Raw genomic sequence first — 72,089 nt, 5'->3', positions numbered from 1 at the left:
GTGTCCTCATTGATACATTAACCACATGCTTCAAATCAGAGGGACAGTGAGATAAGAAAATCATGCCTCCTGATCTCAAAATAGACTCAAGACACTTAAGAAAACAGCAGTGACTCTTTTATGAATTCCTGCTTGGTGTCTGTTTACTTTTCTCCTTCGAGGAGAGTCCTCTCATTGATATGCTACTGTCTTGGATAGAATATTTGGAAATTCCTGAATCTTGTACTTGAAGATACTTTGACTTTTTTGATGGCAAATCCTTTATTAGGCCTGTGGTCCTCAGGCCTAATAAACTAAAAGCTGGTCCTGAGATCAGAGCCAGCTGTCAAAGGGAGGGTCCCTGCTCCACCACACAGGACAATAGCAGTTATTTTTGCTGAATCTCACATCGACAATCTTTAAAGTCTATTAAGGGAGGTCCAAGGTTCTTTGCCAACTCAGTCAGCATCACCAGGGCTGAGTATACCTTGGTTTTCTCAACTCTAAGTGTCCTTACTCTCAGAGCAGAGGACATAATACAAGATTTCTTTCCAACTTCTTAGAACACAGTCATAGCAAAATAATGTCCACATTCAATTGCAGTTGGTTTGGTCAAGTAGTGTAGACAAATAGGGAAAAGAGAACAAGTCAGATCTTGAAGTCTGGTGAATCTTAGGCAGCTATCTTCCTTCTATGATGTCTATAGCCAAAGCTCTCAAATCAACCCTCCAATGCCAGCTTTAGTAGTTCCACCCTGTTTTTTATACAAATAATCTCTTACTTCCCCCTCCCTTCCCTTTATCATGAAGTTTATGGAGCAAAGACCATAGGCTGATGATGTATTATGAGGTTGAACACATTGATCACCAGTTTTAAGGTCTATGGGCTTTGCCCACATGGTTCCAAAAGTCGACATTCATTGCAGAGCATTCTAGCCTATCACAGAGGAATTCCACATTCACTCTATTGATTTACTCAGGATCCTTCAGTTCAAGGGGCAAACTCTACTCTTTCTTTGCTCGTAGTTCTTTTACATTATTGTAAGAAAACACAAGGATGCATGCAGACTGATTTTTTTTTTAATTAATTTTTTATTGGAGTATAGTTGCTTCAGGGACTTTCCTGGTGGCTCAGATAGTAAAGCGTCTGTCTACGATGAGGGAGACCCGGGTTTGATCCCTGGGTCGGGAAGATCCCCTGGAGAAGGAAATAGCAATCCACTCCAGTAGTATTGCCTGGAAAATCCCATGGACAGAGGAGCTTGGTAGGCTACAGTGCATGGGGTTGCAAAGAGTCAGACATGACTGAACGACTCCACTTTCATGGTTGCTTCACAATACTGTTAGTTTCTACTGTACAACCAGATGAGTCACCCATACATATACATATATCCTCTCCCTTTTGGACTTCTTCCATTCCGGTCACCCCAGCTCATTAAGTAGAATTCCCTGTGCTATCTAGTACGTTCTCATTAGTTAACTATTTTATCTCAGTATGAATGGTGTATATGTGTCAGTCCCAATCTCCCAATTCCTTCCACCCCCCTTTCCTCCTTGGTATCCATGTATTTGTTCACTACATGTCTTTATTTCTGTTTTGCAAATAAGATGACCTATACCATTTCATACTGTTTGATTCTATGTATATTAAATTCTAGAATCAGCAAAATGAATCTATAATAGAGATCAGATCCATGGACACCTAAGGCAGGGTCGGGGATGACTGACTGCAGCAGGGCACAAGGATACTTCTGAGGTTGTTGAAAATATTCTATATCTTGACAGGTATGTACATTTGTTGAAGATCATCAAGCTGTCCAATTAAATAACATGCTTTTTTGTATATACTATCTCAATAAATTTGATTTTTAATTCCTTTTCACTGCCTTTGAAAATTTTCATAAGTATCATATCATTCCTGAAACTTGGCTTTCAAAAAGGCCACACTTTAAATTTAATCCTCTTCCATCTTTTGTGCATGTCCTGAATTAAACTCAGATTTTTATAGAGAATTTACTAGGCTGCCTAACTTTGTCTCTTTAGATAACTCTCCCTTTTCTTCCTATCCAAGATAATCCATGTTTGCAAGATTTAGAATTGGATGTTAAAGTACTTCTCCAAAACATTTGTCATCTTCCTTTTGGGGGTCTCTATCCAGGAAGTCCTACTATTTATCAAAAAAACTTTAGATCTGCCTTACCAAAGTCTAGAGTATGTATCTGACCACATCCAACTCTCCCTGACTATCATGAACTCTAGATAATTTGGTCATTCTCTTCCCATGAATTCATATCACTTCCACTTCTCTGCCCAGTTCCTTCTTGTGGCAAGCATTTGGTACTTACTTCCTCTACATTCTGAGAAAACTCCCACTTGAAAACACTTGGTGGCCCCTGGATCATGGCATTCTTAGATAAAAAGGACCTTACAGATCAGTAATGACCCGTTCATGTGTTATATAAGACATCCAAGCTTTTAAGGACTGATGTGTTTGCCCAAGTCAGGCAGTTAATAAAACTGCATTGAAATAACATCTCTCTCATCTCCTGTACTGTTGGGCAGGATGTTGATTTCATGAAAGCAACCAGCTGCTGGATGGATGGGGGCTGAATTTAGCCTGTGTTCTGCTTCCTTTGCCAAGGGGAGTCCTGCTTAGGGCCATAACCCTGCGTAGAAGAAAGGACCTCTCTCTAATTTTCATAAAAGTACCATTTGGCTAATAGTAGCTCTGATCTATGGAGAAGGCAATGGCACCCCACTCCAGTACTCTTGCCTGGAAAATCCCATGGACAGAGGAGCCTGGTGGACTGCAGTCCATGGGGTCGCTAAAAGTCGGACACGACTGAGCGACTTCACTCTCACTTCTCACTTTCATGCATTGGAGAAGGAAATGGCAACCCACTCCAGTGTTCTTGCCTGGAGAATCCCAGGGATGGGGGAGCCTGGTGGGCTGCCATCTATGGGGTCGCACAGAGTCGGACACGACTGAAGTGACTTCACAGCAGCAGCTCTGATCTATGACTACATTTTCTTCCAAATTATTTCAAATATAAACTTTTATTAGAAAAATTTTTTATTAGGAAGAGATTTTTATTTTGAAAGAATTAGTACCCTGTACCTTTCATGTTCCTAACAATTCTTACTGCATCATTTTCAAAAGCTATTGTGTGAATTCTTAAGGAATCCAGGACATTCCCAGATTGGATGTCTTTCACTTCAACTCCTTGAGAAACAGGGGCCCAGCTGCAGACCCAGCCCGGAATCTCAGGGCCCAAGACAGCTGGAAACGAGAAGGACTGGCCCAGGGCTACAGCATGGGAGCCAAGGAAGACTTAAGTCCCTCACCACATAAGGCAGCTTTCAGTTTCACACAAAGGGCCTAGTCCAAGGAGACCAGAACTTGATCCTAAGGGAGAGGTCTTGAGTAGAAGACAGGCAGAACAGACAAAGCAGTTCGGAAGCAGAGCCTGGAAAAGCTCCCTGAGACCATGAAATGTATCCTTGGGTAAGGTGCCTCCTCATGCCTTGGATGAGTCAGCAATAGTACGGAAGACCTAATAGACTAGTAAGGTCAATGCAAAAATGCCGCTGGAGGCCAGGAGGATTCAGTGTGAGCAGATGCCGATGTCCTGGGCTAAGTAGGACAAGACCCTGCATCCAGAGCCCAGGAAGGGCCCACTGGGCCAGACAGGAGCCCGCTGTAGGCCTGCCACCACTCCACTCGATGCTATGGGGATGCATACACCTTCCTTCTCCCAGCCGCCGTTTTGGCTAGGGGAAGAGGGAGACAGGAGCATGATTGAAAACCTGAGCTCTCACCCAAAAGAGGTTGGATGAACACAAAGTTGCCTCTGGTTACCTTTAAATGGAGAGCTGACGTTTGGGGATCTACCCTCATTCCATCACACCAACTCTCAGAACGAGAGAGAATAGTTATAGAAAAGAAGAATGCTGCATTTTTCTGACCCTTGAGTGCAGTTTACCCCAATACACTGGACCTTCTGATTCTAGAGGACATGCTGTGCACAATATCCAGGGATCACAGGGTCAAATTATAAGTTGTCAGTGTGAGTCTGTAGATGCTCGTGAGGTTGTTTTTTGTGCGTAAAAAAATTTCAGAGGTTACATTTTTTTTTTTAATATGAGCGATCTATGGTGATCTTTATTTATTTATTGCCATGCCACATGTGGGATCTTAGTTCCCTGACCAGGGATCGAACCAGTGCCCCTTGCATTAGAAGCTCAGAGTCTTAACCACTGAACTGCCAGGGAAATCCCTACACCTGTTTATAAAATTAATAGTTAATTTACTAAAGTTGAGTCTAAGAACTTAGTTTGCCTTAGGATTTTAAGTTCAACTGAAAATTTGTATTTTTATTTTATAAATATAGCAAATTTTAAAAGCCACTATGAAAGGCCTTAATTGTTATTTGATATCATTTCTAAATGGTATTTAATAAACTCCCTAAAATCTTTTGAAGTACCCTTATAAGTTTAATATGTTATTATCTTCAAAAATATATAATTATTTGATTAATCTCAAAATTTTCCTGGGAATTTACATCATGCATACAAATATGATAAACAACTTATAAACATGGTGATTTTTAATTTCTTAAGAGATCTACTAAGAACTTGACTTTAAATTGTGTCAAATCAATTATGCTCCCTTTGACATTTTAAAATAGAATCACAAGACTATTCTCTTATTTCAACAGGACAAATTCTCTTAAACTTTATTGGTACTTAGAACACTAAGTATGTGTAGGTTCTACATTAACACAGAAATATTAATACCATAGGTGTTATCCTCTTAAACATTTCTATTTTAAAATCTAAATCTTCCCAGGGTTGAAAGATGATGGGTACTGTATTTGTTGGCTCAGGCTGCCATAACATAACACCACAGACTGGGGGGCCTAGACAGCAAAATTCATTTTCTCATAGTTCTGGAGGCTAGAAGTCCAAGATCAAGGTGTCTGCAGATGCAGTGTCTTCTGAGGCCTCGCTCCTAGGCTTGCAGAGGGCCACCATCTCTCTGTGTCTTGAGGTGCTCTGTCCGCTGTAAGCGTGCATCCCTGAGGTTTCTTGTTTGTCCAGATTTCCTAAGGACAGTCATGGGGGACTTCCCTGGTGATCCATTGGTTAAGACTTCACCTTCCAATGCAGGGGGTGCTTGTTCAATTCCTGGTCGGGGGACTAAGATCCCACATGCCTTAGGGCCAAAAAATCAAAACATAAAACAGAAGCAATATTGTAACAAATTCAATGAAGACTTTAAAAATGATACACACCCCAAAAAAAAAAAAAAAAACACCGATCATGTCAGAGTCCATCCTTATATTCTCATTTCAACTTAAATGCATGCTAAGTCGCTTTAGTTGTGTCCAACTTTCAGATGTTCTAGCTGGATTTAGAAAAGGCAGAAGAATCAAAGATCAAATTCAACATCCATTGGATCATAGAAAAAGCAAGAAAATTCCAGAAAAACATCTACTTCTGCTTCACTGATTACGCTAAAGCCTTTGACTGTGTGTGTGGATCAGAACAAACTGTGGGAAATTCTTCAAGAGCTGGGAATACCAGACCACATTACCTGCCTCCTGAGATATCTGTATGCAGGTCAAGAAGGAACAGTTAGAACTGGACATGGAACAACAGACTGGTTCCAAGTTGAGAAAGAAGTGTGTCAAGGCTGTATATTGTCCCCCTGCTTATTTAACTTATATGAAGATTACATCATGTGAAATGCCAGACTGGATGAAGCATGAGCTGGAATCAAGATTGCCAGGAGAAATATCAATAACCTCAGATATGCAGATGACACCACCCTTATGGCAGAAAGTTGAAGGGGAACTAAAGAGCTTCTTGATGAAAGTGAAAGAGGAGAGTGAAAAAGTTGGCTTAAAACTCAACATTCAAAAAACAAAGATCGTGGCATCTGGTCCCATCACTTCATGGAAAATAGATGGAGAAGCAATGGAAACAGTGACAGACTTCCTTTTCTTGGGCTCCAAAATTACTGCAGATGGTGACTGTAGACATGAAATTAAAAGACGCTTAGTCCTTGGCAATGGCACCCCACTCCAGTACTCTTGCCTGGAAAATCCCATGGATGGAGGAGCCTGGTAGGCTGCAGTCCATGGGGTCGATAAGAGTCAGACACGACTGAGCGACTTCACTTTCACTTTTCACTTTCATGCATTGGAGAAGGAAATGGCAACCCACTCCAGTATTCTTGCCTGGAGAATCCCAGGGACGGGGGAGCCTATTGGGCTGCCGTCTATGGGGTCGCACAGAGTTGGACACAACTGAAGCGACTTAGCAGCAGCAGCAACTCCTTGGGAGAAAAGCTATGACCAACCTAGACAGCATATTAAAAAGCAGAGACATTACTTTGCTAACAAAGGTCTGTCTAGTCAAAGCTATGGTTTTTCCAGTAGTCGTGTATGGATGTGAGAGTTGGACTGTGAAGAAAGCTGAGCGCCGAAGAATGGATGCTTTTGAACTGTGGTGTTGGAAAAGACTCTTGAGAGTCCCTTGGACTGCAAGGAGATCAAACCAATCAATCCTAAAGGAAATCAATCCTAAATATTCATTGTAAGGACTGATGCTGAAGCTAAAACTCCAATACTTTGACCACCTGATGTGAAGAATCGACTCACTGGAAAAGACCCTGATGCTGGGAAAGATTGAAGGCAGGAGGAGAAAGGGACAAGAAGATGAGAGTTGGATGGCATCACCGACTCAATGAACATGAGTTTGAGCAAGCTCTGGGAGTTGGTGATGTACAGGGAAGCCTGGCGTGCTGCAGTCCATGGGGTCACAAAGAGTCAGATATGACTGAGCAATTGAACTAAACTGACTGATTCGAGCTAAGAAACCACACCCTTCACACTGATGTGTCTTAAAATATACAATTTAACTTTAATTTGCTTAAATTTTTCTTTATTTGTTGCTATTCATTCAGTGGCTCAGTCTTGTCTGACTCTTTGGGACCCCATGAACTGTAGCAAGCCAGGTTCCCCTGTCCTTCACTGTCTCCTGGAGTTTGCCCAAACTCATGTCCATTGAGTCAGAGATGCTGTCTAACCATCTCATCCTCTGCCAACCCCTTCTCCTTTTGCCTTCAATCTTTCCCAGCATCAGGGTCTTTTCCAATGAGTCGGTTCTTCACATCAGGTGGCCCAAGTATTGGAGCTTCAGCTTCAACATCAGTCTTTCCAATGAACATTCAGCATTGGTTTCCTTTAGGATTGACTGGTTTGATTTTCTTGCTGTCCAAGGGATTCTCAAGAGTCTTCTCCAGCAACACAATTTGGAAGTATCAGCTCTTCAGTGCTCAGCCTTCAAGATGGTCCAATTCTCACATCCGTACATGACTACTGGAAAAACTATATGTATTTATTTATTTTTGTTGGTCCTGGGTCTTCGTTACTGTGCGTGGGTTTCCTCCAGTTGCAGCGAGTGGGTGCTACTCCTTGCTGCGGTGCCAAGGACTTCTCATTGCAATGCTTTCTCTTGTTACTGAGCACAGACTCTAGGCATACAGCTTCAGTAGCTGTGGCACATGGGCTCAGCAGTTGCAGCACGCAGCCTCTAGAGCGCAGACTCCGTAGCTGTGGCGCGTGTGAGCTTAGTTGCTCTCCAGCATGTGGCATGTTCCCAGACTGGGGACCAAACCCGTGTCTTCTGCATTGGCAGGAAGATTCTTATCCACTGCACCACCAGGGATGTCCAATTTGCTTAAATTCTAAACATACTTTCTCATTACTGAGTACCACACATGTCCCCCAAATTTAACATGTTGATGTGTTATTTATTGCTCATAACCCACAACTAGTGATTGAAAATAATAGACATTTATTATTTCAGAGTGTCTGTGGTCAGGAGTTCTGGGTTGGTTCAGCCAGGAGGTTCTGGGTTTGTCAGCCTGGGCTTCAGTACTGTCGAGGCTGGATGGGGAAGGATCTGCTTCAGAGCTCTCACGTGGCTGTGGGCAGGCCTTAGGTCCTTGCCACATGGGCCTCTTCACAGAGTCACCACAGAACAGGGCAGCTGGCTCCCTGCAGTGTAAGTCAGCCAAGAGGAAGGGAGAGGAAGCCCCCCAAAAGCCACAGTCTTTTTACAATGTAATCTCAGAAATGACATCCCATAATTTCTGCCATATTCTATTCACTAGAAGTAAGTCACTCAGTTCAGATCAGTTCAGTCGCTCAGTAGTGTCCGACTCTTTTCGACCCCATGAATCGCAGCACGCCAGACCTCCCTGTCCATCACCAACTCCCGGAGTTTACCCAAACTCACGTCCATCAAGTCAGTGATGCCATCCAGCCATCTCATCCTCTGTCGTCCCCCTCTCCTCCTGCCCCCAATCCCTCCCAGCATCAGGGTCTTTTCCAATGAGTCAACTCTTCGCATGAGGTGGCCAAAGTATTGGCGTTTCAGCCTCAGCATCAGTCCTTACAATGAACACCCAGGACTGGTGTCCTTTAGGATAGACAGGTTGGATCTCCTTGCAGTCCAATGGACTCTCAAGAGTCTTCTCCAACACCACAGTTCAAAAGCATCAATTCTTTAGCACTCAGCTTTCTTCACAGTCCAACTCTCACATCCATACATGACAACCAGAAAAACCATAGCCTTGACTAGACGAACCTTGGTTGGCAAAGTAATGTCTCTGCTTTTGAATATGCTATCTAGGTTGGTCATAACTTTCCTTCCAAGGAGTAAGTGTCTTTTAATTTCATGGCTGCAATCACATCTGCAGTGATTTTGGAGCCCCAAAAAATAAAGTCTGACACTGTTTCCACTGTTTCCACATCTATTTCCCATGAAGTGATGGGACCAGATGCCATGATCTTAATTTTCTGAATGTTGAACTTTAAGCCAACTTTTTCACTCTCCTCTTTCACTTTCATCAAGAGGCTTTTTAGTTCCTCTTCACTTTCTGCCATAAGGGTGTCACTAGGTCCACCCTAAACGTAAGGGGAGGGGACATGAAATACCAAGGGCAGGATCATTGAGGATTGCCCTAACGGCTACCTACCATAATTGATAACTATGAAAGTGAAAGTGTGAGTTGCTCAGTCGTGTCCAACTCTTGATGACTCTGTGGACTGTAGCCCACCAGGCACCTCTGTCCATGGAATTGTCTAGGCAAGAATATTGGAGTGGGTTGCCATTTTCTTCTCCAGGGGATCTTCCCGACCCAGGGATCAAACCCTGGGTCTCCTGCACTGCAGGTAGATTCTTTACCATTTGAGCCCACAGGGAAGCCCTTGAACCTACCATAATTGATAACTATATTTCAACACAATTGCTTTTCTTTGTAATTCAGTGTGTTTTATTTTTGGCATTAAAATCATTACTCTAAGAAAGGGTCCAAAGCCTTCTCCAGCTGTATGTAACATGTATATAGGCTAAGAGATCCTACTCTAATGCCAGACAGATCAGAGTTCAATCCCTGCCTCACCTACCAGCCAGGCAGACCTTCAGCAATTATTTCCCCTTGCAAGCATTGGTTGATTTAACAGTAAGATAAAGATAATAATAGTGTAGGCTTCTCAGGTGGTGGTAGTGGTAAAGAATCTTCCCACCAACACAGGAGATGTAAGAGATGTAGGTTCAATTCCTGGGTTGGGAAAATCCCTTGGAGGAGGGCATGGCAACCCACTCCAGTATTTTTGCCTGAAGAATCCCATGGACAGAGGAGTCTGGTGGGGTACCACCCATAGGGTCATAAAGAGTTGGACGTGACTGAAGTGACTTAGCACACACACAATAATAGTATGTATCACAGACATGTTGTAGGGATTAAATGAGATCCTGCATATAAAACATTAACATTCTGCTTGGGCATATTCAGTTCAGTTTAGTTCAGTCGCTCAGTCATGTCTGGCTCTTTGCAACCCCATGAACCACAGCATGCCAGGCCTCCCTGTCCATCACCAGCTCCTGGAGTCCACCCAAACTCATGTCCATTGAATTAGTGATGCCATCCAACCATCTCATCCTCTGTCATCCCCTTCTCCTCCTGCCTTCAATCTTTCCCAGCATCAGGGTCTTTTCAAATGAGTCAGTTCTTTGCCATCAGGTGGCCAAAGTATTGGAGTTTCAGCTTCAATATCAGTCCTTCCAATGAACACCCAGGACTGATCTCGTTTCGAATGGACTAATTGGATCTCCTTGTAGTCCAAGGGACTGTCAAGAGTCTTCTCCAATATATTAAGATCCAATAAATGATAGCTATTATCAGTATAGAAAACAATGTGTCTAAATCTCACACATATGCATAGTCTTCTATTTCACATAATTACAAAGCCCCAGGTCATGTTTATTAATGATTGTGATCCACTCTTTCCCCCTGTTATATTCTTTAAATATCTTAAGAAACATATGTGATGAAGACCAATGTCTGTACCTGCTCCGGCACCAAGAAAGCCATGTATTAATAAAATGAAGTATTATTACAGCCAGAAGTGTGAATACAAATGACATCAGTGTAAGAACCAAATGCTGGGCCTAACTCTTCCATTGGGTGAGGATGTATAACTCAGAAGCTTCTTGCTGAAAGAATCTCAAGCCTGACAATTTGCATTTTCAATCAGTAGAACTCCTGCTATGCAGGACATGGGTAAATAGTGGGAGGAGAATTGAGGGAAGATCAGTCTTTCCAACCCACTCCAGTATCCTTGCCTGGAGAATCCCATGGACAGAAGAGCTTGGCGGGCTATGGTCCATAGGGTCTCAAAGAGTCGGACACAACCGATACAACTCAGCACCCACGATTTTGCCAACTAGCTGTTCCTCCCTGCCGTCGCAGTTCAGAGAAGAAGAGGCCAGGAAGGGATTGCAGCTACACTGTTATCATGTCATCTGTTTGTAAAAGTCTTTTAACAGAAGATATTGGAAACCCAAGAGAAAGTCAGGAATGGTTCTCCGTGTGTTCACTCTTGGGAGTCTGAAAATCAGGAAGGTGAGTTTTGAAAGAAGCAGTCCCTGTGCTCTTGCAAGTTCCAACCTAGAGAACCTGGTCTAGAAATTGCTGGACTGCACTAAAGGAGTCTCTGTTCCACCTGGTGTTCTCACCTGGGGTGGCCCTGATTCACCAGCATTCACTCTGATCAAGAAGTGGTGTGAGTCACCACGGAGAAGAAAGCACATTTAGATGTTAAGTTTCAATTTCCCAGAAACCAAGAAGGCAAACTGAAAATACTTTGTTCCTCTCTTCTCACCAGCCTTCCCCTGCAAGCTTGCTCTCATTTCCTGGGTACAGTTTTTTCAAAACCATGAGAGAATTGGATTTGAAGTACCTTGATTAGTACTGGAATTAATATTAAACCATTTAGGCAAAGGGTACATGGGATCTCTCTGTATTATTTCCTACAACTGATGTGAATCAACAGTTATCTCAAAATAAAAAGTGTGATTTAAAAAACCAAGCTTCTCAGAATGTACTGTGACAGGAAGAAAGAACAATCTCCACTCCTCAAAAAAAAAAAAAGAAAGAAAGAAAGAAAGAAAACCATTCTGAAAAATCACCTTTCTGTTATTTTGTTAGATGATCTTCCTCAGTCAAGCTACACATAGATGCCATTCTGTGCCGGGTGGAAACCTGTGCAACAGAAAATGACATCTGGACTTCCCTGGAGTCCAGTGGTTAAGACACCATGCTTCCAGTGCAAGGAGTGTGGGTTCAGTCCCTGGTAGGGGAACTTAGATCTTGTATGCCGTGTGGCTAGACCCCCCCCCAAAAAAAAGAAGGTGACACCTGCACCTCTCTTCTCCTTCCCACTTACCAAACCGACAAGTTCCTTATCGACAACTGTGTGGACTATCTCTGGTGGTATAAACAAGAGCTGCTAAGAGTATTTGCCCCAGAGAGGAGGACAGGGGAGGGGCCCAGGAGAAAAAGGAAGATAAGCCTATCAAGAGAGATCCTTTTAAACTTTTGAATTTTATTTCATGTGTACATAACTACTCCAAAGATGATCCCCCAATCTCACACAGCCTCCGAAGGTCCTGCACAAACATGACCAGCTCTGTGAGCCTCTCCCGTCCTACTGGTTTGAACTCAGCAGCCCCTTCTCTGTGTTTCATAGCTCTCCAGTTGGCTGTTGGCTGAAAGACCTGAGAACTTTTAAAACAAGTGCCCATGTTCGGGCCACTCCCCAGACCAACTGAATGAGAACCCCGGTGGAGGGAAAGTCAGTAGGGATGTTTAAAAAAAAATTCCCCAGGAAATAGCGATGCAGATGTAGAGAATGGATACGTGATGCAGTGTGGGAAGGGGAGTGTGGGACGAACTGAGAGAGTACCATGTGTAAAACAGCTAGCTAGTGGGCACCGGGCGTATAGCACATGGAGCTCAGCTTGCTGCTCTCTGATGACTTGGAGGGGTGGGATAGGGAAGTGGGGGGTGGTGGTGGGAGGGAGGCTCAAGAAGGAGGGGACATGTGCATACATATAGCTGATTCACTTTGTTGTTCAGCAGGAACTAAAGCAACATCGTAAAGCAATTATACGCCAATAAAAAAATAATAAAAAGAAAAACATGTAAAAAAAACTTCCCGGGTGATGGTAATGCCTAGGATTAAGAACTTCTGCTCTGGAGCTTTATGGAGCCAAGACGCAAACACTCGCCCTAAAAGTAAACAGTGAATTAATGGTTACAAAAATGAAAAACACTCACACACCTTGTATTTCATTTCTGTCTCCAGAGCAACTCCGTGAGCTGAGCATCGTTGCCCTACTGCTCAGAAGAGGATGGGAAGAGTCACAGTGCTGCAAGTTACCAAGGGTCTCTATTTCTTTGTACTTCCCTGAGTCTGAAACTGGATTTCATATTCTACACCCAAACCCTAGCACAGCACCTCACACACTGGTGGTAGTCAACCAGTTTCTCAGCAAAGGGAAAAGGAACAGTCCAGCAGCAGGAAGCGTCTCAGCCATGCAGGGCTCCACCGGCAGCTCACCTGAGAGGCTTCCCAGAACAGGAATAAGTGTTGATTTTCCTGTACCTCAGCTGTCTGTGTGTGTCTGTGCCAAGTTGCTTCAGTCGTGCCGACTCTATAAGACCTCATGGACTGCAGCCCTCCAGGCTCCTCTGCCTAAAGGAGTCTCCAGGCAAGAATACAGGAGTGGGTTGCCATGTCCTCCTCCAGGGGATCTTCCTGCAGTGGCAAGCGGGTTCTTTACCGCTAGCGCCACCTGGGAAGCCCAGCAGCTTGTTACTGCTGCTGCTGCTGCTAAGTCACTTCAGTCGTGCCCACCAGGCTCCCCCGTCCCTGGGATTCTCCAGGCAAGAACAGTGGAGTGGGTTGCCATTTCCTTCTCCAATGCAGGAAAGTGAAAAGTGAAAGTGAAGTTGCTCAGTCATGTCCGACTCTTAGCGACCCCATGGACTGCAGCCTACCAGGCTCCTCTGTCCATGGGATTTTCCAGGCAAGAGTACTGGAGTGGGGTGCCATGCTTGTTAACACGTGTCAGATCACCACAGTTGCATGTTCAAAATGTGTATTCCTGGGCCCTGGATTTACTGAACCAGGATGTCTCAGGATGACATTTAGGGATATCTAATTTTTCAAATACATATTTCTGTGTGTGTGCATTGGTTAAATACACATAACACTCATCACTGTGACCGTTCTTAAGTGCACGGCTCAGTGGCGTTAAGTATATCCACAATGATGTGTAGCCATCCTCGCCATCCATCTCTCAGGACTGTCCATCTTCCTAAACGGAAATTCTGTACCCATTAAACAATCATTTCCCAAGCCCCTGGCAACCTCCATTCCACTTTCTGTCTCTGTGGGTTTGACCACATTAGACACCTCATCGACTCAATGGACATGAGTTTGACCAAACTCTGGGAGATAGCGAAGGACAGGGAAGCGTGGCGTGTGCAGTCCATGGGGTCACAAAGAGTCAAACATGACTTAGCGACTGAACAACAACAAAAAGTAGAATGACACAGGATTTGCCTTTTTGTGGCTGGTCTATTTCACTTAGGATAATATCTTTAAGGTTCATCCACATTGTATCATATGACAGAACTTACTTTTTAAAAGGCTGAGTAATATTTCGTTTTACATATATGACATATTTTCTTTATGCCTTCACCCCTCAGAGGACATTGGGACTGCTTCTCCTTTTTCTTCTTGGCTATTGTAAATACTCCACAATGAACATGGATGTGTAAATATCTCTTTGAGTTCCCATTTTCAGTTTTGTTGATATATATACACAGAAGTAGAATTGCTGAGTTACATAGTAATTCTATTTTTAGGTTTTTGAGGAACTTCCCTACTGGTTTCTATAGTGGCTGGACCATTTTAGATTCCCATCAATAATATGCAAGGATCCAATCTCTCTACATCCTGCCAGCACTTGTTATTTCCTTTCTTTTTTTTTTTTTCTTTTGGTAGTGGCCATCCTAATAGATGTGAGGTGATATCTCATCGTGGTTTATATTTGCATTTCCATGATGGTTAGTAATCTTGAGTATCTTTTCATACACTTGTTGGCTGTCTGTGCATCTTCTTTGGAGAAATGTTTGTTCAAGTCCTTTGCCCATTTTTGAATTGGGTTTGGGGGGGTTGTTGTTGTTGTTGAGTTCTTAATATTCTAAATATTAACCCCTTATCAGATATATGATTTGCAAATATTTTCTCCCAACCTTGTATGTTGCTTTTTTACTCTGCTGAACAGAACTGAACAGACATTTTAACACTTGATGTATTTGCATTTCGGAGAAGGCAATGGCACCCCACTCCAGTACTCCTGCCTGGAGAATCCCATGGATGGAGGAGCCTGGTAGGCTGCAGTCCATGGGGTCGATGAGGGTCGGATACGACTGAGCAACTTCACTTTCACTTTTCACTTTCATGCATTGGAGAAGGAAATGGCAACCCACTCCAGTGTTCTTGCCTGGAGAATCCCAGGGACAGGGGAGCCTGGTGGGCTGCCGTCTATGGGGTCACACAGAGTTGGACACGACTGAAGCGACTTAGCAGCAGCAGTATTTGCATTTGTCTATTTTCACTTTTGTTGTCTGTGCTTTTGGCATCATACTGGGAAATCATTCTGAAATACAATATCATAATGTATGACAGGTTTTCTTCTAGGATATTTATAGCTTTAAGTCTTATATCTAGGTCTTTAATGCATTTTGAGTTACTTTTTGTATATAGCATAATGTCAGGGTCCAATTTCATTTTTGTGCCTGTGGATATCCAGTTTTCTCAGCATCATTTACTGAAGAGACTCTCCTTTTCCCATTGTGGTTTTGAAGATATTTTGACCATATATTATATATGATGGTTTATTTCTGGGCTGTCTGTTCTATTCCACTGGTCTGTGTGTCTATTTTTATGCCAGTACTATATGATTTTGTTTAATATATCTTTGTAATATATTTTGAAATCAGAAATTATAAGGCCCACAGCTTTATTTTTCTTTCTCAAGAAGGTTTTGAATACAAGGTGCTTTGAGATTCTATATGAATTTTAGGACGGACTTTTCTATTTCTACCATTGGGATTTTGATGAGGATTTCATTAAATCTGTGGATTGATTTGGACAGTGTTCAGTTTTAACAATGTTAAGTCTTCCAATCTAAGAACATGGGATATCTTTTTATTTACTTATGTATTTTTAAGTTTGTTTCACAGCATTTTGTAATTTACAGTGCATGTCTTTTGACTCCTTCAGTTCAGCTCAGTTCAATCACTCAATCCTGTCTGACTCTTTATGAACCCATGGGCTATACCACGCCAGGCTTCCCTGTCCTTCACCAGCTCCCGGAGCTTGCTCAAACTCATGTCCATCGAGTTGGTGATGCCATCCAACCATCTCATGCTCTGTCATCCCCGGCTCCTCCTGCCTTCAATCTTGCCCAGCATCAGGGTCTTTTCCAATGAGTCAGTTCTTTATATCAGGTGGCCAAAGCTTCAGCTTCAGCTTCAGCATCAGTCCTTCAAATGAATATTCAGGACTGATTTCCTTTAGGATGGACTGGTTGGATCTCCTTGCAGTCTGGGGGACTCTCAAGAGTCTTCTCCAACACCACAGTTCAAAGGCATCATTTCTTTAGAGCTCAGCTTTCTTTATGTTCCAGCTCTCACTGCCATACATGACTACTGGAAAAACCATAGCTTTGACTAGATGGACTTCTGTTGGCAAAGTAATGTCTCTGCTTTTGAGTATGCTGTCTAGGTTTGTCACAGCTTTTCTTCCAAGGAGCAAGCGTATTTTAATTTCATGTCTGCAGTCACCATCAGCAGTGATTTTGGAGCCTTAGTTAAATTTTGACTCCTTAGTTAAATTTATTTCCAAGTAATTTAATATTATTGATGCTATTAGTATTTAAGTGGAATTCCTTTTTAAATTTCATTTTCAGATTGTTCATTGTTGGTGTATAGAAATGCAACTGATATTTGTGCGTTAACTTTGTACCCCACAATTCTGTTGGTTTTTTTATTGGAATATAGTTGCTCTACAATGTTGTATTAGTTTGCAGTGCACAGTGAAGTGATTCACTTCACAGTCACAGTGAAGTGAATATATGTATACATATATCCCCTCCCTGGTGGAGTCTTTAGCGTTTTCTACATATAAGATAATGTCAGTGAATAGAAGTATTTTATTTCTTCCTTTCCAATTCGAATGCCTTTTATTTCTCTATCTTGCTTAATTGTCTGGCTAAGACATCCAGTATTATTTTAAATAGAAATGGTTAGAATGGGGATGTTTGCCTTGTTTCTGATTTTAGAGGGAAGGCTTTCAGTTTTTCACCATTGGGGTGTGATATTAGCTATGGACTTTTCACATATAGCCTTTATTATGTTCAGGTAATTTCCTTCTAAGGCTGATTTGTTAAGTTCATGAAAAGGTATTGCTACTGCTGCTGCTGCTGCTAAGTCACCTCAGTCGTGTTCAATTCTGTGCAACCCCATAGATGGCAGCTCCCCAGGCTCCCCTGTCTCTGGGATTCTCCAGGCAAGAGTACCAGAGCCGCCATTTCCTTCTCCAATGCAGGAAAGTGAAAAGGGGAAGTGAAGTCGCTCAGTTGTGTCCGACTCTTCGCGACCCCATGGACTGTAGCCTATCAGGCTCCTCCGTCCATGGGATTCTCCTGGCAAGAATACTGGAGTGGGTTGCCATTTCCTTCTCCCGAAAAGGTATTGGATTTCGTCAAGTACTTTTCCTGCATCAGTTGAGGTAATCTTCTGAGTTTTTCCTTCATTCTGTTAATATAATGTATTGGATTGACTGATTTTTGTATGTTTAACTATCCTTGCATTCCAGAGATAAATCTCACTTAGACATGGTGTATAATCCTTTCAATGTGTTATTTAATTCAGTTTGCTGGTATGTTGCTGAGAATTCTTACCTCAACATTTATCAGAGGTATCAGTCTGTAATTTTTTTTTCTTTTAGTATCTTTGTTCAATTTTGGCATCTGGGTAATGCTAAAATCATAAGTTGAATTTGGAAGGGCTCCCTTCTCTTTCTTTTGGAGAAGAATTTGAAAACTAATGTTAATTCTTCTTTAAATATTCTGTAGCATTCTCCAGCCATTTAGTCCTGAGCTTTTCTTTGTTGGGAGGTTTATGATTGCTAATTCAATTCTCATACTAATTATCAGTCTGTTTAGGTTTTTTATTTCTTCATGATTTAGTCTTGCTGGGTTGTATGTTTCCAGAAGTTGATCTCTTAGGTTATCCAGTTTATTAGCATATAATTGTTGCAAGTAGTCTCTTATAATCCATTTTATATCTGTGATACCAGTTATAGTGTCTCCTTTTTCATTTCTGATTCTTGTTTTTTGAGTTTTCTCTTTTTTCTCTTAGTCTAACTGAAGGTTTGACAATTTAATGGGCTAAAAAAACCCAACTCTTACTTTTGTCATTTTTTTTCTTTTGTTTTTCTATTTTATTTATTTTTGCTCTAGGCTTTATTAGTCATTCCTTCTGGTAATTTTGGGTTTTGCTTTTTCTTATTATTCTAGTTTCTTGAGGTATAAATTTAGGTTTTTGATTTGAGATTTTTCTACCCACGCCAGTATTCTTGGGCTTCCCTTATGGCTCAGCTGGCAAAGAATCTGCCTGCAATGCAGGAGACCTGGGTTCGATCCCTGGGTTAGGAAGATCCCCCTGGAGAAGGGAACGGCTACCCACTCCAGTATTCTGGCTTGGAGAATTCCATGGACTGTATAGTCCATGGGGCTGCAAAGAGTCAGACACGGCTGAGCGACTTTCACTTTCACTTCATTTTTAACATACAGGCATTTCCCTCTTAGTTGTATTTGCTGCATCCCATAGATTTTGCAACGCTGTGCTTTTGTTTTAATTTGTCTCAATGTATTTCCTAATTTCTCTTGTGATTTACTCTTTGACCCATTGGTTCAGAGCTAACTTCCTAGTTTTATGGGGGAAATTTTCTATCTGAGTGAGATCAGGAACAAGGCAGGGCAGAGCTCTGCTTACGCGTGGCATGGACTTGGAAGACTCAGGCATTGAGATACCCACAATCTGGGGAAGGGTCATTAGAACCAGCCATGGAGACCATGTGGCTTGTTGAGTATCTTGACATTATGTGTGCATTTCTGGCTCTGTCCAGACGAATCTTTGGTTTGTGGTACAGTGGCTATTCCCAGAGCCCAACACAGCTGTGTTGGTACCTAATCTTGTTCCCACACTCAGAGAGAATTAACCATAGGCATAGAGACGGTCTGGAGACAGGCACTCAAACAAATCACAGTCTTCAGTCTTCACCTTTCTCCTCTCCTCTCTCCTTTCATTCAAACAGGATGAGAGAAAGAGTGAATAATACACCACGTGCTTTATATGCATTACCTCATTGATATCTCACTAAGTATTACTATCCTCATTTTATAGCTGAGAGAACTGAAGCTCACAAAGGTTTAGTAATTTGCTCAATCAATGCTGACTAAGTAGACAGTAAGAGGAAGAGATTGGATCTCAAAATATGTTCTTTTTGGGTCTAACACCCAGACTCTTCTTTCTCTTATTTATTAAACAGATACCTAGTATGTGTTTCCCTGTACTAGGCACTCAGAAAGCTACAAAGAAAAACAAAATATGATTCCTGGAACCCAAGAAAACCACTGCCAGAAAAATAGATACCAAACCTGTAAATACGAGAGGCTTTTTTTAAAAGTGCGGTGATGGGTAAATACTATGGGAGCACAGAGAAGCAGGGATTATAGGGTGTAAATAGAGAGACATCTCACATTAGGGCAGGATTTTACCAGGAAAAAATGAGGAGGAAGAATTTTTTTTTAATTTAATAAAATGCCAGACAGTAAAGATTTTAGGCTCTGCAAGCCAGACAATCTCTGCTGTAGCTACTCAACTCTGCTATGGTAGCACGAAAGCAGACAAAGTCCAAATGAAAATGAATGAACGTGGTTGTATTCCAGAAACCTAATTTACAAAAACAAGGAGGCAGCTGGATTTTGCCTGGGTCAGAGTTTGAAGATCCCTACAAAATCAATGATTAAAGCAGGGAAGAGATCAAATCTTTGTTCTAGAAAGAACACTCTGGGCAAGGTAAAAGAAAGAGTTCATGTTCTCATCATCTTTTTCCTTGGAGTAGTTCAGGAAAATTTGCACCGAGGTTGACCTAAAGGAGGCATCTCTGGTAGCTCAGCTGGTAAAGAATCTGCCTGCAATGCAGGAGACCCCAGTTCGATTCCTGGGCCAGAAAGGTCTCCTGGAGAAGGGATAGGCTACCAACTCCAGTATTCTTGGGCTTCCCTGGTGGCTCAGGCAGTAAAGAATCTGCCTGCAATGTGGGTGACCTGGGTTCAATCCCTGGGTTGGGAGGATTCCCTGGAGGAGGACATGACAACCCACTCCAGTATTCTTGCCTGGAGAATCCTCATGGGCAGAGGAGCCTGGCAGGCTATCGTCCATGGAGTCGAAATTGCAAAGAGTCTGACATGACTGAGTGACTAAGCACAGCACAGACCTAAGGGCCTGGGATTTTGTGAGATGAGGAAGGTAGTATTCAGGGTGTTTTCACACAGTTCTCTCACTCCCTTCTCACTTGGCCTCCCGGTCCCGTTTCCTCCTATATATTTTAACCTGTTCCCCTTTTGAAGGGGTGTAGAATTGCTAGATTTAGCAAATAAAAATACAGGAGACCTAGTTAAATTTGAATTTCAGATAAACAAAAGATAATTTTTAGTGTAAGTATGTCTCATGCAATATTTGGGACACACTTTTACTAAAAGTGTATTCATTGTTTATCCGAAATTCAGACTTAACTAGGGACCCTGTATTTGTTTCATTCTTCTCACTTTATGTTTTTATTTTTTTTGGCTGTGCTGGGTCTTCATTGCTGCAGGGGGCCCTTCATTGCAGTACACGGGCTTCTCAAGTTATGGCACACCAGGGGCTCCAGAGCACATGGGTTCAGTAGTTGCAGAACAAGGGCTTCTCTTATTGCAGCATACAGGCTTAGATACCCCACCACATGTGGGATCTTAGTTCTCAGTGAAGTGCAAGTTGCTCAGTCGTGTCCGACTCTTTGCAACCCCATGGACTATACAGTCCATGGAATTCTCCAGGCCAGAATACTGGAGTGGGTAGCCTTTCCCTTCTCCAGGGGATCTTCCCAACCCAGGGATCGAACCCAGGTCTCCCACATTGCAGGCAGATTCTTCACCAGCCAAGCCACAAGGGCCCAAGAATACTGGAATGGGTAGCCTATCCCTTCTCCAGGAGATCTTCCTGACTCAGGAATCAAACCGGGGTCTCCTGCATTGCAGGTGGATTCTTTACCAACTAAGCTATCAGGGAAGCCCCTAGTTCCCAGACCAGGGATCAAACCCATGTCCCATGCATTAAAAGGCAGATTCTTATCTACTGGATCACCAGGGAAGTCCCGGGGCCCTGTATTTTATTTGGCAATGCTACTGGTAATGCTCCTTCAGTCAGAGTTCCTCAAAATTTTAAAGAAATGTAAGAGGACAGGCTCAGCATACCGTGATGTCTAGATTGGGTTGTGACTGATGGGGACACGTGAATAGCAGGTAGGTGTGGGTAGGACAGTAGAGTAAAGCCTAGTAAGGTGAGTATTAAGGTAGATTCCAGAGAAGTCCAAAGGTTGAAGAAAGTGGGTGGGGGGGAATGCTGATGAGAGGTTTCTGAGAAGCCTGTGAAACACAGCCTGGGCTCGGAAGCGGAGTAAGTGTAAGAGTAGTGCATTTTATAATTCCTTCCGTGTGAACAGAGCTTTACAACTTCACAGCAGTTATCTCCATTGACTCTTGCAGGAACCTTTCAGAGAGAGGGCATGACTCATTGATCTCAATGAAAAATGAGGAAACAAAAGACTCAATATAGGTCAGGCAAGTTCCCTTGGATAACCTTGGTGAATGGTCCTGCTGAGACTCAAACAAGGCCTTTGACTACACTTCACTTCCTCTGCTTTCTGAATGTTTGTTCTACGGTCAAAGGAGTTAATCAGAGTGGTAAGAAGCAGCAACACCAGCATCAGCAGCTAACATTTATTGACCACTTACCTGGTGCCAGTTCTAGGTGCCTTGTATATTTACTCACTTCTCACAGTATCCTGATGAGGTAGGTATTATTACCATCATCAATGTATAACTGGCACAGAGAGATAGAGCAAATCATTCAAGACGATACAGAATGAGAATTCAGGTCCAGTTATTCTAGTTCAAGAGCCCAAGTAGCTGATGGGTTGCCATTTCCTTCTCCAGGGGATCTTCCTGACCCAGGGATCAAACCCAGGTCTCTCACCTTGCAGGCAGACGCTTTAACCTCTGAGCCACCAGGGAAACCCGATGAAGACTCAGTTCTCCTTAACCAAACTTCGGTCAGGCTCCTCTGAGACATCTTCCCCACCAGGTCTCAGCCTTGTCCCTGTCCTGTTCTTGCTGAGTCCAGTGCAGCAAGAATCTTGCTAAGTCCGTTTAGAGAGAATTCCTCACCTTTAATATATATATGACTTTTGATTGCACTGTGGGGCATGTGGGATTTTAGTTCTCTGGCCAGGGATTGAACCGGTGCCCCTTGCAGTGGAGGCTCAGAATCTTAACTACCGGCCTACCAAGGAATCCCTCCCTGACCTTTATATCTGATCAAATTCCTCCTCCCCCTCCTCCCCCACAGTTATCGCATCACTGTGGTCTGTCTTCAGCAAGAATCTTATTAAGTCAGTTTAGCAAGAATCCCCCTACCCGTAATGTCTTCCCTTACTACCTCTCCATTTACTACTGACCTCCTCAGATTGTCAGCTGTAAATCCCCAGCTTTGTTTTCTGTGTTCAGAATTTTTGTTGTTCAGTTGTAAAGTCATGTCCGACTCTTTTGTGACCAGATGGACTGTAGCTTCCTCTGTCCATGGGATTTCCCAAGCAAGAATACTGGAGTGGGTTGCCATTTTCTTCTCCAGGAGATCTTCCTGACCCAGGGATCAAAGTCACGTCTCCTGCATTGGCAGGTGGATTCTTTACCACCAAGCCACCAGGAAGCCCAAGAGATAATTCTTATCTGAACTGCATGGTGGGACAGACACCTAATAACAAGAATATCTGCTTTTCTTCAGTTCAGTTCAGTCACTCAGTCATGTCCAACTCTTTGCCACCCCATGAATCGCAGCACACCAGGCCTCCCTGTCCATCACCAGCTCCCGGAGTTCACTCAGACTCACATCCATCAAGTCAGTGATGCCATCCAGCCATCTCATCTTCTGTTGTCCCCTTCTCCTCCTGCCCCCAATCCCTCCCAGCATCAGAGTCTTTTCCAATGAGTCAACTCTTTGCACGAGGTGGCCAAAGTACTGGAGTTTCAGCCTTAGCATCATTCCTTCCAAAGAAATCCAGGGCTGATCTCCTTCAGAATGGACTGGTTGGATCTCCTTGCAGTTCAAGGGACTCTCAAGAGTCTTCTCCAACACCACAGTTCAAAAGCATCAATTCTTTGGCGCTCAGCCTTCTTCACAGTCCAACTCTCACATCCATACATGACCACAGGAAAAACCATAGCCTTGACTAGATGGACCTTTGTTGGCAAAGTAATGTCTCTGCTTTTGAATATGCTATCTAGGTTGGTCATAACTTTCCTTCCAAGGAGTAAGTGTCTTTTAATTTCATGGCTGCGGTCACCATCTGCAGTGATTGTGGAGCCCAAAAAAATAAAGTCTGACACTGTTTCCACTGTTTCCCCATCTATTTCCCATGAAGTGATGGGACCAGATGCCATGATCTTCATTTTCTGAACGTTGAGCTTTAAGCCAACTTTTTCACTCTCCACTTTCACTTTCATCAATAGGCTTTTTAGTCTGCTTTTCTTATCATTCCATAAATCACCACCTCTTTTTGAAGTCCCAGGGCTATCCCATTCCCTGGCCATAATTACCTAACTTGTCCTTGGATCTCATTGTCTTTGTGGGGCTCCTATACAAACATAACTAGCTGTGTTTTTCTCCTGTTAATTATCTTATGTCAATTTCATTAACAGACCAGCCACAAGAACCTAGAAGGGTAGAGGAAAATATTTCCTTTCCTGCACAAGTAATCCATTGATCTTGTGCAATATGCAAACACTCTATTGGAAACAGATATACAATAACAGATAAGACAAGGGAGTCCCTTGTCTCCAAGGAGCTGTGGTTTGACCAGGAACTGAATAATCTGAAATTGGGATAGGTCCAGAAAGTCCGGAAAGCAAGATTCCTGTAGTCTTAGACTATAATCTATAGAAGAGCAGCAAGAATAAAGTCTTTGGTGCATCTTTACAACCCAGGGACCAACGCAATGATTCGCTCAGTTTGTTGAGTCTAGTGTATTCAGAGCTCTGCAACATCCAATGACAAAGGTTGAGTTCATACAGTGTGTTAAAGTGAATGTTAATTACAACAAGAATGCAAGTAACTGAAGAAACATGTTCTTTTTTTTTTCTTTTAAGCAGAAGTGAGTTCTTTCAAATGTTACTGTTAATTTTTGCAATTGTGTCTTGAAAGCACTTTCCTGTCAACTTTTTCCATGATTGTGTCAACTCTGGGGAAAAGAGCAATGCAGCAGTCTGGTTTTCAAAATTTGTATCAAGTCAAACAACATTTTTCATCCCCACAAAGAAGAGAGGCTCCTCCCTTGCTTAAAGTAGAGTAGGTGATGGGCCAGGTGCTACTTCCTCACCCAGGATCTAATTTTAATTTTTGCTCCAAAATAGTGTATTTAAACAAAATTTTTCATAGAGTGTGTATTTCACAGGATGTGAGAACCCAAACCAACTTCACTGGTCTGGGTGGGGTTGAACTTTCTACCCACAATTCAATTGAACCCACCTGTGCAGTAACTGAATCATCCCACAAGGCAAAACAAGCATGAATGTGTTTGGCTGCATAGGCAATAGCAATTAAGGACTGGGTCCTGAAGCTTTGTTTTCAGAAGGAAAACACTTGTTTGTGATTCCCTTCCTACCATGATTCTTCCACCCTCTACCTCGCCCCAGCGCAGGTGGGATTCCTGTGTTTTACTTTCCCAAAGCCCCCTTTTGCAATGCATTTGTGATCTTCTGTGATTTTCTGTCTTCTTGCAGTGCAACTTTGGCTAACAGAGGGCTGGTTTACTTGGATCTCATTTACTACAGGATCCTGGATGCCTGGCAAAGTAAGTGCTCAACAAATATGTGTGTTGATGACCAATCTAGTGGGGCTTCCCGGGTGGCTCCACGATCAAGAATCTGCCTGCCAATTCAGGAGATGCAGGTTCAATCCCTGGGTCAGAGAAGATCCCCTGGAGGAGGTAATGGCAACCCACTCCAGTTTTCTTGCCTGAAAAGTCCCACGGACAGAGGAGTCTGGCAGGCTACAGTCCATTGGGCTGCAAAAAAGTTAGACACAACTGAGTGACTGAGCACAGATGCACGACCAATTGACTGTCCACTTTCTAGCTGTTAACATATTCGGAAATCAAGAGAGCCCGGCCTTTATTCAGAGCAACTGAGTCCATCTTGGCTCTACCTTTTCTAGTTTTTTGACTCTGGAAAATTCACCCAGGCTTTCTGAACTTCATTTTTTCATCTGCAAAATAAAGATGGTAATAATAACATCCTCCTCTGGGGCATTTCTAAGGAGTTAATATGATGATGGACTTGTAAATACTTAGTAGACATTCCAAGTACATCAGCCGAATTTAGTTAAGTGGTGAGTATATCAGTGTGGATGCTATAAAAGACTGTAGAAAATGAGTGGCTTAAAAATTACAGAGACTTCCCTGGTAGCCCAGTGCTTGAAAGTCTGCCTCCCAATGCAGAGGACTTGGGTTTGATCCCTGGTCAGGGAACTAAGATCCCACATGGACTTTAGTGTCTATGAATCCACCCCTGAATTTTGTTTCCTCTTGGCATAGAATTGTACCTAATCACTAATCCTCCGGATTAATCAAATGACACACTAATTTCTATGGGTACCTACCAATTCTGGCTTCCCAGGGATGTCATAAGGACACCCACCCAGGCAGAACTTCCAGGAAACTGACCCCAAAATAAAAGTTACCATCAGAGTGGTTGCCAGGGGTGGGATGGGGAAGGAAATAGGGAGTTTTTGTTTCATGAATGTAGAGTTTCAGTTTTGCAAGATGAAAAATTCTGGAGATTGGTGGAACAAAAATGTGAGTATATTTAGTTTTACTGAATTGTGCACTTAAAAATAGGTGATCAGTGTTCACTTTCACTTTTCACTTTCATGCATTGGAGAAGGAAATGGCAACCCACTCCAGTGTTCTTGCCTGGAGAATCCCAGGGACGGGGGAGCCTGGTGGGCTGCCGTCTCTGGGGTTGCACAGAGTCGGACACGACTGAAGTGACTTAGCAGTAGCAGTGGTGACCCAAGGACAAAAGAGTAGATAAAACCCAGGAGGATCTTGGAATGCAGGAATGGAAAAACCAGACCCTTATCATCCTTCCCTCCCCCATGTTGTTACTATTAATGGATTTCAGGTCCTCCTGAGCAGTATAACCTGTCTCCCCTGCAACCCCATAGGGAGAAGGTATTTGCTTTACTCTTCCCCCTACCAGTATACATGCCTCATCCAATCAGCAAATGACCCACAAGACCCCTATCCCACTCCTTGTACCATGGCTATAAAAGTGGACTCTGTTCACTAAGGGTTCACTAAGGACCCCTGTTCAACGTCGGTTCTCCCTTGAGCTGGCCTGCTGTTGTAACAGCATCTCCCACTCTAATAAACTTTATTTCCCTCTCATTCTGTCTCATGTCGAAATTCTATTCCAACCCACGCCCGGACCATGACAGTCAGTACGTTTTATGTTATGCATATTTTTTACCACAATGTTTAAAAATGTAATCATTGAAAGTCTCCACCAAACATTCAGTAAAAGGGGGAGACCTCCAAGGTATAAAGATACTGCATTTTATGACACATTGTATTTAAAGCTTAGGTGTTATTATCACCTCTGGAATTTTTATAGCTACAGAGAAACATCGATCTGTAGGGTCAAACAGGAATAAAATATCATCCAAATATTTCACATTCCCAGACAAAAATGGAGCTTAGAAAAATTAGTGTCCACACTATAAAACAGTGTGTGAAAGTTATTAGATGCACAAAATACATGGACCCAAATTAGCTATAATGTTGTAGCCACGCGTTCCGGGAAACAAACTCACTCAGAAGAACAATGCAGATAGTGGATGCAGTTTATTACACTGGTGGGCCCAAGGCAGAGGCTCCTCTTAACCAAGGACCCCAACCAGTTTTTGTGAAAACCTTATATACCCTAAGTGTTTGTGCTCAAACCCATCTCCCCAAATTCCTTGAAACTAGTCTGGACACGGTAAAAGAGAGATATGATCAAAGTTAACCCATGATTCATGTGTCACAAGCCTAGATAGTTAAATAGTGGACATTTATCAATAGGCCTGTGGTCATACCCCATAAGCATAATGGGATTTACGACTTTGTTCTGTTACAGAGATAATTAGCATATTCTTTTAGGTAAAGGAGAGTCTAGGTACAGGTCCTGAGGCTCCTACATCCGGGGGATCTGGTTTTCCAATTGGTATGTTGTTTCCATAGATACTGGGCATATAGCTCAAAGTCCACAGTCCAGCCCAAGATGGAATCTGTCTGTTTCCTCCTTCAACAACACTTATGGGATTTCCCCCAGCCTTATTCACATATCACTGACATATAACATTGAGTGAGTGTAAGGTGTGCAAACTGTTGAGTTGATACACTTACCTATCGGCAAAGATTGCCGCTAACACTTCCATCAAGTCACACAATTACAGCTTCTTTTCTGTGCTGAAAACATATAAGATCTACTCTCTTAACAGCTTTGAAGTGTGCCACACAGAATTAATAGTGTTTGGGTTTTGAACAAAAGTTGGTTAACTGGAAACTTCTCTAGCAACAACTACAGACCTGTGGAGTAGAATACACACACCTGGTTTTCCACCGTTATCATTCAACATCTCCATTCAAGTTTGCTGAATTTGCATGCCTTTTGTCTTCTTGCTTCACAGAGCAAGGTTACCTAGAGCTAACAGAAATAGGAAAAGTTTCAGTGTTTACATTTCCCTTCTTTAGAAATCCAAAGACTTTCATCCATCAGCTTTGCCACTTTTCATATTTACACAATTGTTTCCGTGGCAGCCACATTGTAACGAGAGCAATTTACAGTTAATCCAGGGCTTTCTCGCATTCCTCTCTCAGTTTTGCTTCTTAAAGCATAGGGCATCATTGCCCTGCCTCCTTTACAAAAATGTTCTCTACAGCTTGTCTCCAGCTGTGGTTTTTTTTTTTTTTTTGGAGGGCATTTCCTCCTCCTTCTCTGGCTCTATCCTTCCTGTTACCTTTGTCACTTGGTTTTCTCCTCTATTCACTCAGTGAATATTTCCAGAGGGGCTGCAATGTTCTCCCAAGAGGGAGCAAATGGATGTGGAGCCTGCTCCCTTGGGGGTGCCCCTGAGACCAGAGAGACAGGTGTGGATCAAGTCAACACAGGAACAAAGGTGGACTTGCAATAGCAGTTCATGATGGGGGCACTGGGCCAAGGGGAGATCAGGGAAGGCAACTGGGTCTGAGATCTGAAGGATGGGTAGGTATCTGTGGACCAGGTGAAAGGGTGAGGCCAGAACCCCAGTGCTCAGTCTCAGGCAGCACCATCTTCACCCATGTCCTTAACTTGCATAGTGCTTGCTGGTTTACAACCACAACCACAACCACTCAGACATCACGCTTATGTTCTGTGGAGTGGAGGGCAGGCGCTAATATTAATAGCTCTTTGTGTAACTGAGGACACATACAAGGTTCATTAAAGCCATTGAATGGTGTACCCAGAATGACGTGGTCTGGAAGTGGTCACTGGAGTGACCACTGGACTAACCTCAGGTCTCCAACCATAACTCCTGGGAATATCATTTTCTCTTCCGTGGTGACTCAGTCATTCATAACATCTCAACAGAAAGTTCTCAGACCCACTTCTCTGGTCCTACCAGAGAATGAAAAGTGCATTTTTTCACATTAACAGCTGGATATTTCTACATGGGCATCCCCCAAAAATGTCACTTAAATAAAACATCAAAAACTGTTGTTGTTGTTGCTCAGTTGCTAAGTCATGTCTGACTCTGCGATTCCATGGACTGCAGCATGCCAGGCTTCCCTGTCCTTCACTGTCTCCTGGAATTTCCTCAAACTCATGTCCATTGAGATGGTGATGCCATCCAACCATCTCATTCTTTGTAATCGCCTTCTCCCCCTGCCCTCAATCTTTCCTAGCATCAGGGTCTTTTCTAATGAGTTGGCTCTTCACATCAGGTGGCCAAAGTACTGGAGCTTCAGCTTTAGATACTATTTCCCTTTTTCATAGTTTTCTTAACCTAATATTGGACAATTTATCTTTCCCAATGAACTATATGATCATTTTATCTAATTCTAAGAAAGAAAAAAAAAAAAACCCTTGTTTTCATTCTAATGGAACTGCATGAAATCAATTTTAAAAGCATTGACTTTATTATAAGATTTCTCATCCAAAAACATGAACATCTTTTCCAGCTATTCAGATTTTTTTCTGTTTTAACAAGACAGTAAGATTTTTTTTCTCTATATTTTCTGTTATTTTCTTATTAGAATTATTCCTAAGTAGTTTATAGTTTTCATCACTATTGTAAATGGAAAAAAATATGTTCCCATTTTTACTTTTTGCTGGTTCTTATTAGAGCAGAAACCTAAAGGAGATCAGTCCTGGGTGTTCATTGGAAGGACTGATGCTGAAGCCAGAACTCCAATACTTTGGCCACCTCATGCGAAGAGTTGACTCACTGGAAAAGACCCTGTTGCTGGGAGGGATTGGGGGCAGGAGGAGAAGGGGACGACAGAGGATGAGATGGCTGGATGGCATCACTGACTCGACATGAGTTTGGGTAAACTCTGGGAGTTGGTGATGGACAGAGAGGCCTGGCGTGCTGCAATTCATGGGGTCGCAAAGAGTCGGACACGATTGAGCGACTGAACTGAACTGAACTTATTAGAGCAGAAAAGACCTTTTGGTTTCTGTATGTTTATCTAGTATCCATCCACCTTATCACATTCTCTTAAGATAATATTTGCCATTGGTTTGGAATAAATAGTCTTTTGCCTGGTTAAATAATTTTCTTTTATACCTACCTGCTTAGAATTTTTATTCCGATTGAATGGTTGTTGAATTTAAGCAAGTGCTGTTAGAATATCTGCTGATGTTTTCTCTTAGCTTATCAGTGTAATAAATTATGGTGATGGACTTAGAGACTGACCCACTCATGCAGTTGTGGAATAAACCTTGCTTATTTATTGTCTTTTATTCTTTTGATATAATGTACAAAGAAGTCTTCTATAATTTTCCTCTCTAAATCATCAGTGATATTAATCTATAATTATAATTAGTGATTAAAAAATAATCTATACATTTTTTTCTTTCTTAAATTTTAGTGTTAAAATTACACTGGCTTCAAAACATCATTTTAAAAGACTTTTCTATGGCTTGGAGGAGTGGCTGAATTTCCATTTCTAACCAGCTCCCAGGTGATACTAATACTACCAGTCCAGGAACACACTTTGAGGAGCAAGGGTCTAAATTACTTAGCACTGGAATTGTCAGACATTTAGAGGTAGATTAAAGCCCAACTCTGAGGCCATCGGGCCCTAGAATCTTTTCAGTATTGACCTCCAAGCACATTATTGTTGTTCTGTTTTTGTTTTTTCCGTCTTCTTGGGTCTGTTTTAATAGCTTGTGTTTTGCCAGGAAATCACACATTTCTGTAGGCTTTCATAATCATTGCTATAGAGTTGCCTATAATGAGTCTCTCAAATTTTTGAATTTCTCACATACCTATGGTCATGACTTTTTCTCTCATTCCTAACTTCTTTTATTTCCTTCTCTTTTTTGACCTCGTCAACTTTGCGCATTTTTTGTCTGTTTTATATATAGTTTACTAGTCTATTCACTAACTTTTGGAGTTATTTCCAGCAGATTCTAATTTGTCCTTCTTACTAATACTATTTTAATATATTATTTTTTCTATATCATTAATTTCAACTTTTACCTTTGTCGATTGATTTCAATTTCGTGTTTTCTTTTTCTAACTTTTTTAAGATGAATATTTAGTTTCTTTTTTTTTTTTTTTTTTGGTTTTACTTTTAAATTATGAAGGCATTTTAGAGCTCTAAATGTTCCCTTTAGTACTGTTTTCAGGGTCCTATTAATCTCAATAAAAGTGGATTATTTTTCCCTGGTTTCTAGAGAGTTTTTCCTACTTACATCATTCTTGTGAAAGTTACAAGTGTCAATATATGTAAAAAGAGTAGTTGCCCTGCTCTTTTTGGTGTAAGCAAATGTGGGTGTTAACTACTGTAATTATTTACCTATTTATTAGAGACGATCTGAGAGGACAAGTCTGGAGCTGTTGGTGGCCCCTGTACCTCCACGTGAAGTTTGAGAAGGAATGAAGTTGGCATGAAGCAGAGCAGAACCAAGACCACTGGGCCTTGGTTACATGGTTGGACCTGGAGCAAGTTGGTCCCAAAATTGGTTGCACCCAAGATTTTTCAGATATGAGGCAATAAATTTCCTTTTTTGCTTAATATGATCTTCTCTGGTAGCTCAGGCATAAAGAATCCACCTGCAATTCAGGAGACCCCAGTTCAATCCCAGGATCAGGAAGATCCCCTGGAGAAGGGACAGGCTACCCACTCCAGGATTCTTGGGCTCCCTGGTGGCTCAGACAGTAAAGAATCCACCTCATGTCTGACTTTTGTGACTCCATGAACTGTAGTCTGCCAGGCTTCTCTGTCCATGGGGTTCTCCAGGCAAAAATACTGGAGTGGGTTGCAATTTCCTTCTCCAGGGGATCTTCCTAACCCAGAAATCGACCCTGGGTCTCCGGCATTGCAAGCAGATTCTTTACCAACTGAGCTATGAGAGAAGCCCATGACTAACACTTTATATTTACAGTTAATATTCTGTGATTGCAGTCAGAAAGAGTCTTAAACGATACAACTGCCAAGCAGTGTCCCAGGATAGAAACTTGAGATCCATTTCAATTTTGCTGTCTCACTGACCATATTCCATGTAGCAAGTCTGCAGATTCTACTTCTTAAATTTCTTTTCGTTATGATTCCTTTTCCCCACTTCCTTAATTCAAGGGAGAAGGGAGGAAAAAAGCAGTGTTTGCTGAATACTTATAGACATATTTATAGACTGCTAGGTAGTGGTGGTATGACTACATGACTTTAGTCACAAAGTCAAGTCTGACCCTTGTGACTCTTCAGACTGTAGCCTACCAGGCTCCTCTGTCCATAGGATTTCCCAGCAAGAATACTGGAGTGGGTTGCCATTTCCTTCTCCAGGGATCTGACTCGGATCGAACCCAAGTCTCCTGCATTGGCAGGCGGATTCTTTACCACTGAGCCACCAGGGAAGCTCAAACTACTAGGACACGTTCACTATTTAATCCCAACAGTAACCGTATGAAGAATTTGAAGAATTTGAAGCAGAGATGGTGACTGACTAGACCAAGGTCACACAGTGAGCCAGCAGTGATTCTAACTCCAGAAGCCGTACTGGGCACCCCTATCATGATAAACATTTTCTCTCTTGATAAACATTTACTCAGTGAGTAACCCCAGAAGCAATAGTTATAGAACTCCACCCCAGGCAGTGCCCATATGACACAGGCCAGTGGCTACTTAGTCCTTTTTGAAAATGGCAATGACTCTCCAAAGCAGTCTAGTCAATACCCAACCTGATCACTTTTCTCAGAGAATTTGTCATCAACCACTAAATCTCCACGTTCTCAGCCCCAGAGCTTGTGGAACCTGTTTGCAAAGAAAAGAGCAACACCAGCCAGGTTGTGGCCATGCCACATCTTTTGATCAAAGAAAGACAAAAAAAAAAAAAGGCCTGGTGATTTTCTCAGCAGGAGTTCACACACACACATACACACACACACACACACACACACATCTGTTCACATGTCTGTCTCCTTGAAAATATAGTTCTTGGACTTCCCTGGTTGTCCAGTGCTTAAGAAGCTTTCTGTCAATGCAGGGGACATGGGTTCAAGTCCTGGTCCGGGAAGATTCCGCATGCTGCAGGTCATCTAAGCCTGTACATTGCAAATACTGAAGCCCAAGCACCCTAGATCCCATGATGTGCAACAAGAGAAGCCACTGCAATGAGAAGCCCGTGCACCACAGCTCGGGAGTAGCCCCCGCTTGCTGAAACTAGAGAAAGCCTACACAGTAATGAAGATCCAGCACAGCCATAAATAAATACACAAATTTTAATATATATATATATAGTTCTTTAAGGAGTCTTTTCTGTTGTTTTTGTTTTTAATTTTTTAAATGTTTGGCCACACAGCACATAGGATCCCTGACCAGGGATCGAACCCACACCCCCTGCAGTGGGAACTCGGCATCTCAACCACTGGACCACCACAGAAGTCTCTGTGGAGCCTTTCCTGAATAGTCCTATAAACCTCTCTCTGCTGCCATTCTAGGACTCCTCACATAGACCATCTGAACACTTCCTACTTCTACAGATGCTCCTTTCACTTCCTCAAATCCACCGAGCTCATGCCGGGACTTTTGCCCTCTCTGGGAATGCTCCTCCCACCCATCCACACAGCCACCTCCCAATCCTCCTCGGGTGTCTGCTCCAGGGAGGCCTCCCCTGCCCATCCTGTCTGAGGTAGGTCCTGGCTTCCCCGACTCCCTCTTTCAGAACCACAGCCCCCTGATGACTGTCTTTGCAACCCTTTAGAACAATACACAACAGTTTTATTCACTTGGATGTTGACTTGGGGTTTGTTTGTGTTTGCGTGTTTTTTCTTTCCTCTTTCTCCTTTACTAGGATAAAACCAAATGGGCATCTTGAGAGCAGGAAACCTGTTTGTTGCTCTTATATCACTGGTACATCACACAGTCCTGTTGTATAGCAAGGACTTAGTATATATGTATATGTTTAGTGAATGAATGAATAAAAGAATCAGAGACTAGAATATAGAACCTGGGGGGCCTGATTTAACTCAATCACAGACGACTTGGTGGGTCCCTTTTTAAAATGTTCAATTGGTATAAATGGGCAGAACGCATGAAGTTCCCAAATCCTGGATCCTTCCCCATTTGATGGAATTAAATTAATCCCTGGGTGATTCTTTTCCTGTTTCTGTGTGACTGGCTCAGCGAATGAGTGAGTGAGTGCTCAGTCATGTCCAACTCTGTGACCCCGTGGACTATAGCCCACCAGGCTCCTCTGTCCCTGGGATTTTCCAGGCAAGAATGATGGAGTGGGTTGCCATCTCCTCCACCAGGGGATCTTCCTGACCCAGGGATTGAAACCACGTCTCCTGAATTGGCAGGTGGATTCTTTACTACTGTGACACCTGTGGCTGGCTCGGACCATAACTCTAAAGACATTTTAATGTGACCCCACGGGCCCCTGAATTTCACTCATGCCAGTGACAGAGGCCTCCCCCTGTCCTTCAAAGTCTCAGTGTCCAGCTGGAGAGTGGGGCAGGTGAGATGTCCTACTGTGGAGGAGAGGGGTACACAGATGGCTTTGAAAGAACCTTAAAAAAAGGGCTTCATCCTGGGAAAGGGTAGGGGTGAGAGGGGAGGGAAACGCGACTCTATTGCATATTGTCCATGTATCCAGGCTCTCCCATATTATCTTATTTAATCCTCACCAGGGTCCTGAAATGTGGATGTTTTCACCACTGTTTTATAGTTATAAGACTCTTATAGTTAAGAGTCATAGTGGAAAAATACAGACTTTTATGTCAGATAAGCCTGGATTCACATTCCACCCTTTCAGATTAGCTGCTATAGGGCCCTTGAAAACTATTCAACTTCTCTGGACTCAGTTTCCTTATTATTAGTAGTAGTAGTAACAATGACAGTTGCTATGAATGTCAAATGATGAAGATATATGACATTAGTTGAAATGATTTTGTGCTTTAAGCACATGCTAGAGATTTAATGTATTACAGCCTTTTTTGTGAAGAGATTTGCCCAAGATCCACAGAATAAGTAGCCTAGAACTTGATGACCTCTTGCTTTGACTCTTGGGAGTCCCTTGGACAGCAAGGAGATCAAACCAGTCAATTCTAAAGGAAGTCAACCCTGAATATTCATTGGAAGGAGTGATGCTGAAGCTGAAATTCTACTACTTAGGCCACCTGATGCGAAAAGTCAACTCATTGGGAAAGACCCTGATGCTGGGAAAGATTGAAGGCAGGAGGAGAAGGGGGTGGTGGAGGACAAGATGGTTGGATGGCATCACCGACTCAATGGATATGAGTTTGAGCAAACTCTGAGAGATAGTGAAGGACAGGGAAGCCTGGTGTGCTGCAGTCCATGGGGTCCCAAAGAGTCGGACATGACTGATCATCTGAACTGAACTGAACTGAAGGAACAGCAAAAGGATATTTTCTTTCTTTCTTTCTTTTTTAATACTGGAGTGGGTTGCCATTTCCTTCTCCACGGGGTCTTCCTCACCCAGGGGTGGGACCTGTGTCTCCTGCACTGGCAGGCAGATTCCTTACCACTGAGCCGCCAGGGAAGGATAGTTTCTATATGGGCCACACGGCGTGTCTCACTTCCCAGGTCATACACTCTCCTAGGACGGGAACGATATCACCGCCCATTCTGGCTGAGTGCTATGGTTTCAGCTCACACTCCAGTCTTCTACAATAAGGTCATATCGATTATGCCGATACCTGGGTTTTCTACTCAGTGGTATGTATGAGGTATGGGGTCTCTGTGACCCCGTGGACTATAGCCCACCAGGCTCCTCTGTCCCTGGGATTTTCCAGGCAAGAATGATGGAATGGGTTGCCATCTCCTCCACCAGGGGATCTTCCTGACCCAGGGATGGAACCCAAGTCTCCTGCTTTGCAGGCAGAGTCTTTACTACTGAGCCACCAGGGAAACCCTGCACCTTCTCTTTCTATGAAATTGTCCCTGCAGTGATCTCCATGACGACAATCTTGCCTTCTGGAATCCAGGCTCCACACCAGCACCAGATGGGTGACTCCAAAATTGCCACTGTCCCTCTCTGCACCCCTAACCTTCAATAGCTTCTCTTGTCTCTCATTGGCCATCCAGCGCTTTAGCTTAGAAAACAATCTGACAAAAAGGAAATCTAATATGTCTTTAGCATTTTTGAATCATAAGGCCAGCTGCTCAATTCTCACTTTTAAACATGTCAAGACCCTTAAATGCCTTAGGAAATAGATGAATTCTAGAAATCCTAAATAAATACAACTTGGACCTTCATAAGATGTGTTGTTGCCCAATCATAGATAAATCTTGTTGTCTAAGGAAGCAGTATTATCAGGCAAATGTCGCATAAAATAAATGTAATCAGATGAAACAGAGTGTCCACTTTCTTAAATGGAGAAACACTGACCACCCCAACCCACTCCAAGCAGTAAAGACAGGCTTGCTTGCTTTCCTCCAGTCCCACCTCCTAACTTTCCACACCTCCTTCCCACCCAACCCCGCCTTAACTGATGACAGCCCTGGGCTACAGAACAAAAGTGCGGTGTTCCAGAGGTTTTTCCTGCTGATCTGAGCTGCTGTCCTCTGCAGTCAGCCTGTGTGTGGTGAGTATTTTTGCAATAACTTTAATGTTGCAAACTTCTTGTCTTTCTTTCATCCTCTTTCAAAAGAAAATTATTTTAATAAATTATTGAGCTAGTAAATTCTTATCATATAACTAATATAAGGTAGAATTGAATAATAAGTGAATTTTTGTTAAAAGCCACATGTCTGCAACATGTAATTGTCTTTTAAATTAAATTTGATGGGGCGATTCATAAGATCGTGTATATAGACTGTCTCTTAAAGATGAAGAGACATTTTTGAAGTGAAAAAATATTCTTAGTTATAAAGAAGAAATTAAGATGGGTTGTTTAAGCAGATTATTCTAAATTCCTTCTAGAAACTTTGTTATTTTGTAATTAGTTTCAAGACTTGCTGTGGAAATTACCATTGCTAGATTTTGCAGTTTATTATTACTTTACTGTCTGAAGTTAATTCTCTCTGTTTTTGTATAACAAAAACACATTTTTGAGATCATCACAGTCTGGCCATTTGTCACCTTTCCTGATTTGCTTTGTTGTTATTATGGGCAATATTACGAAGGCAAATCTTAGTATTTTCACTGTTGAGGGAATGATTAATTCTTCTCACGTGTATGATTTAAAGAAAGGGGTCAGGGAGAAAAGTTTTTTTTTTTCTTTTTTATTTCTTAAAGATGGTCGATAAAATGCATGACATCTAGATGGATGTCTGGTCTCGAGACTTTGAAATTGCGCACGTGAGACTTACTGTTTCTGTATTCGTACATTTGTTCATTGAGCCTCTACTCTGTTTCAGGCATCGTGTTAGGATAAAAAGATGAGTGGCCAGAATCCATAGAGCTCAAACTCCAGTAGAGGCAAGGGACCTGAAAACAGCTGATCTTAAAATATCAGGTCAGACGCTCACACTCAACCACACAGTCGTGTCTGACCCTTTGTGACCCCATGGACAACAGCCCGCCAGGCTCCTCTGTCCATGGGATTCTCCAGGCAAGAACACTGGAGCAGGTTGCCATTTCCTTTTTCAGGGCATCTTCCCAACCCAGGGACCGAAACAGCATCTCCTGCTTCTCCCGCATGCGCAGGCAGATTCTTTACCACTTGAGCCACCTGGGAAGCCTTGAGAGGCCTAGTGTGGGTGTGTGAGTCACACAGTTGTGTCTGACTGTTTGCGATCTCATGGACTATAGCCTGCCAGGCTCCTCTGACGATAGAATTCTCCAGGCAAGAATATAGGAGTGGGTTGCCATTCCCTTCTCCAGGGGATCTTCCCCACCCGGGGATTGAGCCCAGTTCTCCTGCATTGTGGGCAGATTCTTTACTGTCTGAGCCACCAGGGAAGCCCTCCGAGAGGCCTTTTGTTGTTGTTCAGACACTCAGTCATGTCCCACTCTGCGACCCCGTGGACCACAGCACACCTGAACTGAAGACTTCCATGTCCTTCATCACTCCCGGAATTCGCTCAGATTCCTGTCCACTGAGTCAGTGACAAGGTCTTAAACACACTGAAAAACGTGTGGTATGCTATCTACATTCCTCCATATGTAAAGAAGTCCTGTGTAATTTGATTATTTCTGTCAAAGATTACCTTTATTTGAGGAAGGAGAATAAATATTTTTCCTTTATTTTATTTCACTTTATTGCAGCCCTGAGGATATGCTTAGTTTAGCTCTTTCGAGGCCATCCAAAGCAATCCATCGGAAGACCCACCCCAGTGCACTTCCATGTATTAGCAAAATGCAGAGGAAGCCAAGAGTACTGAACAAGCATCATTGTTCAGCCATCAGTTTTATTGAGGAATTGGCACTTAACGCTACTTATAAACTCATTTGGGTTTAATGGGGATGGGGTGGGAGGCAGTGAGAATGTAGATAAATGTGCCTGTGCGTTTTTAACGTCTGCCCCTCTTAGTGCATAGATTGTGTAGGGAGGTGAGAACAAAGATAAATGTGTGTGTGCAGATAAATGTGTGGGTCCGTTTAACGGCTGCCCCTCCTAGTGCACAGATCATTTTCTGGAAGAAGACATCCAGAGGCTTTTAGGAGAACAAAAGTTTGATAATTAAGTGTATTGGTTCCTGCTTTTTTTCCCGAGTTAACTTTGTCAACATTTAAGTGTTCCGCGGCCACCAGCTAATAGTATTTTCACTGAAGTTTTGAGATCCATTTATATTGACTAGAGCACTCAGAAATGGTTTTAGTTATCGTCTTAGAAAGTATTGGATAGGACTTGCTCAAGTTTTGGATTACAGCTGTTGCTGCTGTTGTTTAGCTGCTGTCATGTCCAACTCTTTGGTAAACCCATTGTAGCCCATCAGGCTCCTCTGTCCATAGGATTTTCCAGGCAAGAATACTGGAATGGGTTGCCATTTCCTTCTCTAGGGGATCTTCCCAACCCAGGGATCGAACCTGTGTCCCCTGCATTGGCAGGTAGATTCTTTACCACTGAGCCACCAGGGAAGCTCTTGGGTTACGGACACCACCCAAATTCACCATTCTGTAACTTTTGACCCTTGATTTTATGGCTAATGACCAGCACTATCTTAACCCTCTTTTCTTCCATCACCAATGCAATTTGTGGGCATTGAGTGGGGTGGAGGGCTCTTCCTGCTGCCTCCCCCCACAACCCCATCCCTTGCTAATAGCACAAAATCTAAAATTATTTAGCAAAGTTGCTGCTGCTGCTAAGTCACTTCAGTCGTGTCTGACTCTGTGCGACCCCATAGACGGCAGCCCACCAGGCTCACCCGTCCCTGGGATTCTTCAGGCAAGAACACTGGAGTGGGTTGCCATTTCCTTCTCCAATGCATGAAAGTGAAAAGTGAAAGTGAAGTCGTTCAATCGTGTCTGACTCTAGCAACCCCATGGACTGCAGCCTACCAGGCTCCTCTGTCCATGGGATTTTCCAGGCAAAAGTACTGGAGTGGGGTGCCATTGCCTTCTCCTAGCAAAGTTGACTGTTGACCAAAACAGACTTTAAAAAATCAGCTAAGTCCCTTCAAGATGTTTGTGCTGAAGTGAATGGAGCTATTAGCTGTAAATGATCTTCAACCCATGTGACTCAAAGGACAGATGATTCCAGTTCTAATTTAAGTTGCAGCAAGTTTTAAATTACAGTCCTGTACTTCTTAGGTCTTCTGGTTCTTCTAGCCAAGATATTAATTCTGAGACAGTTACAAGTTTGCTATGCTGATAAGACCAGATAATAGATATTCCAAACATGGGTGGAGATAAGCCCTCTGCAAGTCCAGGAGCTGGTGATCCCCTCTTCTCTTTCTGGGATTCTCCCCTGCTGAGTTCCTATTGGAGACAAAGATTTCCAAGAAAGAGGTGAAGAGACAGCAGATAGAATAAAGGCAAGACATGAGTCTGGGAAAATAATTGCCTAAGGGAGGAATCTGATTTTAGATGAGAGTTTTCATAGCTGTATATGACTTAAAACTTCTAACTCAAGGATCCATTCACTCAACCAATAATATTTCAGCCTTTTATTCTGCAGACAGAAATAAATTGGGGGATGAGCTGGAAGAACTCAAACTCTTTCTTGGAAAGACTCTTTCTGTTCCTTTACACCAACTCAAGAGTCACGGTAGAAGTTTTAACTAATTAGATAATAATTCTGAGCTAGAGCCCAATGATTGGATCCCAATTCTAAAAGAGATAAATGCTCACTCCCCAGTTATAACAAAAAAGAAAACAGCCTTCTTTTCCCTGTAGGAAAAATGTTTTACTGCCACATTTGGGAGTAAACTCATTAAAATGTGTTCCTACACACACAAACCAAATTTTTATTGGATTAAATGGAAGGACATACATCACAGATGTCAACAGTAGTTCATCTTTGGACTTCCCTGGCAGTCCAGTGGTTAAGACTCCGTGCTTTCACTGCCAGGGTACAGGTTTGATCCCTGGTCAGGGAACTAAAGGTCCCGCATGCCGTGTGCCCCCCTAAAAAAAATAGTGGTTAGCCTTGTATGCTGGATTTAAAAGAAACATTTTCTTTTGACATTTTTGTGATATTTAGATTTATGTTCATTGATTGTACTGTTTGAACTAAGTTTTAAAAATTATACATGTTTGGGGTGAAAAATTAAGTGGGAGGGGAATTTGAAATTAGAGGGGAAATGTGTGTTTTATCTTTGTGTAAAAGACTTACGCTCCATTACTTCAGTACTCAAATCATCATTTTGGATAGACTTCCTTCAGTAATTATGATAATTTAATTCTCAGCTCTCCCTGTACCCTGGAATCACCTAGGAAGTTTTAAAAATATCAATTCCAAAGCCTCCTTCACTCACACCAATGGAGCCAGAATCAGAATGAAGCCAATTAGTCAACTTATTATATAATCTAAGGGTCCGTATTGTAATTTTTGTCTTCATAGCATTGACCAGAAGGTTTGTTCTTGTTGTTTAGTCGCTAAGTCATATTGACTTTTTTGAGACCCCATAGACTGTAACCTGCCAGGCTCCTCTGTCTGTGGGATTTCCTGAGCAAGTATACTGGAGTGGGTTGTCATTTCCTTCTCCAAGTAATCTTCCCAAACCAGGGATCGACTCTGCATCTCCTGCTTTGGCCGGTGGATTCTTTACCGCTGAGCCATCAGGGAAGCCCAACCAGGAAGTCATATTACCTAAAATGAGAGTCCATGAACATTTTACTGCTTTCTTCTATTATCACAATGGGTGGGTATCAGCAACACCTGGTGTAAAAGTTTTTCAGCTCTCTGGCGTAGAACTTGAACTTCGATCAGTTGTACAGTCAAATGTGATTCATTGGTGTGTGCGAAAGATGCACTGCTCAGTAAAACACCAGCTTGTTTTAAATGGATATTTAAATGCCAGTCGTAGCCCATGTTGGCCAAGTCTCCTTTCTAAGCTTCCCCACTGGTCACTTGCTAAAGCAGTTTTATTAATAGAATGGATTTATAAGGAAAACACATTCTTTCCTGCAGGTATGCCTTTAGCTTATCTCCATGTTGAATTAGGATGGCCATCAACTCACCTCCACACTTCTATTCAGGTGCATGTTCTGTTTGCATCTTTTAGTTTTTATGACACTACCTTTGCTTTATATGCCTTTTCTTCTGCGTACCTGTTGCTACGTGTAATAGGCAGCCCTCGATGGGTATCTGAACTCAGATTCTTGCCAAAGACTTCTAATTTAGCCTTTGCTGCTGCTGCTAAGTCACTTCAGTCATGTCCAACTCTGTGCGACCCCATAGATGGCAGCCCACCAGGCTCCCCCATCCCTGGGATTCTCCAGGCAAGAACACTGGAGTGGGTTGCCATTTCCTTCTCCAATGCATGCAAGTGAGAAGTGAAAGTGAAGTCGATCAATCGTGTCTGACTCTAGCAACCCCATGGACTGCAGCCTACCAGGCTCCTCCATCCATGGGATTTTCCAGGTGCTGCACAAATCTTAACAAACCCCAGGTGGTGAAAATACTATCCATGGAGGAATACTCAAGAATATCCATCCATGTTTTTCACTGAACAATCTAAAAAATCTGATTTTTAATCTTGAATCATCCCAGATTATCAGAGAGGTAGATACTCGGATGGGATCATTTTAGCTTCTTGCTTTCACTGATTCTACCCCAGAATTGTGCTATAACTGTGTATTAGGGAATAGGTTCTGGAAAGTCACTGCTCTTTCTAATGTAGAGTTATTGAGATAGGCTTTGGCCACTGCATTTTATGTATCATCTCCTTGTTGAGGAAATTGAGAAATGTGTCTAGGTCTCAATCTCTTTTTATTTTATGGACGTGATCAATCTCCTAAATGTTTGTATTCCCTCTTTGCTTTGCCTAGTGGGAAGCTCAGAGACTAATTTTCAGCCCATACCAAGCACTGTACAGGAACCTTAGAGTAAGTGCCAAATTTACTCCCGGCTTTATTTTCCCTGATCTATTTTTGTGGAGAAGGAAATGGCAACCCACTCCAGTACTCATGCCTGGAAAATTCCATGGATGGAGAAGCCTGATGGGCTACAGTCCATGGGGTCACAAAGAGTCGGACATGACTGAGTGAACTGCAAAATTATTTTCCCTGATCTCTTTATTTTTGTGTCTTGTTTTGTATATAATTTAGTAGATGGTTCAAATCTTTTTAAAAACAGGGCAAGACTATGAATCAAAATTTCTCAGCCTTGACGCTAGTGAGTCAAATGATTTCTTGTTTGTGGGAATGGGTACGAAGTGGAAGAGAAGGGAAGGGACAGAGAGAGAGGAAGAGCCTCCCTGGCCTCTACCTACCAGGTGCCAATAAGCCGTTGTCCCCCTACCCTGAGCTGTGACAACCAAAAAAATACCAGACATTGCCAAATTCCCCCTGTGGGCAAAATCACCCCTGATTGAAACTCACTGGTATAAATGAATCAATAAACGTAATACTGAATATGTAGGGGAAGAAAAGCTTTCCTCAACCCTCTTAGGGTCCCTGGCTGGATCTGAAAATTAAACTAAGTTTGACAGGGGAAATGCAGGCAAAAGTTAAATTTTAACATGTTCATGGGAACTTTTGCAAGAAAATTAGACTCAAAAAAGTGACCAGAGCAGGAAACTTTTATACCTTTAGACAAAGAAACCATAGATTTGTGAAGAGTTGACAAGATAAGAGGGTTTGCCCGAGGGGTACTAAATGGTGAAAAAGTAACAAGGTTTGCTTATTCTTAGCCCTAAATTCCATTTCTGGTGCTAAGGATGTCTGCCTTCCTTCTGGTTCAGAGAGGGTACCTTTCTCTTACTTACCTCTTGCTTTTTGGGAAGACAGGTGAAGGGAGAGACCTTCCTGCTTTTGCTATTTTCTCAAACCCCTTCAGGGGCTTCCCCAAAGGTGGCGCTAGTGGTAAAGAACCCGCCTGCCAATGCAGGAGACTCAGGAGACCCAGGTTCAATCCCTGGGTCGGGAAGATGCCCTGGAGAAGGAAATAGCTACCCATTCTACTATTCTTGCCTGGAGAATCCTTTGGACAGAGGAGCCTGGTGGGCTACGGTCCATGAGGTCGCAAAGAGTTGGACGTGACAGGCAACTTAAGACGCCTGCAAACTCCTTCAGCTTCAGTATGCCAAGGTGTCATATTTTAGGGTACTGGGTCCTGAACCCCACCAAGAACCTAGTAATTTCTAAGCTATGTGGAGGCCACTGTCTTTGAGGGACACAAAGATCACTGAAACCTACTGACCACACTAATAAAAGCCAAAAATAAGCCCCCCAAAAAAGAAAACGGAAGTTCTCAGAGTATGCATAATTAGATATAGCTCATATCTGAAGTTATTATAGCTACTGTAGCTCTCCTAATGACTCTGCGGAGAAGGAAGTGAAGGCACTATCGTCGTCATTGAGAGAAAAGGCACAGAGGTAGCCAAGTATCGATGGATAGAGCTATGGTTAGAGCCCAGCATCCTGACCCCCAAGTCCAGGGGGCTCTCCACCACACCACCAAAGTGTTGTTGAGCAAGTTCAAAGGAGGGAGAGAGGCAAACCCAACTTGGAGGATTTGGAGTGGCTTCTTGGAGGAGATAGCATTTGAGATGCGATGTTGACTGCTCAATAGAGAAAGTGGAAGCATGAACTCACAGCAGGAATGGCATAGATGGAAAGCTTGCAGAGTGGTGAGGAAGCTGACCAGCTACGGAAAGGAGAGGGTCGGGGAAGGACTAGGAAAATAGAGTGTGTTGTGCTGCAAAGAGCTTCTGAGGGCAGGCTTATGGGGCTTGGCTGTGAAAAGGCAGTCATTCCCTAGAACCACGTATGCCTGACAGCCCTTCATAACTTAGATAAAAGTAGAGAAGAAGCTTAATGAATTAGGTCACCAAAGAGATTAGTAATGGTAGAATGATAGTGGGGGCCTGGAGGGATCCAATTTATCAAGTGATCATTATGCTCTACCCTGTCCCCAAATTAAAGGCTTTAGTGAGCCAAGTCCCCTTCACCGTCTTGATGAAAGGAGGGTAACTGAACTTTCCTGGTGTCCGAAAATTTCCCAGTCTTGCACTATCAAAAATGCAAGGGGTGGGTGGGACAGAGAGGGGGGTGGAGGGAGGCTCCAGAGGAAGGGGCCATATGTATACTTAAGGCTGACCCACATTGTTGTATGGCAGAAACCAGCACAACACGGTAAAGCAGTTAGCCTCCAACTAACAAAAAAATACAAGAGGGCTCCTCATTTAAGCGTTAGCAGGCATGAGCACCATTTTAACCATGAGGAGAAATGTTTTCGAGTGACCTTTTGAAAATAAAAAGATTTAGCTTCCATTAGAAAATGCCATACCATCAACTGCACATAATCATTTTAAAATTACCTTACGACTGAGAGTTCTCATTGTTCTGGCTAAGATTTCAGAAATGACACAATTGGTGGGACATTAGGCAGCATCCTACTAGGATACAGACAACAGCGAATTCTTATGCGATCCAGATAATTGGCTCCAGATGCGGATTCGGGCCTGCCATGGGGGCTGGGTGCTGGAAAAGATCGAGAAAGGAGATGTCTTCCTAGTGCAGGGGCTGACGGTTTCTGGGGCCGGCTACAGGGGGTTGGAGGTCAGATGGTGATGTGAGACTAATCATCTCTCTTCACTCCCAGTCTGTAAACCAAAAGGGACCATTTCCTCCTCTGTCTCCTAACATCACAGTCCAGTGGTTAAGACTCTGCTTCTGATGCAGAGGGCATAGGTTCAATCCTTGGTCAGGGAACTAGAATTCCACATGCCATACAGCACAGTCAAAAAAAAATTTTTTTTAAAAAAGAAATGACACTGTAGGGGAAGAAAAATAATTTTCCCTCTAACCATCTATCTTCTCAGCTGGGGCCCTGGAACAAAAGATAAAGAGAAAAGCAGAAGTTGATTAACACCTATATCTCATATACATGGGAGAAAAGAAGGAAAACTGTAACTCTCAGCAGTGGCTTAGACTTCAGGCTTAAATATCATCTTCTGCTAAAAGCAAAAGAGAAGCTGGGAATGGACCAGTTATGGGGAGGAGGCCAGGTCAACAAGAATAAGGTTTGTTATGCAGAAAAGGGCCTGGTCCATCCAAGAGTTTCTTATGATTTATTTCTTATTAGAGTCATTCTTCTTTTCTTGGTAGGACAGGGAGACCACCTTACAAATGGTGATCTTCTTTCTAAATATACATTTCCCTTCAAGCATGACTTCTACTCTGTTTCCTATCTTCTCCTGAGTCTACTGTTTCTCAAAATAATCAGCTCAAAATAACTTCCCTGGTGGCTCAGACAGTAATCTGCCTGCAATGTGGGAGACCCAGGTTCAAGCTCTGGGTCAGGGAAGATCCCCTGGAGAAAGAACTGGCAACCCACTCCAGTATTCTTGCCTGGAGAATCCCATGGACAGAGGAGTCTGGTGGGCTACAGTCCATAGGGTCACAAAGAGTCGGACACAACTGAGCAACTAACACACACACACACACACACACACACAACTGTAATCCTAACAAGGCCAAAATGGCATTTGGGGATGCCATATTCTGGTTACAGTATAACTGGTCGAGTGTGACGTGGAGGCTGCAGAATTCTGCTTAAGACACATTGGAGCTGGGGGTGATGGAGTGGGATGCACACTTAGACCAGGGGCTAGAAGACAGGCCTGCTGTGGGTCGCTAGATGCTGCAGAATCTCAAAGTGATCAAAAGCAAGGCCTTCTCAGCTGCCTTTATGTAATTTCCTTGTTCCAGAAATGGGTGGCATAGAACCCTTGGAATGATCTGGTAGGAAGCTGAAAGTCAGAAAGAGGTGGACAGAGGAAAAAAGAGGGGAAATCAAGGGAATTAAGAGCCCTGGGAAGCCCTAGTGAATGAATGATAAGCAACAATCTCACTCGACCCTATCAAGATAGATCAGACTGGCTGAGAGAAATAGAGCCCATGTGAGACCCAGGCAAGTCAATGAAACTCCTTCCACGAGACAGAGGGCTTGATGGAATAGAAGAACTCTGACTTTGGCTTTAGCTCACCTGGCATTGAACCAGACTGAGCTACTTAACTTCTCCAAGTATCAGATTTCAACACAGGAAGCAAGACTGTTGCAAGGGCAATATCACACATCAGATTGCCAAACATGGAAACTGGCAATAGAAACTGCTCAATAAATTTCAGTTTTCCTTCCTCTATCCATGAATGAACAATTATATGTTCCCAGAGGAAATGCTCTTAAATAATTAAGCTGCTGCTGCTGCTGCTAAGTCGCTTCAGTCGTGTCTGACTCTGTGCGACCCCACAGACGGCAGCCCACCAGGCTTACCCGTCCCTGGGATTCTCCAGGCAAGAACACTGGAGTGGGTTGCCATTTCCTTCCCCAATGCATGAAAGTGAAAAGTGAAAGTGAAGTCGCTCAGTCGTGCCCGACTCTTAGCGACCCCATGGACTGCAGCCCACCAGGCTCCTCCATCCATGGGATTTTCCAGGCAAGAGTACTGGAGTGGGGTGCCATTGCCTTCTCTGAAATAATTAAGCTAGAAATCAAATAAACCATTGTCCTTTGGGACGTTATGGCAGGGGAGGCGGGGGTGGGGGTGGTAGTGAAGAAAAGGGCCTAGTACACAACCTAGAAAAGCCCACTATTTTCACCTCCTCACCATCACTTCCCATTCCTGTAAGTTTGGGGAGCAGTAACTGCCCCTACACTGGTATTTAGTTCAGTTCAGTTCAGTCACTCAGTTGTGTCCGACTCTTTGTGACCCCATGAATCCCAGCACGCCAGGCCTCCCTGTCCATCACCAACTCCCGGAGTTGACCCAAACTCATGTCCGTCGAGTTGGTGACGCCATCTAGCCATCTCATCCTCTGTCGTCCCCTTCTCCTCCTGCCCCCAATTCCTCCCAGAATCAGAGTCTTTTCCAATGAGTCAACTCTTCGCATGAGGTGGCCAAAGGACTGGAGTTTCAGCTTTAGCCTCATTCCTTCCAAAGAACACCCAGGACTGATCTCCTTTAGAATGGACTGGTTGGATCTCCTTTCAGTCCAAGGGACTCTCAAGAGTCTTCTCCAACACCACAGTTCAATATTGCTTGGGACATAATTTTCAAATTTAACTGAATAATCTGTATTTTTTTCATAAATGTGATGACTCTATTTAATCACTTAACCCTAGTTTCTATTTTTCTCAATTTTAAACCTAGGTGTCTGCTTCGCAGGTTCTTTAGAAGCCTATGAGTAAAAAGAAAGATAGTGGCATTTCCAGATATGGGCTAGGATGTGGAGCAACTGGAACTCTCATACATTACTGATGGAGGTAGTGCCACTACTTTGGAATACAGTCTGGCACTATTTACAAACCTTGGGACCCAACAATGCCACTCCTAGATATAGATATAACAGAGATGCATACATAGTTCCCCTAAAGATATGTACAAGAATGTTCATAGCAGTGTTGTATTATTGGTAACAGTCCGGGCTGGAAACAATGCAATGATAGCATGGATCAAGAAATTGTGGTATGTCTATAAAACGAAATCTTATACAGCAATGAGCAAAAGAAGCAAGAAATAGAAGAATAAATAATGTTTATTATTCAATAAATATAAGGCTCAGACACAGGCAAAATGAGCTTCTGATGTTAGAAGAAAGGATAGAGGTTGCCTCTGGGTGGAGGGCTCGACTTCTGTAAGAGTAAGGAGGGCTTCTGGGGTTCTATAATATCCTAGTTCTCGATTCAGGCTGTGGTTTCAAGAATTCACTTGATGAAAATTCATCAATCATGTTTACAATTTCTATCCTTTACTGTATATATACGCCCTGGAGAAGGGAACGGCTACCCACTCTAGTATTCTGGCCTGGAGAATTTCATGGACAGAGGAGACTCACAGGCTACAGTCCATGTGGTCGCAAAGATTAGGACACGACTGAGCAACTTTATATTGCATTTCAATTAAAGGGCTATTTAAAGAAAAAAGAAAACAGTAGAACTGGAGAGGTTCAACTGTCAACTAGGAACAATAAGCAGAAGGAAGAGACAAGAGGCAGGTTTGGGGGCAAGTCCCAGCAGGACTTGCCACACAGAAGAAGCATTACCGAATAGAATGTGAACAAACCTGTGAGGGGACCAAGATTCTGTGCTGATCCTTGAGTTCCAGCACGTGCATTTTGAACATTTTTTTTAATATCTATTTATTTGGCTGTACAGGGTCTTAGTTGCGGCTTACGGGACCTAGCTCCCAGACCAGGGATGGAACCCAGGCCCCCTGCACTGGGAGCATTGGACCACCAGGGGAGTCCCCACTTTGAACATTTTTGAACTCAGAAGCAATAAGTAAGGTTTCATTTCTCACAAGGACTGCTTATCAGTGTCTGCTAGGAGACTGCATTCAACAGGCTTCAGGCTCATGTTTCCACCCCATTTTTCTTAAAAAAAAAAAAAAAAGTGCTTTCAGGATGTTTAGAAATATCCTTGGCCTCTATACACTTCTCATCCAGTTGGGACAACCCAAAATGTCTCCAGACGTTGCCCAATGTCCCCGAGGAGTTGAAATCATCTCTGGCTGAGAACCAGTTCTCTACATATGTATTGTAAACTCCAGGTCAAGTTTTCATTGACTGATTTTAAGATATTAAAAATACATACATATATACATGCATACATTAAAAAATAAAAAAGCAGTTAGTCACAAACTGTCTAGCTTACTGAGACCCCAAAATTCACCTGAGAAGGGATCCTCTAGGAAAATACTGAACAGGGTTTGCTCATTTCAACTGGTCCCTGATTGATAGAGGGCAATGGGAAGAAGAATGAAGTTTCTGGAATCCCTTAGAACTGAATTCAAATCACAGCCCTGCCAGTCTGTCACTTTAGACATGTGGCTTTTTTCCCCTTTGAAGACCAATTTTTAAAAATATTTATTTATTCATTTGGTTGTATCAGGTCTTAGTTGAGGCTTATGAGATCTTTTTAGTTGGCAGCGTGTGGGATCTAGTTCCCTGACTGGGGATCGAACCTGGGCCTCTTACTTTGGGAGCATGTGCTTTTGGCCACTGGACCGCCAGGGCTTATTTTCTGTGTGGCTTATTTTCTGTTTCCTCTATCAATGCTCTTTCTTCTGCAGCCTTGTGGGAAAACTACACACACTTTACAATTCCTACAAGTATAAAAGAAGTATGGGATGGGGGAAGTATTGTCTCCTCCAGGGCCAAGTACCACTGTTTTTATTTAACTAACATTCATGAAGTATTTACTCTGCCAAGATTCCTTCGAAGGACTTTTCAAACATCAACTCATCTAATCTTCATGACAACTTTGTAACCTGGGTACTATTGATATCCCGCCTTTCACAGATGAGGAAACTGAGGCACAGAGAGGCGAAGTAACTCACCCAAGGTCATGAGCTGGAGCCTGGGGCCAGAGTCCACGACCTTAACCACTTGATCATGCTTCTCGGTCCACTTTCTCATCTTTTGGTTCCTATAACATTACCCATAAGATGCTCCCCATATCTTTTCTCTGAAGAGACTAAGGAGAGGATGTGGAGCCAACATGCAATCTTTGAGACAAGCTACATTTTCTCATCCATAAATTAAAGAAGTTCGACTAGTGATCATGATTTTTCCTTGGCCTTGGCACTTAGTCTCTTTGCTTCAGTTTTCTTGTCTGCAGTGAAAAGAATCTTAACAGCCTAATGCCCTGAGTGCTCTGGCCTGCTGTGAATATTAAATAGAGACCAGTGTGAAGTAGGAGCCAAACATGAGAAGCATGGCACTCTATATAAGCATCAGCTATGGTCATATCTACAACATACCACGTTCAGATTTTTTCCATCAGTGTTCACTGGCACTTAGATGCTCTCCCATGTGTGTGGTGATTTGCAGCTTTCAAAACGTCTTCACGTACGTATTGTTATCTGAGTTTCCCAAACACTAGCAATGACTAAAATCCAAGCTTTCTGACTTCTGACCCATTGATCCCAGGTGCTTTTCTGTATCAATAAGTCATGCATGGACACTGCTACTTGGCAGCATTTAGTTTAAAACAGACAATGTCAGGTCATTGATACACAGGGAACACGGGGTTTAATAGACATAGTCTCATCACATTAACACGACAAAGAAGAAAGTCAGATTGTACTCATTTTAAAGATGCTAAAACTGATGCTCAGAGAATTTAGTTTAATTGTCTGAGAACACAGAGCAGGTGGAAAATAGATTTGAATCCAGCTTCATTTGTCTCCACCGGTTCCTAACCGTGATCTAGGCCCTGGCAAGTCAGAGTGTGGGCCAGATGCCAACAGCATTGACACCACCCACGAGCTTGTTAAAAAGGCAAATCTTGGGTCTCACTCTGGATCTACTGAATAAGGATCTGCTTTCTAGAAGGACTCCTTGGTGAGTCCTGAGCACATCATAATTTAAGAATCACTGACCTCTATTGCCCCTCAGTGAAGATCTATCTCTGATATTCAGAAGTGCAAAATCTGTAAATAAGCACATATATGCACACATACACATCCATACACACATATATTGTAGGGTGTTTTTAAAATATACCTCTTCCCTGGTAGCTCAGACTGTAAAGAATCTGCCTCCAATGCAGGAGACCCAGGTTCGATTCCTGGGTTGGTAAAATCCCCTGGAGAAGGGTATGGCAACCCACTCCAGTATTCTTGCCTAGAGAATTCTATGGACAGAGGAGCCTGGTGGGCTACAGTCCATGGGGTCGCAAAGAGTTGGACATGACTAAGCGACTTCACTTTCACTTTTCACTTTCATGCATTGGAGAAGGAAACGGCAACCCACTCCAGTGTTCTTGCCTGGAGAATCCCAGGGACGGGGGAGCCTGGTGGGCTGTGAACTATGGGGTCACACAGAGTCGGACACAACTGAAGCGACTTAGCAGCAGCAGCAGCAAGAAGCTAACACTTTCACTTTTTCTAAAAATTTTACTTTAAGAAAGGGAATTTAGGGATTTTAAAGCAAGTGGCATGAGTCCCTGTGTTAGACTGGGAATTGAATTAATAGATACTTACTACATACCAGGACAGATGTTTTCATATATAGCAATGTCAGCATTTGCCCATTCCAGGTTTTGTTTTTTTTTTAATCAATACTTCTTATTTAGGAAATTATTCACTCTTTTTTTTTTTTTAATTAAACCCAGAAAATTTTATCCTTACCCTAAATGACTCAACACAACAAATATATGAAGCACTAGAAGAATATTTAAGATACAATTTTTGCCCTGGAGTAATTTTTAGCTTTGGGGTCTCTAGGGAAGTACTTAAGGACAGTTTTCCTTTTTGATATATTGGCTAAACTGATTTTGGTTACCTATACTGATAACCAAAACATTGTTTTTTATTATAAAGCAGTTTTCTGTCAAGAACATAGTCTTGCTGGTACATTGCTCTTTATTTAATAGTATACACACACCCGTAGCAGAAGCAGCTTTCTGTATATGTTAACTATACTGATTTTCCCAGTAAATAATTTTTAAAGTAATGGATAATTCTTTCATGAGGCCAGGAGTATATCTGTAACATTCAGAGCTGAACCACACATTACCTATACAACTTACTCTTATTTGTTAACCATTTCTTATGTATCATGTGCCAACTCTGATCAAACAGTAGGAGCATCTGATACCCTGTCTTGTGAAGATACATCCCGCAGGAGCATTCTAGGATTGATTAGCAACGTCTGCTGCGAGTATAAGAAAGAGATCCTGAAGTACCCTTGTCATGCACTCTGACCCTGTTTCCTGGTGCAAAAAGCAAATCTCTTTACTGTTCCTCATGCCTTCCACACTCTTTTTGCCCCCTAGGCATTTCCTCACATTATTTTCACTGTCTAGAATGTCTACTATCTTGCCTATACAAGAATCACATACTCTCCAGTCAGCCTTCCCAAGTTTCTCCAGAACAAATGATAAAAACAACAACAACAAAAAAAACCAAGAAACCTGTTCCCAAATCATATGTTTGGACTTCAGCTCAGGTCCCTGGGTCAGAGGTTTATCTTACATCCCCCATGGGGTCAAAGAGATTCACAAAATAGACTTGTTTTTTGCTTCTTTTTTTTTTTTTTTTTTACACTTTTATTTGTTATAATAGTTTCAGGCGAACAGCGAAGGGACTCAGCCATACATATGCATGTATCCATTCTCCCCCAAACTCCCCTCTGTCCAGGCTGCCAGGTAACACTGAGCAGAGTTCCCTGTGCTCTATAGTAGGACTTTAGTTGAACCCATTTTAAATATCACAGTGTGTACATGTCCATCCCGACTCCCTAACTGTCCTTTCCCCCACCTTTCCTCCTCCCACCACCCCCACCCCCTAGGCAACCATACATTCGTTCTCTAATTCTGTGAATCTCTTTCTAGAACAGACTTGTTTTGATTGAAAATGTATGCCACCACTTCCTCTGAATTATTCTACCTGTCTTTGGTGCTATGCAAGCGTCTCTGCAGTTTTAGGTCTTTTATTTCACTACTGAAGAGTCCTACCTGATGAGTTCTCTTCTTCGTTTCTCCTCCTTGTTCAAAGTTCTCATATCTCCTCTCTGGCTTTGTACCTACACCCAATACCAAAACAAGGCCAGACTCGCTGGATAAAAAGATTTTGAATGAATTATTCTTTCCTTATCCTCTTTTGATTTGGTTCTCAGAAGAATCAGTGGTTGGGAAAGCAGTCAAACAAATATGATGTAAATTTAAAAGCAGTCAGATTAGGCACTAAAACAGCTGGTCCCCTTCACCACTCTTACATTTTTTATCAGCCCCTCTCCCTTAAGAAGCACTTTGGTACTTATTGAATACATAGATTCCTCAATCCCTTTCTAGACTTTATAAGTTAAATCCAAATTTCTAGGGATGTATAATTTAAAAACCCCCTCAACTGGTTCTTACCCACAGTAAATTTTTAAAAAATAGAAGAAAACTTTGTCGATTATAAGCAAGTTTTCTATTGTATTTAAATAAGTTATATCACAAATGTTAGCTAACAAGGTGACAGTGATTTTCTAAGACAGAATATCTGTAAACAAGCCAGTGGAAAATAACTTCTATGTAGAATATTTTAATTAATAAGACTCCTTTATAATGAGAAATACAAAACACTTCTACACAGAAACTGAAAAGCTGTGTCTTACCCTTCATGAATTTAAATTCACTCGGTTGGGCAAGGGAATATTATCCATTCTCATGACTTCTAACCGTCACCTCTCTGCTAATTAGTTCAGCAATATCCTAGTGCATATCTACTGTATCTATCTGTAATCGAGCATGAGGAAGACCGTGCTGCACAGTCAGGACTGGGAAGCACAGCGGTAGAATCTTTGGCTGGAGACTTCCTTAGCAACATAGGGGAGGAAGACTGAAGGGAGCAAAGCAGCGGGAAATGTGGGTAGAGGCTGCCCTCCAACTAGTGAAGGGAAGTATTGAAAGTGACCCGGGACCAAACCACAGAGCACGCGGACTTCCCTGGTGATCCGGTGGCTAAAACTCCTCCCTCCCAAGGCCGGGATCCCAGGTTCGATCCCTGGTCAGGGAACTAGATCCCACACGCTGCAGCCAAAAATTCTTATGCGGCAACGAAGATCAAAGATCCCGTGTGCCTCAACTAAACCCAGCACAGCCAAATAAATAAAGAAATACTAAACAATAAAATTAAAAACTATAGAGCATGGCATAGTTAGATTCAATACAAGAAAAGAGAAAGGTTTAGCATTAGTCATTAATGAAATCAAAGACATTTTCTCTCTTGAGAGTTCTTACTGGGTAACAGCCCACAAGACTTAACTTGATCACTGAATGAAATGTAAAAAGTATAGGGAGGACACCCTTTCCCAGTGGTTTTGCAACCACTGGGTTTTTCTGTGGGGCTTAAAGCCTCTTTTTTCAGAGAAACACTCACAAAGAGAAATTCATCTTTTTCCAAGTTAAACTTTAGCTGTCAGGATACCACTAGTAATTAGTTGGCTAATGCTGACATTAGCCTGAAACATCTGCTTTCATAACATCAATTTTATGGAGAAATAAACAACTTTATCTCACAGAGTTCTCCTACAGAGCAACTGAGAGAATGCCTATGAACTTGCTTTGTAAAAACTGATTATAATGACCGTTAAATAAAAATACTTCAAATGCAAAATAGTTGTCTTGAAAATAGCACACACAAAAAAATCATCTTGCTGATAAAAGAGGAATTGGTGAATGGGGAAAACACACACACACACACATACACAACCGGACAACCTGAGAATGGAATCCTCATCCCTTCTCTTTTATGCTGCTTTTCTATCTTTTATATTTTTAATTCTCAAATATCAGCAAGAGTCTGGAAATGTCATGCCAAGTTAGTTGAATGTGACTGACTCCAACCAAAGGAGGTGCAGTGAAATGCTTTCTGAACTGATATCTATGTTATATCCAACCAATACAGTTAGGTGTTAAATAATTTTTTGGTTTTGTTTTCACAGGCAGTACCCTTTTGAACTCAGTCTTGAAAATGAACCCAGTTGTTTCGCAGCCAGGTTACAGCTCGGCGGTCTCGGCGTCCAGTGACTGGCAGACTGGCACCTTTGACTGCTTTGATGACATAGGGATCTGTAAGTAAACGTAGCTGTTGCTTTCTCCCGAGCTACAATCATGCAGTCACTGCCATAACAAAAATGGCTTGCTTATCCTCTCATTGAGATCCACGTGTTATTCTAGAGATCAGCGGTCACAAGGTGGAACACCTGGGCAGACTTTACTAGTGGATATGTTTTGTCTGTCCTGTACATAATGGCCCCTCTTGCTGTATTAACTTTAAAACAGTAGAAACCATATAAAAGTCAGATTCCAGGGACTTCCTTGGCAGTCCAGGGGTTAGGACTCCTCGCTTCCAGTACAGGGGGCCCCAGTCAGGGAACTGAGATCCCGCATGCCACAGGACGTGGTGTGCCTCTCAGATCAGATTCCACATAAAAATGCAGCTTTCTAATCTAGATTTCCAGCTCCCCTTGAAAATTTGGAAAATCTGGAAAGAGGAGTCCTCTGTCTCAACTGGCAGAAGTCAGCTGCTGCCAAGCTGACTTGTTGTTGCTGTTGTTGTTCAGTCGCAAAGTCGTGTCCGACTCTTTGGGACCCCATGAACTGCAGCACAGCAGGCTTCCCTGTCCTTCACTATCTCCCGGAGTTTGCTCAAACTCATGTCCATTGAGTTCATGACGCTATGCAATTATCGCAGTCTCTGCAACCCCCTTCTCCTTTTGCCCTCAATCTTTCCCAGCCTCAGGGTCTTTTCCAGTGAGTCCGCTCTTCACATCAGGTGGCCAAAGTTCTGCAGCTTCAGCTTCAGCATCAGTCCTTCCAATGAATATTCAGGACTGATTCCCTTTAGGATTGAATGGTTTGATCTTGCAGTCCAGGGGACTCTTAAGAGTCTTCCAACCCCCTTAGTTAACCCTCTTCAAAGGGACCTCCACTCTAGAGTTTGCCATATTCATGTCCATCACCCACTGTTGGCTGGTTTGTGTTTTTTTCAACCAGTTTTATTCATTCATTTTACCTGCCTGCCTTGAATTTATTATCCTTATCCAGACCGATCATCGGGCTTTATATTTCCCACCTCATTAGCACCCCCATGTTCTTGATGTGCTTCTCCACTCTTCCCTTTACCTCCTCTTTTCCCTACAGGGTTGAGTCTGTGTTTCCAGATTTCAACATTCTTGTGACTCTTGTGGTCAGTGCATTTCAGGAAGCTTTCGGGTTTTTAGCTTTCCTAACCTTAAATTCTTTCACAGCACCAAACACACTTTGGTGTAAGACAAATTCCTGTTTCAGAGTCTATTGCCCAAAGGGATGTAGACATTCTCTGTGTGGCTAGTCTTTCCACTGTCTTGAGAAAGAGCCTTTTGTGTGTGTGTGTATATGATGGAAGTTCCAAGTTCTGTGGAGATAGCCTTTGGCTGAAAACCATCAATCAAAAAATAAGTTTTCTTATCTTATCTAGGGTACAGCCATGACAAAACTCCACCCTAGCGCTTTTCAAAATAAGCTTGAACTCAGCACGTTTGAGAACAGTTTCCTGTTTGTCACTATTTTCTTAGGTCATTTTTTGTCTCACACAGACTCTTAAAAGTGAAACTTCACTATACTTTTTAAGTTTTTATGTCAATATCCCTTAACTTTTACTTGCTTCGATACTCGTAACAATAATAAAACTTTCCTCTTTGCCAGAATGACCATCTAGAATCTGTTTCCTACTGCTTTTCTCGTTTTTTCAATTATTTCTTTACTCAGTGCTTTCTGATCCTAAGCACCTTCCTACAGTTTCCAGAGGGTTGCTCAGACATTCTGACGCCACAAACTTCCTATTCCCGTATGCTCCAAATGTAAACAAGGATAAGGAAGAAAGATAATTTGGACATGCTCAGATCAACAAGGCAGGAACTTTTTTTTTTTGGATGACTATTTTGATGATTTAATGAGTTAAGGTTGTCGAGGGGAGAAGTTAGCAATTATTTTTTAAGCAATTTTTTTCCTAAACGTTTTATTTTGTATGGGGGTATAGCCGATTATTCTGAAGATCAGCCCTGGGATAGGGAGGCCCGGCGTGCTACGATTCATGGGGTCGCAAAGAGTCGAACACGACTGAGCAACTGATCTGATCTGATCTGATAGCCGATTAACAAACAATGTTGTGACAGGTCTCAGGTGAACAGCGAAGGGACTCAGCCATATGTATACATGTATCCATTCTCCCCCAGACTCCCCTCCCATCCTGGCAAGGCAGGCGTTTTTGCAGTTAAATCTGACCTGGCATATGACGAGCAAATTTCCCCAGTGTGTGTAGGATCTAGAAGCAAGACATAAAGAGCCAGGTGACCCCACTGTTTCCACCAAGTGTCCACTAAGGCCATTTCCTGAGTATGTATTTTCTTGAAAGCGGTGTGTGTGTGTTTGTGTGATCAGTTGTGTTCGACTCTGCAACTCCATGGACTGTAGCCCACCAGGCTCCTCCGTCCATGGGATTCTCCAGCAAGAACACTGGAGTGGGTTGCCATGACCTCCTCCAGGGGATCTTCCCAACCCAGGGATCGAACCCATATCTCTTATGTCTCCTGCATTGGCAGGTGGGTTCTTTACCACTGAGCCACCCGGGAAGCCCGTGGAAGAGGTGTGATTAAATCAGCCTCCTTACAATCTTGACTGATTTCTGTGATTTCACCCTGCGCTCAGGTCTCTGTGGGGCTTTCTTTCCCCTGTGCCTTTCATGTCAGATTGCCTCTGACATGAACGAATGCTGCCTATGGGGATCAAGTGTCGCCATGAGGACAATGTATCGGACCCGATACGGCATCCCGGTGAGTCACCCATGTCCACCAGGAAGTAGTCACCCCGACAGCCCAACGGCCTTCCTTCAGTCTAACCGCATCTCCATGATTGCCCTCCTCACCATCATGACTTGACCCTAGCCTTTTCTCCACTGCCATCCTAAACATTTTTTCCTTTAAACTTTAAACTTTTTATTTTGTATTGGGGTATAGGTGATAAAAAATACTGTAACAATTTCAGGTGTACAGCGAATGGATTCAGGCATACACATAAACGTATCCATTCTCTCCCAAACCCTGCTCCCATCCAGGCTGCCACATAACATTGAGCAGAGTTCCATGTGCTGTACAGTAGGTCCTTGTTGGTTACCCATTTTGGATATAGCAGTGTGTACATGACCTTCTCAAACTCCCTAACTATCCCTTACCCCCGCATCTTAAACTTTATAAATGATTTACAGAGACTATCTATCTATCCCTTGGGATATATTCACAATAAAACTTTTTAGTGATCCAATAGATGTGTCTCTGAAAAAGCTGTTGGAGATGAGCAGGTGAGGGATGAAGGTCAGCCCAGAGTCTCTCCTGGCTTTACTCACAGTCAGACTGGACTCTGCAGGGTGGGTAGCTGTTGCTTAGAAAGCCTTAGGTGAAAAATGGGTGTATATAGATTCCCCCCAGAGCTGGCACATTTTTGAGCCAGTTACCTCACTGATAACTCGTAAAACAGTGTTTGTTCACTCAAAAGATATTATTGAGCACCTAGAACCTTGTTAAGTCATAAGCTAGTGTTCACTCATTCAACGGGGATTTACTGAATATGCGGAATATACCAAGGACTATTACAGATGCTAAAGACACACCAGTGAACAAAGGAAATAAAAATTCCTGTCTTCGTGGAGCTCACTTCAATTTTTTTGAGATTTTTATTTTAACATAATTTCAGACTTAAAGTCACAGAAATGGTACAAAGACTTCCTATACACTCTTCACCCAGATTCCCCCAATATTTAAAAACGTACCAGATTTGATTGATTTTCTCTCTTTCTTGTCTCTATTTATCTATTCTATTTTTTTTTCTGAATCATTTGAGAGTAAATTATAAACTGGATACCCTATTATCTCTATTTCAGTGTGTATTTCCTAAAAACAAGGACATTCTCTTATTTTATCACCATGTGCTTATCAAAAGGAATTTAACATTGATACAGTACTATTAGCTAATCCGTGGGTATTATTTAAACTTTACCAATTATCCCAATAACTTTCTTTAGATGAAAAAAAAAAAAAATCAGTTGTCTGGACCAGCTTCCGCCAGTGCCTGGCCTTTACTTTCTTTCTTGACCATCCAGGGCAACAAAAATGTGAAATTCTGCCCTCAGCTGAGCTGAGTAAGGGCCCCTGGCAGTTGTCTGGAGATGTCTGTGGCATCTGTCTTCCCTAGAACTCCCTCAAGGGAGTGGTGGCAAAGCTGCAGGGATGAGATGGAGAAGCTGAGGAGTTAAGCCAGCTGTTTGCCCTCTCTTGAAGAAGAAGATAGGGTAACATGGGTGTGTGTGCCCGCATCACTTGAGGCACAGAATGCCTGTGGACAGTATTAGAGGGTGTGGGTGGGGAATAATCTGAAGGGAGATCTAATGATGGAAGCAGACAGAGCCTGGCGAGTGATTCTGTCAATGGAAAATTGCAATCATGCAGGGGCTGGGAGGGTTAAGATGAACTGGGGCCACTGGAACTGAATGACAGCTGTCATTCAGTTGTCTTCTATAATATGGAAGATTTTCTCAGTCTTTGTCTTTTTTTTTTTTAATGAATACAGATCAGTTATTTCGTAGACTATCCCTCAATTTGGTTTGTCAAATGTTTCCTCATGATAAGGCTTTGGTTTTACACTTTTGGCATCAACTCTACAAAAGTGATGCTCTGTTCGCCTTGCACCACATGACATCAAGTTGTCTCATTGTGTGTAATGTTCACGTTGATTGCTTAGTTAAGATAGTGTCTGTCAAGATTCTCCACCACAAAGTTGCTACTCTCCCCTTTATAATGGATAAGGATCTGGTAGAGAGATGTAAATCAAACCTTCACCCACTAGCTCTAACATCTGTGATAGATTGTTGCCTCCATCAGTTATTACAGTGATGGTTGTCAATGGGAGAGCTTAGGCACTAATGGAAGGAAACAGTTACAATATAATTAAGAATGCTGCTGCTGCTGCTGCTAAGTCACTGTAGTCGAGTCTGACACTGTGAGACCCCATGGACGGCAGCCCACCAGGCTCCTCCGTCCATGGGATTTTCCAGGCAAGAGTACTGGAGTGGGTTGCTATTGCCTTCTCCGATAACTAAGAATAAGTAAGAATATAATGTATAGGTTGGTGATACGTACAACAGAGGAAAATGAAGCAAGGAAGAGGAATTTAGTGTTGAAAGGTTCTAATTTTAAATCGCATTATCAGGAAAGACTCAATAAGAAGGTAAAGACCTAGTCTACGCCTCAGTTCAGTTGCTCAGTCGTGTCCGACTCTGCAACCCCATGAATCGCAGCATGCCAGGCCTCCCTGTCCTTCACCAACTCCTAGAGTTCACTCAAATTCACGTCCATTGAGTCGGTGATGCCATCCAGCCATCTCATCCTCTGGTGTCCCCTTCTCCTCCTGCCCCCAATCCCTCCCAGCATCAGAGTCTTTTCCAATGAGTCAACTCTTCGCATGAGGTGGCCAAAGTACTGGACTTTCAGCTTTAGCATCATTCCCTCCAAAGTAATGCCAGGGCTGATCTCCTTCAGAATGGACTGGTTGGATCTCCTTGCAGTCCAAGGGACCCTCAAGAGTCTTCTCCAACATCACAGTTCAAAAGCATCAATTCTTCAGCGCTCAGCTTTCTTCACAGTCCAACTCTCACATCCATACATGACCACTGGAAAAACCACAGCCTTGACTAGATGGACCTTTGTTGGCAAAGTAATGTCTCTGCTTTTGAATATGCTATCTAGGTTGGTCATAACGTTCCTTCCAAGGAGTAAGCGTCTTTTAATTTCATGGCTGCAATCTTTTTGCAGTGATTTTGGAGCCCAAAAAAATAGTCTGACACTGTTTCCGCCTATACCATCCTAAATATCCTCAGTCTCTTCTGACCTCAGTATCTAAACAGTGTCGGGCCTGACTAGTGCTTGAATTGGGGATAAAGTAAAGACCTAAAAGGATGAGAGGATGACTCATCTTCGAAAGGTCCAGGCAGAGGAATGAGCTAGAGCCAAGGTCCAGAAGTAGAGTTTACCTGGAGGGTCCGAGACATAGCAAGCAGCCAAAGAGGTGGAAAGACTGGACGTGGGGTGGGAGATGGGGAGTGGTAACAGAAGAAGAGAATATCACAGCAGGACCTTGCAGACCATTTTAAGAAATCTAGCTTTCATTTTAAGTGATCTGAAAAGCGTTTAAAATGCTTTTAAACACAGAGGTGACCTGAAAACTTAGCCTGTCACTCATTGTAACCAATAACAATTCATCTCCCTAAGCCTTGGCTCTCTGATAAAATGGTAACAATGATACCTCCCCTAAGGTGGTGCAGTAAGAGTCACAGCAGATAATGCCGGGAAAGGACTTAGCACAGAGTCTGGCAAGTGACAAGTGCTCGTTAGTCACTATCATAATTTTTGTTCTTAGCTCAGCTGTCTTCGGGCAGCCTGCATTCCTCCCGTGGGCTTGCTCAGTTGCCTCTCTCAGCACTCCCTGTGCTCTCATTTACATCCCTCAAAAGGCAGCAGAACTTAACACAAGGGTTCTTAACTTCGTGACTGTTCCACAAACTTCCCAAAACCATACGCTGAGTGTCGGGTGTACGTACTTGTGCACGCAGTTGTGTACATGGATGTATGTAGTTGTGAGTATGGGAGTGAGATTCTCAAAGTGGTCCGTAAAGGGGTAGAGGAAGGAGAGCGTAGCTGAATTCTGGAGATAAGTTTCTGGAAACAGCTCAGCAAACAGCTCACTTTGGGGCTCTCTGACAAGTCATTTGTTAGCATCAGTTTTCTCACCTTTCATGAGAAAGTTGTGCAAGATGATTTCTAAGGTCTTCGTAGGGTCTAGGATTCTATAATAAGTTTTCTTGGTGTCTATTCTATACGTGCATTTATACACAGTGTATCTCTAGTGTTCTTTCTTAGAACAGACCTCTAAAATGGCTAACAAACCCTAGGACTGATTTGTATAGTTCAGGTTCTCTGCTTTGTTCCCCCTTTACATCTATGCAAGCATTTATAAGGCTGCCCCAGCACAGCCTCTCTGACCTCCCATTCCCTTCATGGACACAGACAGGCAAGACAGCATCCCCTTGGCCAGGGCCACAACCTCCACAGCAGAGGAGAAAGAGAAGAAACAACCACAGATTGAACTCCTATGTGCTGGAATACTGCCTGGACATATATTTGCTCACATACTACTTACACATGAAAAGCAGGAATGAGAAAGCCTTAAGGTCATAGAACATGGAAATGCTGAAATTTGGGCTCAAGTTTTTTTGTTGTTTTCTAAATTATTACTTTATTTTTAAAAATTGAAATGTAAACAAAATTTACAATGTTGTGTTCATTTCTGTACAGCAATGTGAATCAGCTCTATGTATATATATAAAAACCCCTCCCTCTTGGACCTCCCACCCACCATGCTTCATCCCACACCCCTAAGGTCATCACGGAGCACTGAGCTGAGCTCCCAGTGCTGTACAGCATCCTCCCACTAGCCATTGTATACAGGGTAGTGTATATATGTCTCTGCCACTCTCTCAATCCACCCCACCCCACGGGCTTATGTTTATTCTGACTTACAGTCAGGCCTGGTTCTTCCCACTTGACCATCTTGTCTTCCCAAGTCCGTGTCTATTGAGTCATGTACCACAACTCATTCATTTGCTCAGCAATTCTGTAACCAGTCCTCATGACCAGATTTTTTTTTTTAAACAGCTTTCAAACAAGTGAAGCACAAGTCCCCTTTTCCATACAGAGTGATGAATGCAAAAATCTTTGTCTCTGGTACCATTTCCCAAGAAGATGTTCTGAGCAAGGCGTTTATGTCCCTTGCTAACTTCAGCATGGTTTAAACCCGTAGTTCATGTCCTCTCATTTGAAAGAAGAATTTTTTTCTTCTCAATATTCTCTATATCTGTATTATGAAACAGACTTAGAATTAGGGTGTGTTTTCTAAAGGTTTCCCTAGGTTTCTCAGCAAATAATAACGGGACTTTTTTCTCCTACAAACTTCCTGAGATAAAGACAGGCATAGACATGCTGGAACAGAAAACTAGTTACATCCTTGACAAATATTTTCTTTTTTGTATTAATAACATATTATGTATATTCAATAAATGTTGGTTTAATGAAAGCTTAAAAGATGAATAAATATAAATAATGAATTCAAACATGGAAAAAAAAAAACAAGCACTTTGAGGAAGGGTTAAAGGATTTGGATGATTTTTCAGGGAAAAAGAAATGGTCAAGGGACCAAATTGTCTTCAAACTGAGTATCCATTCCTTAATCTGATGAGGGTCAAGACATTAGATTTCTAACATGGTTATCTCATTGTCCAGTCTTTGTCCCACACACTTTCTCCGTCAGATAAAAATCAAAATCACTACAGCAAGGAAAAAAATTTATGAAAAGTAAATCATTTTTCTCACCACTTAGGAACTCCCAAACTTTATAGGCTAAATCTACTCTCTTTCTCTTTCCTGCTCACTCTCTGTCTCTGGGTCTCTCTGTTCACACTGGAAATTGGGAATTGTACTAAATTTAAAATATTTTTTTTAATTTAAAAATTTTAAAAACTAAGTGCTATCCAGAAATGGAGGGCAAAATATATCAGTCAGTCAAGACACACAGTCACATAACCTGCTCATCAGATTAGACCCCTCGGATCAGCCAGTGCTGACTATACAGAGCAGGAGTCCCTTCTAAGGCATCTCTTGCCATACGTCATCAAAGACCCAACTGGACCTCCCATGGAGAAGGCCTTCAAAACTCTGCAAAGCAGCTCATTCTACAGTTTTTCTAGACACTCTTCATTCTCTAATTTCTTCTTTTGCCGGTAAGGTTTATATCCTCTCTCACTATGGACTGCCTCCCTTGCAGAACATGAGGGATGTCAATGAAAAAGATTAGAGGGATACAGGGTGACGTATGACCTAGCACTATACTCACAATCAATTGGAAAAATTGGTGCATTACACAACTGGCTTTAAAGGGAACCATTCCACATCAGTAAAAATAGTAGGTAAATCAAAAGGTTTTTAAAAAGGAAAAAAATAGAGAACTCTTCTAGAACAGATAATAGAGAACTGTGGCTATGATTGTAACCTGCAGATCATTTGAAATGGTATGTTATTATGTAAAGGGTACTGGCTTGAGAGGAGAAAGACCAGTCACTGCCACCAGTTTATGTGATTTAGTTAGCAAGTCAGTTAACTTCACTTGGTCATCAAAAAAAAAATAGGGATGGGCTTCCCTGATGGCTCAGTGGTGAAGAATCCACATGCCAATGCAGGAGACATGGGTTCTATCCCTGATTTGGAAAGATCCCACATGCCATGGAGCAACTAAGCCCACGCGTCACAACTATTGAGCCTGTGCTCTAGAGCCCAGGAGCCAAAACTACTGAAGCGCACACACCAAGAGCCCACGCTCTGCAACAAGAGAAGCCACTGAAATGAGAAGCCTGCACGCCACAGCTAGAGAGTAGCCTCCACTCACCGCAACTAAAGAAATGCCCGTGCAGTGACAAAGATCCAGCAGAGCCAAAAATAAATAAATAAATAAATGATTTTTTTATTAAAAGAAAAATAGCAATAAGATGATAAACAAGTGACATAAAATGTATGTTTTAAAGAGGTTTGAAAAGTGAAACAAGTGCAGGGAATTGCGTGACTATTCACAGGCTACCTGTTGATCCATTTGTTTGTTTTTTAACAGGGATCCATTTGCAAGGATTGCCTGTGTCTGACATTTTTACCGCTCTGTGCCCTTTGTCAACTCAAGCGAGATATTGAAAAGAGAAAAGCAATGAATGCTTTATAAAAGATGCTTGGTAAGTTAGCGGGACTTCTTTGATTTGTGAGTAGCAAAAGGAAGTCTCAAAGGTATCTTTGATTTCTTTGGTCCTCTATCTCACAGATCCATGAGATGGCCCTTGGCAAAGGGAGGGCAAATGACTTTCAATGGCCAGCCTGCACCAATCAGTTGGGACTCAGCTTCCCAGGGAGCCTGGGTAGAGAGGGCTAGCCCTGATTGGATGGGAAAAAATTCTGGGATTTGTTAGGATGTCTGCCACAGGTGAAGTGGCTGTATGATGTACCAGATAAACGTGCCCCATATCCTCCATGTATATCTTCACAGCATCATGACCGAAGGTACCAGAGATACGTGTACAACCGAACATTCATTTCCCAAAGCCTACATCTCAGGTCGGCTGCTGTCAACAGTAACCCACTGAGATGTCACACTAACCGTGACTGTGTAATGGATCTAGTGATATGTTCTTGTCAACACCACAATATTAAAAGAGTAATTCATTCTCCAAAGTGGTAGAAAGCTACCTTAGTCTCTATGAATGAACAGTGGACAATTCAACCAGTTATCTAAAATGCCCAAAGCTCCCGTTTAGGAAGAAGAGTACTGCCTTTTTGGTGGTGATATTGTCAAAGCTGGGCAACTGCTCATATGCCTAGTTTCCTAAGCTCTCCTGGTCACATTTTAAATCTTCTTAGTTCTTCCTATTTTTCTTAGGCAAGAGGATGATGGCTTACTCAGTCCTGTCTTTCCGTCTCTTGCTGCCAATCCCATGGAATTTATCATCCAAGTTTTATTTTCACCTGGAAAAGGCTATTCTCTAAAAGTCCTATCTCCTGAGAGGTCTCTGAGAGCATTTGATCAGGATACTGCATTCATCTGTGTGAACAGTTGGCATGGGCACAATCTGTCTCTCTCTCAGCTCTTTTGCCACATGCAGCACAAAATTGTGTCCTCTTCATGAACGTTTTAGCTCATTTCTTTTAGTGCCATTTTAGTGTCTTAGTATTTGTCTTCTGACTGCTTTCCTCAATGACTGATGTGCTTAACCCATTTACAAGCAGAGTCCAGATGGTGAGTTTTCTTATTCTTTTTCTTCCTTGTACCCTGCCTCCTGAGACACAACTGTTGTTTCTCTTCCCAAGCAGTGACGTTTCTTTAAAGCCATTTGTTACCAATGCAATTCAGAATTTTGCCAAAGTAACCCTAGTCCCCGACATCAGTTCAGTTCAGTTGCTCAGTCGTATCTGACTCTGTGACCCCATGGACTGCAGCATGCCAGGCTTCCCTGTCCATCACCAACTCCCAGAGCTTGCTCAAACCCATGTCCATCAAGTCGGTGATGCCATCCAACCATGTCATCCTCTGTTATCCCTTTCTCCTCCTGCCTTCAATCTTGCCCAGCATCAGGGTCTTTTCTAGTGATTCAGTTCTTCGCAGCAGGTGACCAAATTATTAGAGCTTCAGCTTCAGCATCAGCCCTTCCAATGAATATCTATGTAGTCCCCTACATAGAATGTGGTAATTTACTGGTCCATTATCCATTAATGAAAAAGACTGTTCTGGGATCTCTGCCTTTTAGAGTCTCTTACCTTAGTGTGAATGATGATTCACTGACATTTGATAAGAGAAATTGTCTCTGGCAATCTACAGAGCATTCTGTTGGTTTACCTAACAACGTAGCAACGGTACCTGACATAGCAGTCACTTAATAACTATTGTGGGTGAATAAATAGATGCAACTTTCAAGCAAGGAAGCATAGTAAGCTCTAACCTAGACACCTCATTGAATCTTAGCTAGTGGTTGTGACTCATTCAAATATTGGGTTGACCAAAATGTTCATAAAATCTTATGGAAAAACCTGAATGAACTTCTTGACCAACTGAGTAAATTGTACTGAACCAGGGGTCATGATTTGATATAGATTTTAAATATGTAGCAATTTGGGAGCTTCCCTGGAGGTCCAGTGGTTAAGACTCTGCACTTCCATTGCAGAGGGCATGGATTCAATCCCTGGTCGGAGAACCAAGCGTCCACATGCCATGTGGCCAAATAAATAAGTATTTAAAAATAAATAAATATGTAGCAATTTGGCAGTAAGATAGCAGTGGAATGAAAGTTTTGATACTTGGAACAAGGATAATGTAAAGATGGAATTCTTTCATTGATTTGGTCTTTCTTTTTCTGATTTCTACAGGTCAAGTTCACATGGTAGTGAAAGAAAATGCTGCAATGAAATACTGCATCTGTTCAGTGCTATCTCACCTTAAATCTTAGAAACTAATTCAGCTAATCATATGGCTTCAAAACATTTTTAATTTTTGATTTGCTTTGAAAGAAATACATTTCTAGTGCTCCTCTCTAAGATGACTGCCATTAAAAATTAATGTCTTCAACAATTCTTGTGTCTTTAAATATTTCATCATGGAATTAACTGTTTTTGTTGTTATTGTTGTTGTTTGTATTAGGGTATAGCCAATTAGGGGCTTCCCAGGTGGCATGAGTTTGATCCCCGGATTGGGAAGATCCCCTGGAGGAGGGTACAGCAACCCACTCCTATACTTTTGCCTAGAGAATCCCACGGACAGAGGAGCCTGGCAGGCTACAGTCCATAGAGTTGCAAAGAATCAGACACAACTGAAGTGACTTAGCATGCACGCAGGTGACTCAATGATAAAGAATCCACCTGCCAATTTAGGAGATACAAGAGACACATGTTTGATCCCTGGGATGGGAAGATTCTCTGGAGGAGGAAATGGCAACCCAATCCAGTATTCTTGCTGTGATCATCCCATGGACAATGTAGCCTGGTGGGCTACACAGTCCATGGGTCTCCGAGTCAGACACGACTGAGCAACTGAGCCTGTCATAGCTGATTAACAATGTTGTGATGGTACCAGGTGAACAGCAAAAGGACTTAGCCACGCATGTGCATGTAACTATTCTCCCGCAGACTGCCCTCTCATCCAGGCTGCCACATAGCATACAATAGGTTTCTTTTAAAAAAGCCAAGTTTGTCAAAATGTCAAAGTTGAATGATGAGTATGTAGAGATGCTTCATTCTACTTTTCTACCTTTACATAAGTTTGAAAATGTCCAGTACAAAAAGTGTTTTAAATGTTGTCAAAATGCTTTTGTTATTTTGGATTTTCCTTGCGCCCAGAGACCAGGTGTTACCCTGCAAGGCTCCTCACCCCAGGAAAGTGTGGTTTCCTCCCCCAGGGAGTTTCATCGGCCTTGGCAGGTCTTCACAGTAAATCATTTCCAGGAATTAATTGCCTAACAATGCAGAGTTTACTGTAGATTTTATACACACAGGGAGGATTTGTGCCATAAACCACACAGCAAACCACCTAATTAAAATTCGCATTGCACATCTCTGTCCTCTCCCAAGTCATCTCTGGTAGTAAGCCAGCCACAGGGACTCCACTTTCTTTTTCTTTTCTTTTTTCCCCCAGGTTAACTTGGCATTTTATTTCATTTTGTAATTTAGATATAGTTGACATATAACATTGCATTAGGGGTGTGTGTGTGTGTGTGTGTGTGCACTTAGTCACTCAATCATGTCCAACTCCTTGCGACCCCATGGACTGTGTAGCCCGCCAGGCTCCTCTGTCCATGGGTATACAACATAACAATTTGATACATGTATATATTGCAAAATGGTCACCACAATCATTTTACTTCACATCCATCACAGCACAGTTACAAGATTTTTTTCTTGTGATGAGAACTTTCAAAATCTACTCTCTCAGCAACTTTCAAGTAGGCAATAAAGAAAAGTGAAATGGCATTTACAAGGTCAGCAATATATACAGAATGGCAGTGCTGGGTCCAGAGAGCAGGGTTTGAGTCCTATTTTGTTGCTCATGACAGTACCCTAAAGTTTTTTTTCTTCTTATAAAAATTAACCCTAGGACTTCCCTGGTGGTCCAGTGGTTAAGAATCCGCCTGCAATGCAGGAAATACAGGTTCTATCCCTGGTCAGGGAGCTAAGATTCCACAGGCCACGGGGCACCTAAGCTCATGCACCACAGCTACTGAGCCTGCGGGAAACGGACCCTGTGTTCTGCAATGAGAGAAGCCCCTGCAGTGAGAAGCCCACGCGTCACAACTAGAGAGCAGCCCCCGCTTGCCATAGCTGGAGAAAACCCGCATGCAGAAACAAGGGCCCAGTGCAGCCAAGAATTAATACATAAAATTTTAAAACCTGGCCCTAGTGCTCAGGCTTCCAAGGATTGCTATAAAAAAATTACAGAATACCCTGTCTGTTGCCTTCCTAGCAGTCTTCATCTTTCTGTGTTTTTTTTTTTCTTTTTTTAATTTTATTTTATTTTTTAACTTTACAATATTGTATTGTGCCGGGAGCCGGCATATTGCATATTGAGTGCATATTGCATATTGAGTGCAGCACTTTCCACATATTGGTTTTGCCATATATCAAAATGAATCCACCACAGGTATACATGTGTTCCCCATCCTGAACCCTCCTCCCTCCTCCCTCCCTGTACCATCCCTCTGGGTCGTCCCAGTGCACCAGCCCCAAGCATCCAGTATTGTGCATCGAACCTGGACTGGCGACTCGTTTCATATATGATATTATACATGTTTCAATGCCATTCACCCAAATCATCCCTCCTTCTCCCTCTCCCACTGAGACCAAAAGATTGTTCTATACATCAGTGTCTCTTTTGCTGTCTTGTATACAGGGTTATTGTTACCATCTTTCTAAATTCCATATACACGCCAGTCAGAATGACTACGATCCAAAAGTCTATAAGCAATAAATGTTGGAGAGGGTGTGGAGAAAAGGGAACCCTCTTACACTGTTGGTGGGAATGCAAACTAGTACAACCACTATGGAGAACAGTGTGGAGATTCCTTAAAAAACTGGAAATAAAACTGCCTTATGACCCAGCAATCCTACTGCTGGGCATACACACTGAGGAAACCAGAATTGAAAGAGACACATGTACCCCAATGTTCACCTCAGCACTGTTTATAATAGCCAGGACATGGAAGCAACCTAGATGTCCATCAGCAGATGAATGGATAAGAAAGCTGTGGTACATATACACAATGGAGTATTACTCAGCCATTAAAAAGAATACATTTGAATCAGTTCTAATGAGGTGGATGAAACTGGAGCCTATTATACAGAGTGAAGTAAGCCAGAAGGAAAAACACCAATACAGTATACTTTCTGTGTTTTAACACCTGCATCGATGGTAATTGATAAGCATCATGAAAACAGAGACAGATCATATTGATCTTAATTTCCTTCTTACTCACCCAGCACATGGAAAATATTGTGGCAAGAAGTCACTAGGTTAGGTTCAAAGGTATAAGAGGTGGCAAGAATTGTAATCAGATAAGACATTTGTGCAAAATGAAACTATTTGGAGTTTTTTCCTAGTCATTTTCCTTATGAAAATATGGGGTAATGTGCCTACTATTTTATAAATTGTTTTGTTTTATGGCTTAACCACAAATATATGAAAGATTTCTCATATTAGTAAATATCAAAAATAAGCAGTACAATGTTACTGACTATAGTCAGCATGCTGTACTTTGTATCCCCATGACTTATTGACTAGAAGTTTGTATCTTTGTACCACCCTCATTTGCCCACCTCCCACCTCTGGCAACCACCAATCTGTTCTCTGTATCTATGAATCTGGGTGTTTTTGGTTTTGATTTGGCTTGGTTTTTTAGATTCCACACGTATGTGAGATCATATGATATTTGTCTTTCTCTGTCTGACGTATTTCACTAAGCATAATGCCTTTACGTGTACATGTTTACACCCACACACACAGATTTCCTTTATCCATGCATCTGTCTTGGTTGTTTCCATGTATTAGCTAAGAAGGCAATGGCACCCCACTCCAGTACTCTTGCCTGGAAAATCCCATGAACGGAGGAGCCTGGTAGGCTGCAGTCCATGGGGTTGCTAAGAGTCAGACACGATTGAGCGACTTCACTTTCACTTTTCACTTTCATGCATTGGAGAAGGAAATGGCAACCCACTCTAGTGTTCTTGCCTGGAGAATCCCAGGGACAGCGGAGCCTGATGGGCTGCCGTCTATGGGGTCGCACAGAGTTGGACACTACTGAAGCGACTTAGCAGCAGCAGCAGCAGATAATGCTGCAGTGAACATGGGGGTGAAGCCCACATACCTTTCTGCTGCAGAGCAATTTAGTTCCATCTCAGCTTTCTAGTCCCAGAAACCATAGTCCCAGAGATGCAGAATGGGTCTCGTTATTGTTCAGTCTCTAAGTTGTTTCCGATTCTTTGCAACCCCATGGACTTCAGCACACCAGGCTTCCCTGTCCTTCTCTATTTTCCCGGAGCTTTCTCAAACTCATGTCCATTGAGTCAGTGATGCCATCCAACCATCTCATCCTCTGTTGCCCCCTTCTCCTCCTGCCCTCAATCTTTCGCAGCATCAGAGTATTTTTCAATGAGCTGACTCTCTGCATCAGGTGGCCAAAGTATTGGAGCTTCAGCATCAGTCCTTCCAATAATACTCAAGGTTGATTGGAATGGGTGTGGAACTCTGCTACTAAGCAAAATAATGTGCTTCCCATGTAGCTTATTTTAAAATTACTTTAAAGTTATGATAAATAAAAATTTTTTTTTTTAATCTTTGATGTAGCTGATGACAGTTTTTAGTAGTCTCAGTTTCCCACTCTTGATATTATGCTGTATCCCATATATTCCCAGTGGCTAAGGCTCCCTCATACCAGGCCAGTTCCCTGTGTGTTAGTTGCTCAGTCGTGTCTGACTCTTTGTGACTCCCACAGACTGTAACCCACTAGGCTCCTCCATCCCTGGGATTTTCCAGGGACTAGAATACTAGAGTCGGAGAAGGCAATGGCACCCCACTCCAGTACTCTTGCCTGGAAAATCCCATGGATGGAGGAGCCTGGTAGGCTGCAGTCCATGGGGTTGCAAAGAGTCAGACACGACTGAGCGACTTCACTTTCACTTTTCACTTTCAGGCATTGGAGAAGAAAATGGCAACCCACTCCAGTGTTCTTGCCTGGAGAATCCCAGGGACAGAGGAGCCTGGTGGGCTGCCGTCTATGGAGTCGCACAGAGTCGGACATGACTGAAGCGACTTAGCAGCAGCAGCAGCAGCAGCAGCAGAATACTAGAGTGGGTACCCATCGACTTCTCCAAGGAATCTTCCCGACTCAGGGATCAAACCCTGGTCTTCTGCATTGCGAGCAGATGGCCATCTGAGTCACCAGGGAAACCTCCTAAAACCAAAACCTCCTTAAATGCTACTTCATGCTAGAAGCAAATTGCTAGAGACAAGAAGGAGCAGCTCTTCAGAGGAGGTTGAGGTTGGGGAGAAGACAAGTATTAATAGAAGATCTACAAATTGACAAAGCCAAGGACAGCAGAAGAGAATTCATTTCACTTGTCCAGGGTATGTAATGATTATCCACACATTCTATCTGCCGTGGCTGCTCTATCAGAGTCAGCTGTTGCTGCTTAGGGGCTTAAACAACAGCCATTTCTTCTACGCAAGAGTCAATAATTTATGGGACTTCCCTGGTGGTGCAGAGGATAGGAATTCACCTGCCAATGCAGAGGACACAGGTTCAATCCTTGGTCTAGGAGGATCCCACA

General features: G+C 42.6%; 1 protein-coding gene across 1 annotated transcript; it reads left to right on the top strand.

Annotated features, from left to right (window-relative positions):
- The first annotated feature begins 21,571 nt into the window (after positions 1–21,571).
- LOC102276015 (placenta-specific gene 8 protein) lies at positions 21,572–66,846 on the top strand. Its single transcript, XM_070372624.1, has 6 exons — positions 21,572–21,591; positions 24,576–24,646; positions 54,549–54,677; positions 57,295–57,419; positions 64,351–64,465; positions 66,645–66,846. The coding sequence occupies exons 1-5, from the start codon at positions 21,587–21,589 to the stop codon at positions 64,453–64,455; spliced, it is 435 nt and encodes a 144-aa protein (XP_070228725.1). The 5' UTR covers positions 21,572–21,586; the 3' UTR covers positions 64,456–64,465; positions 66,645–66,846.
- The last annotated feature ends 5,243 nt before the right edge of the window (positions 66,847–72,089 follow it).

The sequence above is a fragment of the Bos mutus genome, chromosome 6 (genome assembly GCF_027580195.1).
Source record: "Bos mutus isolate GX-2022 chromosome 6, NWIPB_WYAK_1.1, whole genome shotgun sequence".
NCBI classification, from domain to species: domain Eukaryota; kingdom Metazoa; phylum Chordata; class Mammalia; order Artiodactyla; family Bovidae; genus Bos; species Bos mutus.
Note: the sequence above shows the minus strand (reverse complement) of the source record. Positions and strands in the feature narration are given on the sequence as shown.

What these genes read in the sequence shown, in the direction of transcription:
- LOC102276015 (XM_070372624.1), top strand. An exon ending in CTTTGATGACATAGGGATCT is followed by an intron (nt 54,678 to 57,294) that starts GTAAGTAAACGT and finishes CCCTGCGCTCAG; the next exon opens with GTCTCTGTGGGGCTTTCTTT. An exon ending in GGACCCGATACGGCATCCCG is followed by an intron (nt 57,420 to 64,350) that starts GTGAGTCACCCA and finishes GTTTTTTAACAG; the next exon opens with GGATCCATTTGCAAGGATTG.